Raw genomic sequence first — 63,282 nt, 5'->3', positions numbered from 1 at the left:
AGCAATAAACTCAGCTTTTCTGCCATTTGAGTCTTTTTAAGAATAGAATATCTAATTTTATAGGTAATTTCCCATTTTTGCCCTATCCCCATGAATTTTTTTTAACCTTTATGATGTATTAACATTAGAGATTTTTTTAATTACATGAAGTATTTTAAGAAGTGTCAGTGCAGGGTTTACAAAATATTTTTCTGACACTACTTAAAATTATGGTGTTTTAAAGTATAACAAATATAACTATGAAAAATAACGTGTATTTTCCTAGTGTTTTTTCTTCTTGCCTGTTTGCTGATCAGATTTGCTAATTGGTTTTGCAAATAATATTTTTAATTGCACCCACAGCTGCCAACTTCCTAGGAGTATCAAGGCTTTCTGCCTCCTATGTCTTATAAAGATTTTCTAAAAAGAATTCAGATGACTCTAATGGTGATTCATGAGCCAAACTTAGGTTAGGTTAATATTCCTGCATCAGACTGGGGGAAAAGGGAGACTTTGAATCCTCTTAGTGATATTTAAAAACACAAAGGCAGTAAGATTACATAATTAGTTCTGAGTTTATTTTGATAATTTTTCTACCTGTAAACTTTAAAAATTACACTTCTAAAGACATTTTCTCTTTGGAATTAATATTTGGGGAGATACTTTGAGGCTAGATAATCTTGTTTCTCATCAAACTTTTCCTCACTAGTTTTCATAATCACTGTTGATTTTCTACCTCCACAATTCTTTTCTATTTTTATTAGTTGGCATTCTACTTCAGGGAAGCACTTATCCTTGTCATCTATTTATTTATTTATATGACTATTGACTCATGGATTCTTATTTTATTCAGTGCAATAAGTTATAATCCATTACTATCATCATTTATTTTGATGCTCAACTTACCCTAGATTTGGCCAGTGGGAGCCTGTTAAATATGGTTCTTTTGTGTCATTTTGACATATGCTGTCATGTTTTTTGGTCAATTCTTTACTTTCTTGGGGAAAGAGGAAGCTCCAGGCTCATCCTATCCTTTCCCTGGCCCAGTCCTGAAATCAGCCATCTCCCCCAGCGACTATATTTCCATTTAATGGAGAATGGTGCCAAGATGTGCGCGCTCAATGTTCTCATTGCTACTGGTATGTCATCGTGTCCAGGCCCTTACAGGGAAAAGTATAGAAAGAAACGTGGTTTACATCTTGGAATACGACATCTTCAGTTCCAGACCAACACCACAAGCTACATTACAGTCTGGCACTGTCCAATGGACACAAATATGAATTACATATGTAATTATAAGCTTTCCAGTTGCCATGTTTGAAAAAAGAAAGAGTTGAAATCCTTTTAAAGAATATATTTAACCCAATATATCCAATTGTATCATTTTGACATATAATCAATATGAAAAAGTTAACAATATTTAATACTTTTTGTACTAAGCCTTCCTAATCCAATGTGTATTTGACACTTAAAAGCATATCTTCAAGCCAGGCACAGTGGCTCATGCCTGTAATCCCGGCACTTTGGGAGGCCAAGGCAGGTGGGTCACTTGAGGCCAGGAGTTTGAGACCAGACTGGCCAACATGGTGAGACCCCGTCTCTACTGAAAATACAAAAATTAGTTGGGCATGGTGGCACACATCTGTAATCCCAGCTACTTGGAAGGCTGAAGCATGAGAATCGCTTGAACCCAGGAGGAGGAGGTTGCAGTGAGCTGAGATTGCTCCACTGTACTCCAGCCTGGGCGACAGAGCAACACTCTGCCTAAACAAACAAACAAATAAAAGCATAGCATATCTTCAATTTGGTCTAGCCACATTTCGAGTGTTCAACAGCCACATGTGGCCAAGGGCTACCATATTGGACAGCATAGTTCTGTCTTTTTCCTTCTCATATTTGTTACTCTATTCTCCAACAGGAAGAAATCTGGAGTACAGGAATACGTAGGAGATAGCTTCATAAATGGCTAACTTATGCCTCTGAAAGAAAGCAAACTTACAAAAGTTTAATGCTTCAATTTTTTAGATCAAAAACATATAGTGAAAGCCACAAATCTGGAGCATACATCTCAGTGCATTTTAACCAATGCACACACCTGCATAACCCACATGTCTATCATTTTCATCACAAACAAAATGATTGTTTTCATCACAGAAATTTCTCCTGTGCTCCTTCCTAGTCAGTTCCCTGCCCAAATCAGAGGCAATAATTTATCTGACCTTTTTCATCATGGAGTAGATTTTCCTCTTCTAGAATTATACATTTTCATAAATGTGGTCACAGTATTCTTTTTGGGTGTAAATCTGGCTTTTTCCTCTCAGTATAATATCTTGAAATTCATCCATATTTTTACATGTATTAAAGTTTATTCCTTTAAGTCACTAATGAGTATTACATTGTATGAATATACACAATTTGCTTATGCATTTTCCTGTTAATAGACATTTAAGTTGTTTTCATTTTGGGCTACTATGAATAAAGTGGCTAAGAACATCTTTGTTGTGGACTTTGTGTGGACATGTTTTCATTGGTCTTGGGTGTGAATCTAGGAGTAAAATTACTAGGTCGCAGGGTAGATGTAAGGATTTTCTTGTATGTTGGTTACATGTTATTAACTATTTTATGCTGAAACCAACAATAGTACTTTTATCTACAGTTTGACTTTAAAAGCTAATTGTTGGCATTTATATTATTATGACAATTCTTTGAGCTGGGTCAAGTAGCATGGTAGGATAACATTTTCTTCTTTCATTTTACCTTTCAATCATTTTACCCTTTCCTCCCCTCTCTGCCCTCCTTCCCCCTTAGATTGACTGTCTCCTACTCACTCTTCAGGCTTCACCTAAGACTTGCTTCCTCCTAGAAACCCACCCTGACCCTCTCAGTCTGGGCCATGTGGCCCTCTCATTCCTTTCTTTTGTGATCTGTGTCACCCAGCACTGTGAACATTGGTGTGCACGTCGGTCTTCTCCTTCCCATTGAGAGCACCTTGAGAACCAGAGTTGCTTTTTGTTTTTCTTTGCATACCTGTTGCTTAAATATGTGTTTTGTTTGTTTATTTGTTGTTTTTTTGTTTTTGAGACGGAGTTTCCCTCTTGTTGCCCAGGCTGGAGTGCAATGGCATAATCTCAGCCCCCCGCAACCTCTGCCTCCCAGATTCAAGTGATTCTCTTGCCTCAGCCTCCTGAGTAGCTGGGACTACAGGCATGCGCCACCACGCCTGGCTAATTTTGTATTTTTAGTAGGATGGGGTTTCTCCATGTTGGTCAGGCTGGTCTCGAACTCCCAACCTCAGGTGATCCACCTGCCTTGGCCTCCCAAAGTGCTGGGATTACAGGCATGAGCCACCATGCCTGGCATGCCTAAGCATGTTTGACACAGTAGGCCCTTGGCAAATACTCGTCAAATATTCACATGAAAAGTGAAGTAACTTACTCAAGGGTCATAATAAGTTAAAGACAGAACAATAATTTGAATGAAGTTTTGTTTTTAAATTCGCTGTTTGCCTCAATATTTTGTTGTAAGCTTTTTGCTTAAGGTGAAACAAAAGTCAAAGAGATTTTTCACATTTGGTTTGGATGAAGGGAGAAATTAGTAAATCCCTAGACGAAACAGTTGGGGCCAATGGTGGTGTCATTGGAGTCATTGGATCCCTGTGCAGGTGGACAGTAGAACCCGTGGGCCTCTCCTGAGAACCTCAGGAGATCCCACAGAGCCAGGGGCAGGTAAACCTTGCGAGCAGGACCCATGGGCATGGGGATTGCTGGGGACATTGGACCCCTCCTGGGGCTGCAGCACTGACGTCAGTCCCAGCAACAGATATCATACAATCTACATTTTAGGTCATTTGGCCAGACCTTTTAGTATCCATGGTGGTGGGTCAACCTATTTCCATGCCTGGGTTATACTTAAGAAGAAAGAGCTGGCCAACCATGGTGGTGTATTCTTGTAATCCCAGCACTTTGGGAGGCCAAGGTGAGAAGATTGCTTGAGCCTAGGCGCTCTAGACTAGCTGGGGCAACACAGTGAGACTTCATCACTACAAAAATAAAACTAAAAACTAGCCAGGCATTGTGGTGGTGTATTCCTGTGGTCCCAGCTACTTAGGAGGCTGAGGTGGGAGGATTGCCTGAGCCTGAGAAACCAAGGCTGCAGTGAACTGTGATTGCACCACTGCACTCCAGCCTGGGCAACAGAGCAAGAGCTTGTCTCAAAAAAAAAAAAAAAGAAAAAAGAAAAGAAAAAAAGAACTGCAAGATATACAATAATATTTATAGACACACATATGTGGACTATAATATTATTGTCAGTCAACTGTTTAACAAAGCAAACTTTATTGTTGTTTTTCTTTCTCAGCCATTGTTCCAAGTGATATTTCAGGCATCATTTAAAAATCTGGGACACTATAGTGATCAATATTCTCCAGTTCCTGTTAAGAATGAAATGGAATTGTAGCCCTTAGGTTGCAGAATGGGCCATCAAAACAACAAAAAAGCTGAAATGCTAAGCGTGACATCAAAGCTCCTGATCAATTCACACTCTCATCATGCCATACCTCTAACTTTCATCTCGCGTAGCTTAGACGGCAGGAGGCTTGACTAAGGCACGTTAGTGACAACATCACTAATAAATAAACTCACCATTCCTGGGATTAACCCAGGATGTATTTCTTTTTCCTCAGAGCAGCAGCAACACACAGACTGTGGACAGATGGCTAGCAATGCAAGCTTTTTATTTTATTTTTTTCATTTGATCTTTCTGCCATGTTGATAAAAAAACATCACAAGTTTTGATTATAGGACTGGATTTTATCCTTCGTAAGAGTTAAAATCTCAACCTCTGGCCTTATGCTTGTTTTCTTTTTCTCCTCTGCTTCGACTTTTTTCTTTCTAGTTCAGCCAAGTTTCCTAAGTCATGTTGATCATAAAATGGAGTCTGATTTTATCTCAAGAATAAATTTTATGATTATGAAACATTTTAAATAAGATGTCCAGAAATTTTTAACAAAATGTAATCAATATTCTTTCAGTTAGTAAGGCCAGATAGCTTCATAGCATTAATCCAAAAAAGGAAATTATATGTTTAAATTATTTTTTAAAATTATTTTTAATCTCCTATGAGGACAAATAATTTAAAACTGTAATAAAATTGATCGGTCACCTTCTACAGCATTACAAGTTAATTTACTGATTTTAAAAATGTATTACCGACCAGCTAGGGCAACGTGACAAAACCCTGTCTCTACTAAAAACACAAAATTAGGCCAGGCATGGTGGCTCACGCCTGTAATCCCAGCACTTTGGGAGGCCGAGGCGGGTGGATCACTTGAGGTCAGGAGTTTGAGACCAGCCTGGCCAACATGGTGAAACCCCGTCTCTATTAAAAATACAAAAATTAGCCGGGCATGGTGGCAGGTGCCTACAATCCCAGCTACTCGGGAGGCTGAGGCAGGAGGCTCACTTAAACCCCCAGGAGGCGGAGGTCACAGTGAGCCAAGATTGTGCCACTGTACTCTAGCCTGGGCAGCAGAGCAAGACTCTAACTCAAAAACAACAACAACATCAACAAAAACTCCACAAAAATTAGCCAGACATGGTGGCACACGCATGTAGTCCCAGCTTCTCAAGAGGCTGAGGTGGGAGGCTTGCTTGAACCTGGGAGGCAGAGGTTGCAGTGAGTCGAGATGGTGCCACTGCACTCCAGCCTGGGCAATAGAGGGAGACCCTGCCTCAAAAAAAAAAAAAAAAAACAAAAAAAAGTATTACCACAAAAGTATTGACAGGAATACCAGCATCTTTGTTCTATCAGATTTTGCAGAGATGAACTGTGCCAGTTTAAACCTTGTGAATACAGTTAATGCTATATTTATATTAGTAAATGCACAGTATTTACAAAGTAAATATTAATTTTACAAATGATTGAGGATCCTGTGCTTTCTGAACTAGAGAGAGACAAAGTTCAGCTCAGAAGTTGCCCTCTTCATTTGTACATATAGATAGAACTCTGATTTATTAGTCAGGTCTGGTGTAGTTTCCCTTTCATCAGGCCCTTTGGGAAGAGAAATTATGACCCAGTGATAAAGTCAGGAACACAGACAGGGCGAACGTAATGTAGGCCCCAGCTTAGCCTGTAATCAGAGCTTTAAGTACCTGTTTAAATCTATCCCTTGATTATTAGTGATTTGCTCCAGATGCCTTCAGGAGGATATATTTTATAGGACATGGCTTTCCTGAAGACCAAGCATGACTTCCCTCAAATTATGAGAAGTGTTTGTGAGTTGGTTTGTGTGTGCATCATTATATGATTTGTTTGTCTAAAGACTATATATAGAAGATATAGATATGAGATCCCATGTGCTTAAGCTATTTTATACTTGTCGAATATATTTAAAAATACCACCATGTGGTATTTTTGTTTAGAGACAGGGTCTCACTCTGGTTGCCCAGGTTGGAGTGCAGTGGCACAATCTTGGCTCATTGCAGCGTCGACCTTCTGAGCTCAGGTGATCCTACCAGCTCAGCCTCCCGAGTAGCTTGGACTACAGGCACGAACACTATGCCTGGCTAATTTTCTTTTTTTTTTTTTTTGTATTTTCAGTAGAGACGGGGTTTTGCCATGTTGCTCAGGCTGGTCTTGAACTCCTGGACTCAAGGAATCTGCCCGCTTTGGCCTCCCAAAGTGCTGGGATTACAGGCATGAGCCACTGCACTCAGCCTTATGTGCTCTTTATTTTAGATTAATTTTCTAAATTTTCCAATATATTCTCTTTTAATAAAAAGTAAATTTAGATTTTAATTAAAATATCATTTTATCTACAGATATTTCAGTATACATCTCTAAAAAAGGACTCTATAAAAACCTATTTTCTTATAATTTTCATATCTAAGACATTAATAACATGAGTTTAAATTTTGAAAAGTTGAGAAATAAATTAGGTTGTATTGATTGTAATTGTAAATAATAAATTGATTTTATCTGGATGCTACGGTCTTGCCAATGACAGGTATGATTGCAATCATTGATGAAGAATGGGGATTACTGAACTTAATATTCCCTGTCATAACTCTGGTATCAAATAGAGAATCCAAGTCACATAAAGCACTTGATCCAGGCCAGGCACTGTGGCTCACGCCTGTAATCCCAGCACTTTGGGAGGCTAAGGTGAGTGGATCACATGAGGTCAGGAGTTCGAGACCAGCCTGGCCAACACGGTGAAACCCCGTCTCTACTAAAAATACAAAAATTAGCCAGGCATGGTGGCGGTCACCTGTAATCCAAGCTACTCGGGAGGCTGAGGCAGGAGAATCGCTTGAACCTGGAGGTGGTTGTTGCAGTGATCGTGCCATGGCACTCCAGCACTCCAGCCTGGGGGACAGAGCAAGACTCCGTCTCAAAAGGAAAAAAAAAAAAAAATCACTTGATCCCTACACTGAGAGGCTAATGGAAAAAATTGAAAGATAATTTTGAAAGATGTGTTGGATTATGTCAAAGAGAGTCTTACTAACAACTGAAAGTCCTTTACATTGGGATCCTACCAACCCCGTTAATTGTTGAGTTTAACTAAAACATCTTCAGTTTCCTGGTCCTCAGTTACAGAGCATTTCTGGAGAAATTCACAGTACTGTGTGCCTTACTTAATCTATTTATCTAATCTCTGCCAAACACTTAATGCACTTTGAGAGTCTTTTAATTTATCTGTATTTGATTTTCTATCAAACTTACCATAGTTTTTGTATCAGAGTAGAAGATAGAGAGTGAGCACTTGCAGATGAGTCCTATGAGTACTGCCAAAGGGCAAGAAGGTGGGGAATGAAGCTGGAGGGCATATTTCAGGGATCAAATACTAATAAGGACCCATCATTTCAGCTAGAGAGCAATATCAAAGACACAACTTCAAACTCAGTACCAGGTGAAGAATTAAGTAAATCAATAACAAAATTATCTGGAAAATCCTCAGATATTTGGAAATAAAACAACACATTCTAAATAATCTATGGGTCAAAGAAGAAATCACAAGAAAAATTAGAAAATATTTTGAACTAACTATACTGTAGGGCTACAGCAACCAAAACAGAATGGTACTGGTACAAAAACAGACACTTAGACCAATGGAACAGAATAGAGAGCCCAAAAATAAGGTCGCACCCCTACAACCATCTGAACTTTGACAAAGCTGACAAAAACAAGCAATGAGGAAAGGACTCCCTATTCAATAAGTGGTGCTGGGATAACTGGCTAGCCATATGCAGGAGATTGAAACTGGACCCCTTGCTTACACCATATACAAAAATCAACTCAAGATGAATTAAAGACTTAAATGTAAAACCCCAAACTATAAAAACCCTGGAAGACAACTTAGGTAATACCATTCTGGACACAGGAACTGGCACAGATTTCATAATGAAGACACCAAAAGCATCTACAACAAAAACACAAATTGACAAATGGGGTGTAATTAAACAAAAAAGCTGCATAGCAAAAGAACTATGAGAGTAAACAGACAACCTACAGAATGGGAGAAAATTTTTGCAAATTCTACATCTGACAAATGTCTAATATCCAGCATCTATAAGGAACTTAAACAAATTTATAAGAAAAGGCTGGGTGCAGTGGCTCACTCCTATAATCCTAGTACTTTGAGAGGCCAAGGTGGGTAGATTGCCTGAATTCAGGAGTTTGGGACCAGCCTGGGCAACATGGTGAAACCTCATCTCTACTAAAATAGAAAAAATTAGCTGAGCATGGCAGTGTGCACCTGTAGTCCCAGCTGCTCAGAAGCTGAGGCAGGAGAATCGCTTGAACCTGGGAGGTGGAGGTTGCAGTGAGCCGAGATCGTGCCACTGCACCCCAGCCTGGACAACAGAGCAAGACTCTGTCTCTAAACAAAAAAAAAAAATTTACAAGAAAAAAACAAACAAATCTATTAAGAAGTGGGCAAAGGACATGAACAGACACTTTTCAAAATAAGACATACATGCAACCAACAAGCATATGAAACAAAGCTCAATATCACTGATCATTAGAGAAATGCAAATCAAAACCACACAAGATACCATCTAATACTAGTCAAAATGGCTATTACTAAAAAGTCAAAAAATAACAGATGGGGTTGGTGAGGTTATGGAGAAAAGGAAACACTTATACATCGTTGGTGGGAGAGTAAATTAGTTCAACTATTGTGGAAGGCAGTGTGGTGATTCCTCAAAGAGCTAAAAACTGAACTACCGTTCTACCCAGCAATCCCATTACTGGATATATGCCCAAAGGAATATAAGTCTTATTGTCATAAAGATATATGCACATGCATATTAATTGCAGCACTATTCACAATAGCAAAGACATAGAATCAACCTAAATGCCCATCAGTGGAAGGCTGGGTAAAGAAAATATGGTACATATATACCGTGGAATACTCTGCAACCATGAAAAAAAAAAAAAAGAGATCATATCCTTTGCAGGAACATGGATGGAGCTAAAGGCCATTATCCATAGCAAACTAATGCAGGAACAAAAAGCCAAATACTGCATGTTCTCATTTATAAGTGGGAGCTAAATGATGAGAACACATGGACCCAAAGAGAGGAACAGCAGACACTGGGGGCTAACAGAGGGTGAAGGATGGGAGGAGGGTGAAAAGCAGAAAAATAACTATTGGGTACTAGGCTTAGTACCTAGGTGACAAAATAATCTGTACATCAAACCCCTGTGACATTAGTTTACCTATATAAGAAACTTGCATATGTACTCTTCAACCTAAAATAAAAGTTAAAAAAGAAAATATTTTAACAGAATAAAAATGAACATATAATATATAAAAGTGTGTGGAAGGAAGCCAATGCAGTGAGAAATTTATAACACTAAAGGCCTACACCAGAAAATAAATATCTCAAATCAACTACCTTTAAAAACTAGAAAAAAAAGGACAAATTTAATGGAAAATAAGCAGTAGGAAGGAAATAATGAAGATAAAAGCAAAAATCAATAAAGAGTCAACAGAAGAACAATGGAGAAAATCAACGAAACTGAAAACTTGTTCTTCAAAAGGATCAATAAAATTCATAAAACTTTAGCCAAGTGAGACCCTGTCTCAAAAAAAAAAAAAAACTTTAGCCAGACCAAACAGGAAAAAAAAGAAGATAGAAAATACTCATGACCAATATTATAAAGGAAAAAGGGAACCTCACTACAGATGCAACAAATTAAATTATGTTACTTAGGCATTCAATGAATCTATTCTTAATCTTGGTTTTCATCAGCATCAACATTTAAAGGATAATAAAGGTATATTATGAACAACTTATATGACGCTAACAGGTTTCTAAAGACATGCAAACTACTAAAGTTCACTCAAGAAGAGTAGAGTACATGAATTGCCCTATACCTATATAAGTAATTAAATTTGTATTCACCTAACTGAGTCTACCTTAGACTTGTCTGATTCCAAAGCCACTACAGTGAGGAGGTCACGACTGTCCACCAAAACTCTCTTATTACCCTGCCTATGTCCCTTAAAATGTCTTCCTAAGCTCATCCATCCAGTTATCTATTCCTCTTGACAGAATAGGATGAATTATAGGAAACTTCATAAAGAAAATTTGACCTGGATACTGCAGGGTAAGGATGAGTGTACCATGGAGGAAAGGGAGGAAAAGGTTTTCTAGTCACAGTCCTGTGCCACAGCATCCTGGACAGATTTCCAAAATGGCTTCCATTCATTGGCGAGGTTACAGAGAAGACAATGGAAACTACAGCCTACAGTATTTCATTTCTATACCTGGAAAGCTGATGGAAACCAAGATTAAATAGGGACTTACTGGACCAAGTAACATAATTCATTGAGGGAAAGACTTCTTTCCTCTAATAGACAATAAGCATTTGGTCAGGGTAAACTCTTTGAGGAAGATTTTTTAAAAGTTACCGGTATCAGGGGATTAGAGAGCAAGTACTACCATGGATAAAAGACTAGGTTGGGCTGGGTGTGGGAGTTCATGCCCCCCAGCACTGTGGGAGGCTGAGGTGGGCAGATCACCTGAGGTCAGGAGTTCAAAACCATCCTGCCCAACATGGTGAAAACCCATCTCTACTAAAAATACAAAAACTAGCTAGGCATGGTGGCACATGCCCATAATCCCAGCTACTCGGGAGGCTGAGGCAGGAAAGTTGCTTGAACTTGGGAGGAAGAGGTTTCAGTGAGCTGAGATTGTGCCACTGCACTCCAGCCCAGTCCATGGAGTGAGACTCCATCTCAAAAAAAAAAAAAAGAAAGAAAGAAAGAAAGGCTAGCTTGGAGTTCTAAACAAAAGAAAAATAAGTATTTTCTAAATAATATAGAAGTGGCAATAATGGGATTACCTGGGATGAGTATTAGAATTGGGTCTACTTAAAGTCTTTATAAATGAGTGAAAACCTCAAATTCACAAATGATGTGATTTTTTTTCAGGTGAAAAGACAACAGTTGCATAGGGAGTAACTGAGGCAGAGTCTCAGAGACTGGACTAGAGGACAGGAAAGTGGCCGATGGACTTCTTTTGACAAACATTGATTATCATGCATTTAGGTAAAAATAATTCAAGCGATATCTATAAAATAATGAATTCAACATTCAGTCACACTTCTGAAAAGGAATCTAGGAGTTATTGTAGAGTATTCCTATGTTTTTAAAAGGAAAATGAACTGAATAAGAAAGGAGAAAAAAAGGAGAAAAAGACTATTGTGTGTGTGTGTGTGTCTACAAAAAACTTTAATGTCCTTAGAAATTTTCCTCAATTTCCAACCAATGTTAGCAGCCATCATAAGCTGCCTAGGAAGCCATAGTATTACATTTTACTCACAATTCCATTAAATTACAGAAGTAAGGAGCTATTTTAAGAAATGGAGCAAAGAGTATCTTTGAGTAGATGGCAATGATGAGGCACAGGTTGTAATTTGTAATTACATCTGTGAGTATAGTCACATATTTACTTCTTGATTTCAGTCAGCATGAAGTAATTATGTGTTCCAGAATGGAGTGCATTCAAAGTTGTGTTTAAAAACTTCATGCAGATTTCCCACTTGGCTGAAGAAAAATCTGCTCCTAATGTTATGGTCCCCTCCAGCATGCCATAAATGGACACCATAGAGATCAGAAAAGCTAATAAGTAGAACAATTTAAGAATCGCTTCTCACAAATCAAAATGGAGCAAATGTGAGATCCACATAGCAGTAATCAAATATACACCTCCCCAAATCATAGAACACATTTAACCTCTGAACATATCCTATTAACAAAGTCAGGTTTTATCCTCCCTGTGGGCCCTTGAATGCAAAGCTTAAAACATGACAATGGCTTTACAGGGTGAATATGATAACCACAGGATTTTCTTTGGTATATGCCTCATATACCTTGACACACTTTTAGGAATGCATAACAATCCTTCCTAGATTGTCTTTGAGCTCTTTTTTTCAGCTGCCTGTGCATTTATGAGGTTGTGAAAAGCCATGATTGAAGACTGCTGTCATGGCTGCCTCTTCAGAGAGGTCCACACTTAGGTCAAACAGTAAAAATAATAAGTGTCCATGAGATATAGGGTGGGGCACAAGGAGGTTGAATTGTGAAAGCAATTACAGCTGATAAAATTCTGTTTTCCTACTCAGAATTCTAAGGGGATCACTGTTCAGTTGCCCTACCACTTACTCCAAATTCCTTCACCTTCATGCACTGAAGAAGAGGTCTGTGTGCCTCTTGGTTCAGGAAAGATCTTGAGGAAAGAGTCTGAGTGCTTTCTTACAGGAAACAAAAACTGAATTTATTAAGTATAAGGGCACAAAAGTTCCATAGGGACACACTAAATGCTTTCCAGCCTAATGACTTAAATTAGGTAGTCTCTGAGGAATCTCAGACTTGGTTCTTCACACACAGCCATAAAAAAACCTTTGAGGCAGAGTGCAGTGGTTCATGCCTATAACTCCAGCACACTGGGAGGCTGAGGCAAGAGGATTGCTTGAGCCCAGGTGTTTGAGAGCATCCTGGGCAACATAGGGAGACCTTGTCTCTACAAAACATTAAAATATTAGTCAAGTGCGGTAGCATGTGCTTGTGGTCCCAGCTACTACATGCAGGCAGGAGGATCACTTGAGCCGAGGAGGTTGAGGCCGCAGTGAACCATAATTGCACCATTGCACTCCAGCCTGAGTGACAGAGAGAGACCCTCTCTCTAAAAAAAAAAAAAAAAAATAGGCCTGGCACGGTGGCTCACGCCTGTAATCCCAGCACTTTGGGAGGCTGAGGCAGGCAGATCACGAGGTCAGGAGATCGAGACCATCCTGGCTAACACGGTGAAACCCCGTCTCTACTAAAAATACAAAAAAATTAGCCGGGCGTGGTGGCGGGCACCTGTAGTCCCAGCTACTCGGGAGGTGAGACAGGAGAATGGCATGAACCTGGGAGGCAGAGCTTGCAGTGAGCCGAGATTGCGCCACTGCACTCCAGCCTAGGTGACAGAGCGAGACTCCATCTAAAAAAAAAAACAACAAAACACTTTTTTTGATACTGAGTGACCTTGTTCTGGGCAGAGAGATAACCTATCTATGTGAAGTAAGGAGTTCACATTTAGGACTTCACTCCTTACCTGCCTTGCCTACTTAACCACTGGGATGAGAGCTCAGCAGGGAGCATCATGCTGGTTACTGTTGGGGATAAGCATCTTTGAATGGGAAAAATGTACCCAGAGCTTGGAGTGAGAACTGCGTGTTATTTCCTGGCCCAAGGTGTGTGACGTGGAGAAGTTCTCTTAGCCAATCTATGTCTCCTCATTTGGAAATAGTAGTAGTAATAACAACAACAAGCCTACTTATCTGGTGGTTTTCTATCATAAGGACAAAAAGGGTTGTGTTTGAAAATATTTTGTAATCTGTAAAGCACCCTACTAATGTTCATTATTATTATTGTTCCTTGTATTGGATAACAATGCTCATGTCATTGTTATTTCCCAAGCTAGTTTTTCAACTGTCCTATGGAGGGATTCTGAATTGTTCAAAGTGGACAATGACTGGCATTTATCCCCACTCTGCTTTCTATGTACATGTAGTTCAGAAATACACAATGCAAAACCCTTTGTTGGTGTTTCAAGACCTAGAGCTGGGTTCCTCTTTTGCATCTTGCATACCAATGTAAGCTCAGATTCCCCTTGGACTCACCACAGTCCTACTTTAAATTGCACCGGTTAAGATATATACAAGCAATTAAGTATTTGAGTATTTATTTGTCTGGTTTCTGCTTGATCTTTAGAACTTCACAAAACATTACAAATTTTTATATGACCTTGGGCAAGTCACTTAATCTTTTCAAGTTTTGGTTTCTTCATTTATAAAGTGAGGGAGGTTAAACTACATGCCTCCTAAGGTCTTTTCCAACTTTAAATTTTTATGATTTTACTGTAGTGTCTCCCTAGATGGTTAAAAAAAATCACCAATTAGGGATGCTATGTGTAAAGGGCTACAATATTTTTTAAGTAGATGAACATTTCTTGGAAATTATTAGCTCATGCTCATCCACCTGCTTGTTGACTTCAGGGTGCTTTACTTAATATTTTTAAAAAAAGATTAGGCTGGGCATGGTGGCTCATGCCTGTAATCCCAACACTTTGGGAGGGCAAGGCAGGTAGATCACTTGAGTTCGGGAGTTCGAGACCAGCCTGGCCAACATGGTGAAACCTTGTCTCTACTAAAAATACAAAAATTAGCTGGGCTTGGTGGCAGGCGCCTGTAATTCCAGCTACTTGGGAGCCTGGGGCGGGAGAATCGCCTGAACCTGGGAGGCAGAGGTTGCAGTGAGCTGAGATCATGCCACTGCACTCCAGCCTAGGTGACACAGTGAGACTCTGTCTCAAAAAAATAAATAAATAAAAATAAAAATTAAAAACATTAAATTTTAACACTGGGCAGGCATTATCGTCTTTGTTCCAATCCTTTCATAAGTATAACATGCCAGAGTTACTACTCTGTAAATCAAAAAGGTTATTAACCCGGTCAATTCCAGGTACCAAATAAGCAGTCTAACCTTTTGTCTCTGTAGTACAGCTTTAGGCAATGGCCAGAGTTGTTCAGGCAAAGGCTAAGGTCCTGTCTTCTAATGTGTTACTTTATTTTCTAGAGAGAAGCCTTCTCAATATGAAAGATTAGAGCCAGAGGGGAGAATGCAGACACCTGGATAGTCCAATAGAGCAGTGCTCTTCCTTTCCAGCTACTCTGTCCAGGGTCATTACAATCTCTGCTTCTCTGATATCCTTGCACAAATATAAATGTAGATAGACAGCTTGACACATACACATACTCCACACACACGTACATTTATATACATAGATGTGTATAAATGTATGAATGTGTTTATCTAATTATTAACTAATATTATCTTTACCCTCAAGGAATTTACTATCTTGAACAACTGGGATTAAAATGTACAACTAATTTAAGTGCTCTAAGAACCTGGGTATTCCCAAATAACAGATACTTACATGGATTATCCAAATGTTTCATGATAGCTATCATTACTGAGTGTATACCATGCACCAAAACCAATCTCAATGCTTTACACATATTGACTCAGTTAATTTAATCCTCCCAATAAAGTTATGAGGTAGGTCCTATTATTACGCTCAGTTTATAGAGAAGGACACTAAATCACACAGTGATTAAGGGATTTGCTCAAGACCATATAACCAGCAAGTGTCAGAGTTAGGTTTCACACAGGCAGCCAGCTCCAGAGCCCAGTGACTTAACCCATCCATTGGGCTACCTCTATGCAGGTTTCCCAGCACACCTGTCCCCTCCAGGTCTTCCTGAGCAGCTCAGCACATGATGAGTGGGCTGTCATGAGCTTCACCAGCACCTACCAGACTCTGCTTGTTACTGTCTAAGGCCACTGTTGTAGGCTGTTACCTTGACATAGCCTCTGAGATGGAGATTTGCATGCAGGAGATTAACCAAGGAGAACTCCCAAGAACATCTATTAAGGAGTGGAGGAATCAGGAAGGACCAGCATCCATTCAGAGGAGAGGCCTGAACCATGATGCTGTTGCAATGGAGGCCTTAGCAGATCCCCTGGGGAGCTCTAGATCTGGAATGGCCCATCCTGAATTGAGGCAAGGGTGCAGGGTGTTTGTACCCTCATCTCTAGGAGTCACTGGATGCTGGCTGCCCTAGGAGAGCAAGGCAGCTGCCTTTGACTGAGAGCAATTTCTGAGGAAGGAGTTAGTGGTGAGTCATCAGGAGGCAACTCTTCCAGCAGTGAAGGGAATAAGAACTTCAGCCCTAGTCTGGGCAACATAGCAAGGCCCCCATCTCTACAAAAAGAAAAATAGAAAAAATTAGCCGGGCATTATGGTGTGTGTCTGTGGTCCCAGCTACTCAGGAGGCTGAGGTGAGAGGATCCCTTGAGCCCGAGAGTTCGAGGCTGCAGTGATCTATGATTGCACCACTGTACTCCAGCCTGGGTGACAGAGTGAGATTCTGTCTATAAATAAAAAAATTAAATTAAAAAAGAACCCTAGCCATAAAGAGGGCATCTGGGCAATGCACCATATATCTACTGTAGACCCGCAAAGTCAGGATGAAATGAGAGGCATGGAAGAGAGTATTTTAAGAAAGGAGTCCCTACTTTGTTTCTCTGCAATGTTTCTCTGCCTTGGAAGGAATGAAAGGAACTGCTCACCTGTTGCCTCCCCTTCCACATCCCACTTCTTTTCATTCTATGGCTGGATTACTAAGGCTCTTGCAAAAATTTGCACGGGTAGCTCAGCTGGGTGGATTCAGATTGGTCAGTCCCTCAGTGATGATATGACTGATGAGCAATTGCTCTCTCTCTCTCCCTCCCTCAAAGAACATTTTTTTTTTTTTGCTCACTCTCTCAGATATTAATATGTCCCTTGGAATGGAAGCTGACTCTTGATATAAAAGCCATAGCTCAGAGAAGCTCTATATTATACCTGAAATGGTGAAATGAGAAAGCAATAAAAACATGCTTCTATAGGCCTCCTCTTACTCAACAGCATAGACTTATCGCATCATTCTCTCTCTGTCTGCCTGTCTCTCCCTCTTCCTCTCTCTCCTCCACCCCCTTGCCATGTTTGCATGTGTGTGTGTTTTGGGAGAAACATGAAGATGTGTTATATTTATAGCAACACTGATCATGTATTAAAAGTCTCCTACACACCAGACACTTTATGCATATTATTGCTAAACATCCTGATACCCTCCATGGTAGGTATTATTCACCCTGTTTTATAGATGAGGAAATTGTTGTTCAAAGAGTTTCAGTGAATTGCTCATGACCCACAGCCAGTAAATGATAGAACAAGAACATTTAAGCACTCTTTTCACATCCCAAATCCATATAGACTTTGTGAAAATATTTAAAAAGGGGTTTGAAGCTCCTTGAGTTTCATTTGGGGAGTTTTGGGGCAGATGTTAGCCCTGAAAGTCAGGAAAATGAATTTACGTGTGGATAAATAGGACTTTCCTCTGCCCTGCTCGCATTCTCCTGCAGTCCACCTTGTGTATCCTGTGTGGGATGGCAGGCACTCATTGTTTACACACCCACAGTAACACACATGGTCTTTATTTAATGAGAAAACTTTAATAACTGGTTTTTGCCTTGCTAGGAACAGCCTCTAATCTTCCTGGTAGAAAGTGGTAAATTTTCCTCTCACAGCTGGTCTGGGCTTCAATCAAAATACAATAGTTAACTTTTCATCTGTTTGAAGATCTGGAATAAGAACATGCGATGTACAATTGCATAATGTCATGGTCCAAACTGAAATACATTTGCCTTTAAATGTTCTTTATAGGATTTTTCCACCACACCTAAAGTGAAAGCTGGTGAACTTAAAGCTGGTAATCCAAAGATTTAAGACACTTTCATGCTGCTATTTTAATAGAGCCTTCTAAAGGGAATGCCATTACCTAAAGGATTGGTCCTCATTGTGAAAAGGTTTGGCTTTGATGCTTTTGCCTTAGAGAAGGACCCTAATCTTTGCCACCAGCTCCCAGGTTGGGAGCAAAAACAAAGCAGGGGCAAGGGCAGTAAGTCCTTATCTTGGAGGAAGAATGGATAAAAATGTGTACTCTCTTGCCAGGTGTGGTGGCTCACACCTGTAATCCCAGCACTTTGGGAGGCTGAGGCAGGCGGATCATGAGGTCAGGAGATGGAGACCATCCTGGCTAACACAGTGAAACCCTGTCTCTACTAAAAATACAAAAAAATTAGCTGGGTGTGGTGGCAGGCACCTGTAGTCCCAGCTACTCAGGAGGCTGAGGCAGGAGAATCGCTTGAACCTGGGAGGCGGAGCTTGCAGTGAGCCGAGATCGCACCACTGCACTCCAGCCTGGGTGACAAGGCAAAACTCCATCTCAAAAAAAAAAAAAAAAAGAAAAGAAAAGACTTGTGGAGAGAGGAACTGAGTTATGGGAAAAGACTGAAGAAGGGCCAGTTAACTGAAGGCTGAGAAATGTTAAGATCTGAATTGGAGGGAAAAGGGAGAAATAGAAATGTTTTTACTGTAGTCAGATTTTTTTTTGGTTTGTTTGTTTTGTTTTTTGTTTGTTTTTTTTTTACCTCAGTGGTACACAGATGGTTAAATATTGTCCTTGAGTAACTTAAATGACTAAACAGCCAGTGTAGCTTTCTGAACAGTGACCACAGGAAGATTTGGTTATGACATTGGTAAAATATTATAAGAAAACTCTTAGTGACAACATAATACATTCATGGATATAGCATAGCAGGACAAAAACATAGTAAGACACACTTACTGAGCAAAGGAAGCCACAGGCACTTCCCACTGTATCAAGAGGAACCCAAAAACGTACACATCACACAGAGCAATTTCATTCAGCATAAGAGCCATAGGCATTGGCAGACAACTTGGGATATGAAGACAAAGGGCTGTGAAACATTTATCTCACATAAAGTTGTTATTCTGGTAACATTCTTATGAAGAAAGGTTGATGTTGTATAATAAAACTCCAGGGTCACTGACTGTTGTACAGAGTTCAGCTGACAGTCTCCAAGCATGCTATAAACACGTGGTGTTTTTTGTTTTGTTTTGTTTTGTTTTTTTGCTTTTGTTTTTTGTTTTTGAGATGGAGTCTCTCTCTGTCACCCAGGTTGGAGGGCAGTGGCACAATCTTGACTCACTGCAACTTCCGCCTCCCACGTACAAGCAATTCTCCTGTCTCGGCCTCCTGAGTAGCTGGGACTACAAGTGTACCCCACCACACCTGGCTAATTTTTGTATTTTTAGTAGAGATACGGTTTCACCACGTTGGCCAGGCTGGTCTCGAACTCTGACCTCAAGTGTTCCACCTGCTTTGGCCTCCCAAAATGCTGGGATTACAGGCATGAGCCACTGCACCCTGCCTAATATGTAGTGGTTTTGAAAGGGAGAACCTCCAGAACAAAGAGGCTGACTGTCTTACTTAAGGACACACAACAGAATTAGTCCAGCCAGGCTACAGTCCTTAGTATCTCCTAAATGTAAGGTTTATTTTATTTATTTATTTTTAAGAGATAGGGTCTCTCATACCCAAAGAAACTGCAGGTAAAAAGACCAAAAAAAAAAAAAAAAAAGAGAGAGAGAGAGAAAGACAAGTTCTCACTCCGTTGCCCAGGCTGGAGTGTAGTGGCACCAGTAGCTGGGACTACAGGTGTGTGCCACCATACCTTGAAAAAAATTTTAAATTTTTCTGTAGAGATGGGGTCTCACTATGTTGCCCAGGCTGGTCTTGAACTCCTGTCCTCAAGCGATCTGCCTGCCTTGGCTTCCCAAAGTGCAGGGATTAGAGGCATGGGCCACTGCATCTGGCAAGCTTTTTATTATTCTTTCTGGTTCATTGTGCATGATTTTCCTCTGGGCACGAGAAGAAATGGTTTAACTCTTCCCGCCATTCTTCTCCTTCCTTTCAGGTTCAACTCAATTGTCACCTTTTTTCTCAATCACTACATCCCACCTCCCACCTTTGTCATCTTTGATAGCCCATAGTGCTTATTGCCTATACATTTTAGTAAATGAAAAAAATCATAGATTACCATGAACTTCATTATGATCTTTAAAAAGCATACCTTTTCTTAAACCAGGTGTGGTGGCTCACGCCTGTAATCCCAGCAGTTTGGGAAGCTGAGGCAGATGGATCACTTGAGGCCAGGAGTTCGAGACCAGCCTGGCCAACATGGCAAAATCGTATCTCCACTGAAAATACAAAAATTAGCTAGGCATGGTGGCAGGTGCCTGTATTCCCAGCTACTCAGGAGGCTGAGGCAGGAGAGTCGCTTGAACCTGTGAGGCAGAGGTTGTAGTGAGCCGAGATTGAGCCACTGCACTCAGCCTGGGCAACAGAGCGATACTTTGTCTCAAAAAACAAACAACAACAACAAAAAAGTCATTTTCTTAATAGAAGAAATAAGGATTTATTTGTACTCTAAAACTATTCTTATACTTTTTTTGTTTTTACCCAAACTTGTAACATAATGCCAAACTCATGACAACAGTCAGCAAATACTTGGTAATCAATGAGTGAACTAAGTTGTGTGACAATTAGGAATCACCAAATTATTAGTAACAATTACCTGATAAGAATGACTTTAAAAACATAGAGGTTATTTTATTTCACATTAAAAAAATAGTCTGAAAGCAGGAAGCTGGGGACTATGTAGTAATTATGCAACATCGTCCATGTCCCCAGGCTGCATCTAGGTTTTTGCTCCACTATTCTCAGAAGGCAGGGACCTACGTAAGGTTTCCTTTTGGTTGTAAAATTGCTGCTGAAGCTCCAGTCATTATACCTCAGCTAAAGACGTGAAGGGGGAAGAAAGGGTAAAGGGCAAGAAGAGCACAGATGAGTCAGCTCCCTTTAAGGAGCTTTCAGGAAAAGCTACCCACTTGACCACTGCATACTTCTCATTGGTCACCTTTTTTGTAGGGAGTCTGATCAATGTAATCTTTAGAGAGCATATTGTCAAACTAAAGAAGATCGGATTTGATTAGTGAGGAAGAAGAAATAAGAATATAGGATTGGCATTGCCACTCTCTGCCATAAGTAGTAGTTAATGTTGCCTTCTAATGGGGTTCTCTTGCTATACCCACAAGATATTCTCCCAATATAACGAGTCTCCCAATATAATGCTTCCAAATCTATGATTTGGAATTGAGACAAGGAAATATGAAAAGGGGTTATATCAGCCATCCTAGATAGGATTGATGAGTCAAGGATCTGGAGATGTCCAGGTAGGAGAAATCAGGCACTCTAGGACTAAGTGAGACTGTGAGCTGGAGTTGCAGTCCTCTGGAGATTAAGAAACTAGAGCTGTTGATGTTGTTAGAAGACAAGTATTGTGGTAGAGGCATTAAACAATGAGAGAAATTGGCAGCTATGATCTGAAGGTGAAATATGGAATTTAAAATTCCAGAGGCTTATCTGTTCCAGAGAGTGGCAAGATTTAGGGCTCTTGAAGTTCAGCAGAGCTGAAGGTCATTAGACTGGAAAGATCTATAAGCTTCCATAGCACAGAATTATATCTTGAATGTACTTTACGTATTTCCTAGCAGTGCCAAGCACAGATGGATTTTTTTTGTTGTTGTTGTACTAACACTATAACTACATTTTGGAAAATAAAGGGGGAGAATTACTCACATTCCCACCACCTACACAACTCATGTTCTCAATTGGTTGTGTTGCCTTCCACATGATGTACATAGCTGTAACCACAGTTTATATGTGAATATCTATCCTTTCAATTGAACATTGTAAGTATTTTTTCAAAAGCAATCACCCATACCTTTTATGATTAATCGATGGGTCTTTAAGTGTTTCAAATAACATTTTTGAAATTCTCTACATCACAGATCAAGATCATGTTCTTATCAACTCTTATTAATACAGAGCTCACCATCAAAAACAGGGGTTCAAGATTCCTAAGTGTGCCAGGCATGGTGGCTCATGCCTGTAATCCCAGAACTTCAGGAGGTTGAAGCAGGTGGATCACTTAAGGTCAGGAGTTCAAAACCAGCCTGGCCAACATGGCAAACCCTGTCTCTACTAATAATACAAAAATTAGCCAGGCATGGTGGTGCACACCTGTAATCCCAGCTATTCAGGAGGCTGAGGCAGGAGAATTGCATAAACAGGAGGCAGAAGTTGCAGTGAGTCGAGATGGTGCCACTGTACTCCATCCTGGGTGACAGAGTGAGTGAGTGAGACTGTGTCTTATAAAAAAAAAAGAAAGAAAGAAAGAAAAAGAAAAGAAAAGAAAGAGAAGAAAAAGATTCCTAAGTGTGTGTTTTGGTTTTTGCAAATTTGTTGCATCTTTAATTCTAATTTGAACAATGAGAATTTTTCTTTGTATGTTTTTGAATTCATTCTTGCTAGAGAAGACTGCAGAGGTTTAGCAATAGGATACAATGAATGATTGTTCCACTAAATCAGCCAGTCTTTTAGGAAACTTAAATCTTTCCAACCCAGAAAAAGACAAGAGATGTTCTTTGACCCCAGCTAGAGAAATGAGAACTGAACGAAATTTTAGAACTGTACTATCTTGTGGCTGGGGTAAGGATATACTGAGTATCTTCTTAGCACTCCTCTAAGGGGAAGCCCCTGGTCCTGGAGGAAGACAGATTCAGTGTCATCTTTGCACTTACCAGCTACAGACCTTGATTTGTACTCCAAACAACTTTATAATATTCCTAACTTCAAAGGATAGAGGAATGCAGTTAGTAAAAAAGATAAGAGCAACATATGCAACAACAAGATAAAAGAAGTCAGAAGACCATGCATCTCTAACAGTGAGACAAAAATGAGTGATGTCCCTATTTATTCCTGATAATTTGGTTGAAGTTTCACAGTGTTCTTCTTTAGTTTCACAAAAATGAGGATCGTCATCAGTAATCTATAGTATTCCAAAATTTTTATTTAAAATACTTATCAAAAGGGCTGGGTGCAGTGGCTCACACCTGTAATCCCACCACTTTGGGAGGCCCAGGTGGGTGGATCAGTTGAGGTCAGGAGATCGAGACCAGCCTGGCCAAACTGGTAAGACCCCGTCTCTACTAAAAATACAAAAGTTAGCTGGATGTGGTGGTGGGTACCTGTAATTCCAGTTACTTGGGAGGCTAAGGCAGGAAAATCCCTTGAACCCGGAGGCAGAGGTTGCAGTGAGCTGAGATCAGGCCACTGCACTCCAGCCTGGGTGATGGAGTGAGACTCTGTCTCAAAAACAAACAACTCCCCCCCAATAAAAACCCCACTTATCCAGAACCCAACAATTAATCTATATTGTAATTATCTATGGGTTCTTCTTGACCACTACACAGAAAAAATCAATCCATTGAAATCAAGGCATTTCAGTAGAGAGAGTTTAATTGAAATGAGGCCATCCCATACAGGAAAACTGGAGTTACCACACAAATCAGTCTCCCTGAAGGCTCAGAAGTTAGGGGTGTTTATGGGTGATTTTGTGAGCAGGGGGCTAGGGAATGGGTGCTACTGATTGGTAGGGGCTGATATCACAGGGGTGTGGAAAAATGGTCCTCATGCACTGAGTCTGCCTCTGGATGGGGCCACAGGATCGATTGAGTCATGAGTCATAAATCTGGGTGAAGGCAGTCTGAAAAACGTCTTGCAAAAAACCAATTTTAGGTTCTACAATAGTGATGTTATTTATAGGAACAATTGGGGAAGTCACAAATCTTGTGACCTCTGGCAACAGGACTCCTGAGCAGTAAGGGATTACACAAACTACATCTACATTTTAGCAGAGTTCAAGCCCCTTGGATAATTTTATCCTTGTGGCCTTTCATTAGTTTTACAAAAATGGTTTAGTTTTGGGAAGGGCTATCATAACCCTTGGTTTAAGGTTAAACTATAAAATAAATTCCTCTTAAAGTTAGCTTGGACCACACCCAGGAATGACCAAGAATAGTGTGAAGGTCAGAAGCAAGATGGAGTCCACTATGTCAAGTTTCTTTTACTGTACGATTTTGCAAAGGCAGGTTCGTTATAACGTGGAAAATGCTTACATTATAATGTTAATTTAAAATAAAATAATATGCCGGGCATGGTGGCTCATGCATGTAATTCCAGCACTTTGGGAGGCTGAGGTGGGTGGATCAACTGAGGTTGGGAGTTCGAGACCAGCCTGACCAACATGGAGAAACCTGTCTCTGCTAAAAATACAAAATTAGCCGGGCATGGTGGCACATGCCTGTAATCCCAGCTATTCAGGAGGCTGAGACAGGAGAATTGCTTGAACCTGGGAGGTGGACGTTGCAGTGGGCCGAGATACTGCCATTGCACTCCAGCCTGGGCAACAAGAGTGAGACTCTGTCCCAAAAAAAATAAAATAAGATAAAAGAATAGATGATCATATATAAGTTATGGATGCAGCTATATGCATCATGTGGAAGGAGATACATCAATTGAGAGCATGAGTTGTGTAGGTGGTGGGAATGTGAATAGTCCTCCCCCTCTATTTTCCAAAATGTAGTCATATTGTTTGTACGACAAAAAGAAAATCCATCTGTGCTTGGCACTGCTAGGAAATATGTAATGCACATTCAAGATATGATTCTGTGCTATGGGAGCTTACAGAGCTTTCCTACTCTAATGGCCTTCAGCTCTGCTACACTTAGAAAGCCAGGCCCTAAACCTTGTCACTGTCTGGAACAGCTAAGCCTCTGGAATCTTAAATTCCAGATTTCATCCTCTGACCACACCTGCCTATCTTTCCAGTTCTTTCATGTCTTTACCACAATACTTGCTTTTGAACACCATCAAGAGCTCCAGCTCCTTCACTTATCCCTAGAACACCTGATTTCTTCAGCATCCTTCCTTACACAATCTAAATTCAACTGCTATCTCACTAGCACCCTCAAATGTCTTGACACGGTTTCCTCCTGACTTACATGTACAGCAAACTCCCTACCATGGTTCAATTCACGCATCCTTATGGGTCACCTAAATTGCTATATAAACTCATACAAATATATGGATAGACTCTCTACAAAATTGTAAGCTTTCCGTTGCAGGCCAGGCTCAGTGCTACTCAAGAATCTTCCTACTCTTCCCTAGCTCTCTCCCTGTCATCTCCCACATTGGCTGGTTGACACACTTTCTACTTCTGTATCCCTTAAACATGTATTCTCCAGGGTTCTGTTGTCAGTCCCTTCTCTCTCTGTTCATTCTGCTTTAACTGCTATCAGTTGAGTATCTACCTCCAAATCCCACCCAGCCCCTGGCCCCACCCATGCATACTGCACTGGCTACTAGGGTATTTTTATTCTGGGATGTCACACAGATATCTCAGGACTAAACTCATTATATTTTAACCCAAAGACTTTCTTGTTAAAGGTCCTACATTTCAATTCTAATAGCAACTATCCAGCCACCAATTCAGAAATCTGGATGATAATTTTACTGCTTCTTCCCATTCAGCTCCTCTTTCTCATCAGTATAATCATATTCTGTTAATTATTTTAGTTTTCTTTAAAATCTGTACCTCTTTTTCATGCCCATCTTTGCTGCTTTGGTCATTTCCATCATAAATGACCTGGTACAGTGGCCTCATAACTGGTCTTCTTGACTCTTGAGTTGCTTCCTCCAAACCATACTCTTCTCTCCTGCCAGCTTATAAAACACAATTGTTCATATTGCTTGACCTGCTTAAAGCTCTTTGGTAAGCTCCCTCATCACTCAGCAGAAACATTTCAAATTCCCTAATGTGGCAAACAAAGCCCAATGCGATTTGAACTCAATCTTACCTTTCTTGTGTCATCTCTCGTCTCTACCAGTTTCTTGCACTCAGCCATACTGAACATTCATTTCAACAAATGTGCCCATCTTTCACACACTGTCATGCTGTTCCACAGCTGTTTCATTTTCTGCCGCAATCTGTTGATCTGCTAATTCACCAACTTCCCTGACCTCTAAGCAGAGTCAGGGACTTTCTCTTTCCTCTTCCCATGCTTCTTTAATCACACTGCTATTACTGCTCTCCTCATTACCTTTTACTGTGATTATTTGTTTTCTTCTCCTGCACTAGATTGTCAGTTCCTTGAAGGCAGAAACCATATCTCAGTCATTTTTGTGTCCCTGGTTTCTGACTACATTAATTGTCTGGAAAACTTTTTTTTTTTTTTAAAGAACAGCAGCATACCTCTGACACTGGGTCCCCATTTTGCACTTGTTTCCCTTCAATATTTTTTTTTAATTTTTTATTTTTTTTGAGGCAGGGTTTCACTCCCATCAACTAGGCTAGAGTGCAATGGCATGATCTTGGCTCACTGCAACCACCGCCTCCCGGGCTCAAGCTATTCTCTTGCCTCAGCCTCCTGGGTAGCTGGGACCACAGGCGTATGCCACCATGCCCTGCTAATTTTTGTATTTTTTTTGCAGAGACAGAGTTTCGCTATGTTGCCCAGGTTGGTCTTGAACTCCTGAGCTCAAGTGATCCACCAGCCTTGGCCTCCCAAAGTGCTGGGATTACAAGTGTAAGCCACTGGGCCTGGCCTCTTCAATCTTCTTGAACAAATTCTCAACACCACATGGCTCCACTCCTTTACTTCCCGTTCACCTTTCCAATTCAGGGTAATTAGATTCCCACGCTATCCACTTCCAAGAGGTGGCTCTGGGAAAAGTCGGCAGTGACTGACCTATTGCCAAACTCAACAAACACTTTTCAGCACTGGGCTTCTCTGATTTGTCTTATGCCTTTGACACTGGAGACTACTCTCTTAATTCCAAAGCTCTCTCTATGACACTGCACACTCCTCCAGCATCTCTAACCGTTTGTCTACCTTTGTAAACTCCTCTTCCCTGTTGGGCTGCCCTAAGGTTTGGTCCTCAGTCCACTGCTCTTGCTTTCTATACTCAATGTAGAATGCGGCCATTTATCACAATGTCACAGTGTGATTTATCTCAGTGGTTTTAATTAACACTTACATTCTTGTAAGTCTCTAGACTATATCCCGTCCTCACCTCTCATCTGAACTTCAGAGTTGAATATCCAGTTGTTCAGGAGACATATATCTATTTGTATGTTCCATAGTTTCCTGAAACACAAGTGCAAACTGATGTAATCATCTGCCCTTTGGACTTTCCTCAACACAATCTGACTCCATTCTGCCCCACTGTAAGCTCCTTCTTTTTTCTTTTTATTTATTTATTTAGAAATGGGGTCTTGCCATGTTGCCCAGGCTGGTCTCAAACCCCTAGACTCAAGTGAGCCACCCACCTTGGCCTCTCAAAGTGCTAGGATTACAGGTGTGAGCCATGGCACCTGGCCACCTTCTGAATTTCTTATGTAAACCCTGTATTAGGCCATTCTAGTATTCCTATAAAGCTATCATAATAAGCAGATGTTATCATTCTTTGGCCCTCTCAAAAGTCAACAAGCAAAATGTCTTGAGCATCCCCCCAAAAAACTGTTGTCATGACCATTGCTCTTGACCAGTCCACTTTTGCTTTGACTGGACAACTTCCAACTCTTGGTAGCCATTGCTTTGATTGTGTTTTGTCTTCAGGATTGCACTGGTAAACCATGTTTCATCCCCTGTTACAATTCTTTAAAGAAATGCTTCAGGATCTTGATCCTACGTGTTTAAAATTTCCATTGAAATCTCAGCTATTGTCTGCAGCTGATCTGGGCACAACAGTTTTTGCACTCATCAAGTGGAAAGTTTGCTGAATCTTGATTTTTCAGTCAGAATTATGTAAGCTGAACTGATCAAGATGTCTAGGTGTTGGCTACTGTTTCTGCTCTGATCATCAGTCCTCTTCATCTTCAACATTGTCTCATCTCTTAAAATGAATTATCGGATCAGGTGTGGTGGCTCACACCTGTAATCCTAGCAGTTTAGAAGACTGAGGCCAGAGGATTGCTCGAGCCTAGGAATTCGAGACCAGCCTGAACAGCATGGCAAAACCTTATCTCTAAAAAGAAATATAAAAACTTGCTGGGCGTGGTGACATGCACCTGCAGTCCCAGCTACTCAGGGGGCTGAGGTGGGAGGATTGCTTGAGCCCAGGAGTTCGAGGCTGCAGTGAGCCCTAATTGTACCACTCTACTCTAGCCTGGGTGACAGAGCAAGACTCTGTCTCAAAACAAAAACAAAAAAGGGGTTATCTATTCGAAAACTGCTGATTTTTGGGGGGCATTCTTCCCATATTTTTGTAAAGCATGAATAATTTCACCATTCTTCTACCCAAGCTTCACTGTAAATTTGATGTTTGTTCTTGCTTCAATTTTAGTAGAATTCACGCTGCTCTGATAGGAGCTCTTTTCAAACTGACATCTTATCTGTCTTATTGCCTCAAACTAGATCCTGTTTAGACATGTTATAACAAGTCAGTGGAAGTTTACTTTGTTTCAAAAAATTTATAAAATCCATGCATAGTTTCTTCATAATACACATATTCCAGGAACATTTTGAAGACCCCTCATATTTTCCATCACTTGTATCCTACTGGGAAATGCAAATATGGATAGTGAAAGAAGTTCTCAAGGTTCCCGCCTATGGTACACTCTTAGGGAAATTGGTAAACCATGTATTGTGATTTTATGTTCCCTGGTAGGCAGTGATTAAGTACTGGGCTGCATTTATATTAATTGAATAAGGGCAATAACACTAGGAAAAATATACTACTTGTCCATATGACATTGGGATTTCACTTTAAAATGATTTGTTCTAGTTCCTTGCTCATGGTTGGCCTATGGAGGGAAAAAATAAAGAAAATGATCTGTTCTAGAGAAAATCCTACCAAATTACTAAATAAAGAGATTTTAGCTATTAAACTTGCCACAAGGGCATAGCTAATCATAAATTAATTCTTAGCATGGTTGGCCAAGGCAGGTTTTTTTTTTTTAAATTATAGGATATAGCATAGTTTCTGTTTATAACGTACAAAGGAAACAGATATATTTAAAAGTAATTCAGGCTGGGCACAGTGTTTCAGGCCTGTAATCCCAGCACTTTGGGAGGCCAAGATGGGAGGGTCCATAAGCCCAAGGAGTTCGAGACCAACCTGGGCAACATGACAAAATCTCATCTCCACGAAAATTACAAAAAATTAGCTGGGTATGGTGGCACACACCTGCAGTCTTAGCTACTCTGGAGGCTGAGGTAGGAGGATCATTTGAGCCTGGGAAGTTAAGACTGAAGTGAGTGGTGATTATGTCACTGCACTCCAGCCTGGGTGATGTTATAAATAAAGTTTCAGTGCCTCAAAAGAAATAGCACTCGAGTATAAAATTTTCCTTTTTTCTTCTCAGCAAGGCTATTTACTTCTATAGAAGGGTAGGCCCTCACAGATGGAGCAATGGTGAGCACACAGGTGGACAAAGGAGCAGAAGGGGTTCTTATTCCTGATGCACGTGGCCCCTGCTGCTGTGTCCTTACCCCATTGGCTAGGGTTAGACCACACAGGCTAAACTAATTCCGATTGGCTAATTTAAAGAGAGTGACGGGGTGAGTGGTTTGGCGGGAAAAATGGTTAAGGCAGAGCAGGAAATCAGACTGAGTCAGGTTGGAGAATGAGTCGGGGCAGAACAGGTAATTGGAATGAGTCAGGGTGGAGCAGGTAATCAGAATGAGTCAGGTAATCGAAAAAGGTTGCTTTATGAGGAAGTTAAGTTTAAAAGTAGAAGGCAAAGAATTGAACATAACTGACATATTGATTCTTTGAAGAGAAATTTAGAACTCATATCTAACAGTGACAGAGTGAGACCCTGCCTCAAATGAATAAATGAATGAATGAATAAAAGCAATACATGCACATAAAAAATAAGTAATACAGAATTATACAAATTAAAAAGTGAAAGTCCTCCATTATCCCATTCTCCACAATGTGACTCCTCAGAAATAGTCACCATTAAGAGTTTGGTGTATATCTGGGAGAATGTGTGAATGTGTATTGTGTCCTTCCGTGATGTGCTTTCATTATAATGTTGATGAGAGAAAAATTGCTTCCTTCCCAGTTGGAGACACTGTGTGGAGTTTGCATGTTCCTGAGTTTGCATGTGTACATGGCTTTTCTCCAGTTACTCAGGTTTCCTCCCACATGCCAAAGACGTGCATATGAGGTGAATTCCATGTCTAGATTGCCCCAGTGTCAGTGAGTGTGGGTCTGTGTGAGTGTGCCTTATGACAGAATGGTGTCCTATCCAGGATTGTTTCCTGACTTGTGCCCTGAGCTGCCAGGATAGGCTCTGGCCATCTGAGATGCTGAACTGAAATAAGCAGGTTGGAAAAGGAATGAATGAATGAATACAAATTATTGTAAAATGAAAATTTGTGAAGTATCCAATAATCATACAAATGCATGATAATACATGACATGGGGTGAAAGCACTTAGTTACCCGCCATATTGATTATTTGTTTTTGAACTGCATGGTGGAAGGACTCCTTAGAATTTTTGCTCCGCAAACTTTCATTCGTTGATTTATTCCACCACCGTTATTGCAATTGCTCACAGATACACAATAAATTGGATAAATAATTATTTTGTTGTTGTTGTTTTTATTTTTTATGTCACAACAAGAACATATAAATAATTTTCTTTTTATTAATCTTTCTTAAATGTATGAAAGGAAAATAAAAACTGGTGACCAAAATTCACTTGCCAAGAGGAAAAGAATCAAGCTGAAAGTTGAGTTATGCAAGAAGCTGCCTTTTCTTTTGTTCCTAAGCAGAAAGCTACAGATAAAAGGTTAAATACCTGCACAGGTAGCTAGCTACTCTATGTTCACTTTCTCTTATGCAAAGTGTCAATTTACTGAGCGAGTACATAGTTGACTATTTCCCTACCTGCTCCTTTTCTCTTGCAACATGTGGATTCAGTGATGTGACCATACCCTCCCTCTTTTCCCTCCAGCCTGCTTCTCCTCTTTAAATACTGAAGCCCTCAAAATCATCTTTGAAGAAAGGCACAGACCTGTCTCCCAGGCACTTCCTTAACCTTGGAAAAATAAACTTTATTTATTTATTATTATTATACTTTAAGTTTTAGGGTACATGTGCACAATGTGCAGGTTAGTTACATATGTATACATGTGCCTTGCTGGTGCGCTGCACCCACTAAATTAATTGAGCCCTATCTCAGATACTTTTGGGTTTACAAATATATCACTTTTATTTCAATGTTTAATATTAGAAGTTTGGGGTCTTTATTTAGAAGTTTGGTGATGTTTTTGCGGCCAAAGAAGGAAATCAAAATTATTTCATCTCAAAATATTGCCTCCTAGTCTAAAGCATATTTTGAATTAAAGCCCCTTAAAAGATCAATAGACGCTGGGAGAGCATTTCCTTCTATCTACATAAAGACCCGATGGATCCATCAATGAGAACAATTGTTTTACTTTCCTCTCCCTGTTATCTCATTATCTACTGCAAAAAAGAAGACCGAAGAGTGTAACCACACCTGAATGAACCCTTTCACGAGATCATGTCTGTCTCTGGGGCTCACTGAATTTCGAAAAAGAACCGTTTACAAGTTAATCTCTATTCTCTGTTCATTCTACCTAGTAATCATTTATTGCCCATCAACAGAATTAACTATATTCCCCATCCCCTCCCTCTCCTCTGAAAAAAGGCTATCCAAGCTTTTGTATCCCATTGTTTGGGGTGATAGGGGTAATCACTGTGTGTTTCTCTCCTGTGCATGTAGATATTTGCCATTTCTCCCATTAATCTGCCTTTTGTCAGTTGGTTTATTTTAGCGAAACTTCAGAGGGTAAAGGGGAAGTTTCCCCTTAGCCCCTACATCAGAAATATGCCATAGGAACTTAACTCTTGTTTATGTCGATTAGCCTATGGTAAAAATGGCTTCGTTGCTGTTTTGCTTCAAGTCGCAGTTTCCAAGAACCTATTGATAATGTTAAGTGAGGACTTACTGTTTGTATTTATAACAAAACTGTGAATATGATACATAAATATGGATGATGAATTTCACTGTGAAATTTCTCAAGCTAATGTAGACAGATATGAAAACCTCTACTCTCTCACTTATCCTTCTGTTCAGTTGAATCTCCTGTGTATATAACAGCAAGGAGCTGGAGTTATTGCTAGGATATTGGCAGCTTTCTTTTTTCTTCTTTCCCAAAGACTTCCTAAGAGAACATGAGATCCTATGTTCCTCTGGAAGTTTACCTTCTTCTGAAAGTACTGATATCTCATCATATTGTAGCTTAGTTGGAAAGAATTCTTATATTTCTCTTTTTATATCTTGGGGTCTCTATATTCATGTCACATTTAGATTTGCTGCTTTCATTAGCTCATATTTCAATTTAATAAGAACAGGGCATCAGAAAGTTTCTGCTTCTTAGAACATTGCTAGTATTTCTCTTTCAATTTGTTTGTATCTGTCATAACTTGTGCTGTCTCCCATCCAAATACTGAGCTGTATTTCCTGTGTAGGTGACAGTAAAAGCCTGCAGTTATTACTGCAGAAATGATTAAGAATACATTTAAGAAAGAACGTCAGATTTTTAGGCTTGAAAAACCATTGAACATGATATCTGTTTCCTTCGAGAATTCTAGAACATAGAAAGTTTGAACATATAAGATTAGAAATCATCCAATCCCATTTTACTGAAGCTGAATTTTTAACGGCACAGCAGAATAATCTAATATGCACACATAAACTAGGTCAGAACTATGAGTGGCTTAGACTAAAATGCATTTAGAGACAAGAATCTGGACAGATATATTTGGATAAGTAGATTCAATGATTTGATGACAAGACCTGGACTAAGTCCCTTGTATTAAAAGGGCAAATGTTATTGCTGCTTTTTAATGTTTCCAGCAATTGGACAGAAACTAGCCAATATAAAATTATGCAGTTATGTACATAAATTTATCAAAATAGAGTTAACCATAGCTGATGTCAACAAAAAGAGTCGTACTCTGTAAAATATTTGAAGAGATTTATTCTGAGCCAAATATGAGTGATCATGGCCCACGACACAGCCCTCAAGAGGTCCTGAGAGCATGTGCCCAAGGTGGTTGGGGCACAGCTTGGTAGCTTGGTTTTATACATTTTAGAGAGGCATGAGACATCAATCAAACACATTTAAGAAATACATCGGTTTGGTCCAGAAAGGCAGGACAACTCAATGTTGGTCGGGGGGCTTCCAAGCTATAGGTGAATTTAAACATTTTCTCGTTGACAATTGGTTGAGTTTGTCTAAAGACTTGAGACTGACAGAAAGGGAATGTTCAGGCTAAGATTGTGGAGACCAAAGTTCTTTAGAAGTCTTATAGTGGCTGCCCTTAGAGACAATAGATGACAAATGTTTCCTATTTAAATCTTAGTTAATCTCTTTAGGATTGGAAGCATCTGAAAGAAAAAGATCTAGCTATGTTAATTGAGATTCTTTACAGATGCAAATTTTCCCTCACAAAGAACATTTTTGCAGGGCCATTTCAAAATATGGCAAAGAAAAATGTTTTGGGGTAAAATACTTTTATTTTCTTCCTTGTCTCATAATGTTATGCCAGAGTCATGTTGGAAAATAAGTATTGATATACCCGGTTAAATAAAACCCATCTGATAAGAATTTATGGTTTGCAGGGCACGACCTCCCAGACCCCTTAGATAGGAGTTTGGGCAAGATAAAAACTCAGAGTTTAGTCCTCATTGGGATTTTTAATTTAGGAGTTACAAATTTAGATTTTTTCAGTTTTAAATTAAAACATGGTCTTTAATCATAGAAAAAAACTGTTTTTCTTCTAAAAAATAAAGGGCCAATGAGGACAACATAGTGAGACTTTGCCTCTACAAAAACATTAAATAAAAAGCAAAACTAGCTGGATATGGTGGCACTTACCTGTAGTCCCAGCTACTAGGGAGGCTGAGCTGGGAGGATTGCTTGAGCCCAGGAGTTTGAGGCTGCAGCAAGCTATGATTGCACCACTGCCCTCCAGTCTGGATGACAGAGTGAGACCTTGTCTTAAAAAAAAAAAAAAAAAAGAAAAAGAAAGAAACAAAGGGCTAATTTATATTCATGTTTTCTTTGTCATAAAATGTAGAAAGAAATAAACACAAAATTATAATATCTGCAGCACTGTAGCACTCTCAGAAAACAGGATAGCTTTCTAGTTTCTTACTTGTCTTTTGCAAGTCTTTAAAATCTTGTTGTGGAATTAGCCTTGTCATTAAAACCTCTTCTTTAGAAGGGGGACTCATTTCAAAGGAGAACATTTGGAAGCATGACAACATGTATGTGCTTTTTATCTGCCCTGGAGAAAATGCTGTAATGTCAATCAGCAACTAAAGGATGCAACTACAATATGAATCTAAAAGTAAAATGAATCTGTAAAGTAAAACTGTGAAAAACATGAACATACTGAAAACTTAATGTGCAATATGGTATAATTTTTAAAGTGAGAAAAATAAACTGTGATGAATCAGAAAATTAGTGATGAAATAATGTCTCTGAGATAGTGGAAATGATAAGCAATCATAAAAACATCCTTTTATATTAGGCATCCTGCAGGCCCATAGCTTTTTTTTGAGACAGAGTCTGACTCTGTCTCCCAGGCTGGAGTGCAGTGGCGCAATCCTGGCTCACTGCAACCTCCGCCTCCCGGGTTCAAGTCATTCTCCTGCCTCAGCTTACCACGTAGCTGGAACTACAGACACCCACCACCATGCCCGGCCAATTTTTTATAGTTTCAGTAGAGACAGAGGTCTCAAACTTCTGACCTGAGGTGATCCACCCACCTCCGTCTCCCAAAGTGCTGGGATTACAGGCATGAGCCACCGCGCTCGGCCCCAGAGCTTTTATCTTAAAGTGGCCATTCTTCTTGGAACAAAGGAGGTGGTAGCTGCGGAGGTGGATAGTGATCTGCAAAATAAACTACAGATTTTTCAGTTGCCACCACCCTTTTGTAACCAGATGCCGCCTGATTTTTAAAGTCTGTTGTTATGGGATCTTCGAGGTATCGCTTTTCTGGCCAGAAACTTGTGGCTGGTGGCGCCTTTGCCCTAGCTTTGCTTGGGTCCGCTGGGTTCGTTCTGCCCACTCAGCCTGGCAGGCTGCACTCAGCCCACGCTACCGGCCTGGATCCCATGCCTCCAAGGGAGACTGCAAGTCAGGTGTGGAGCGGCAAGGGGTGTGTGAGTGAGCGTGGGTTCTGGCAGCTTCATATGCCGCCATGGGCACTGGCTCTCTGCAAGCTGTGGCTGGACCAGGTGCACCACAAGCAGCTTCCCTAGCTGGCAACAGAGGATGCAGTGGCACCTGGAAGATGCCAGGAACTGCAAGGGCCCCAAAGAGGGAGTCACAGCCCTGGCTCAGAGAGCTCTCCAGTCTGGGCTCACCGAAGGGCCGCAGCAATTCTTTCCTTCTCTTTGCCCGCGATGTGGCAAGCAAGGGGCATGTTAGAGCTGTGTTTGTGCTACAGCTCTTTTAGCCTCACCATCCAGCGGGTTCTGAGTTTTTGTCCTGCATCCAGGAATAATGAGGTACACAGACTAGTGAAGGGTGAGAAAGATGAAGAGCAGCTTTATCAAGTGATAGAACAGTTCAGAGACCAGCGCGGGGCAGCTCCTTTCCGCAGCCAGAGTGTCCTGTGAGTATTCATCTCCTAGTAGAGTGGGTAGGTCTTCTCTGCCGGCAGGTCATCCCAACAAGTGTTCAGCTCCCAGCAAAAAGGATATCTCCTTTCTGCAGCTGGTAATCCCGTCACCTGTCTAGCTCTGGCGGAGCCTGGGGCTTCTACGGGCCTCAGGGGGAAGGAACTGTGTCCCTATTGGTCCATGAGCGGCCATGGGCAGGCCTGGAAAAGGCACCACAAGTTCCCACTCTGGTCTGCGGGACTGGCAGCCCAGTCGCCTCTCTGGCCTGAAGGTGGGGACCCATGCCCTTCCATCCAGGAGCCTGTCTGCGTCCTGCCGTCACCCATAGTGCCCAGGCTGCCTGTGCCAAGGGGCACCTGCAGGCCAGCAATGAGCCGCCCTCAGCACCTCCTTGGCTTCCCCTAACCCCGTGCTCGTCGGCACCCAAAGTCCGGATGGGGCTCGCGTCTCAGTGCTGCCCTGAGTGTGTGCACACCCGGCCAGGTTTTTGCAGTGCCCAGGCTCGTCCCCAAACCTGCTCTGAGGCTTTGGGAGCAGGAAGAGGCCAGGCAGTGGGAGCAGACACCCGCAACCCTGCAGAGGCATTGGGGGCCTTCCCAGGCCCCGAGGGTGCAGACTGTAGAGATGTCTGAGTCCTGCACGAGCCTGCTTCTTGTGGAGTGTGCAGGCAGCCCCGGCAGGCAACGCGCCTCCTCGCAGCCTAGGGTGCGGGAACCAGGTCCTCACTGGGCCTCTCTTTGCCCACCCCTCTGTGCCTGACAGCGTTGCTCCCCCTCCAGCAGGCGGCTAGGCCGGGCCCCATCACAGTGGCTTCAGGGAGGCAAGCTCTGGGGGTGCTCCTGCTTGTCCCTGGCTCCCACTGGCTCCATGGAGTGCTTCACTGCCCCAGGCCTAGCTCCACCTCCTCCCCATGCCTTCCCCGCAGCAGCGGGCCAGAGCAGCGTTCCAGGGCCCGGACTCCAGAATTGGGGAGGCTCTGGGCTTGGGGACGGGTCCTGCCCCTCCGTGCACAAGGGCAGGGGTGGTGCAGTGGTGCAGTCGGCTGCCTCGGGGATGGGGCACAGGGGGCCGACCTCTGCCACTGCTGCTCCTGCAGCCGCTCCTGCTGCCACTTCCCACGGCTCTCTGCTGCAGCCGGCGTAATGGCAGTGGCCGCTCCAGATGGCCCGCCGCTGCTGTCACTATTATAATAAGTATACTTGAGACAGTAAAGCACAAACTTTCATATAATAAATGTTTGAATGCTGTAGTTATTGTTACCAGAAAGGGATCTCCATCCAGACGCCAAGAGTGGGTTCTTGGTTCTTACGAAAAACAGCATTTGAGGCAAATTCATTAAGTGAAAGTAAGTTTATTAAGAAAGTAAAGGAATAAAAGAATGCCTACTCCATAAGCAGAGCAGTGGCCTGGGCTGGTCAACTAAGGATATTTATAGTTATTTCTTGATTATATGCTAAACAAAAGGCGGATTATTCATGAGTTTTCTGGGAAAGGAGTGGGCAATTCCTGGAACTGAGGGTTCCTCCTCTTTCCTGACTATATAGGGTTACTTCCTGATGTTGCCATATCATTTGTAAACCCGCACGGCGGTGGTGGGAGTGTCTTTTAGCATATTAATGCATGTTAATGCATTGTAATTAGCGTATAATGAGTAGTGAGGAGACCAGAGGTTACTTTTATCACCATCTTGGTTTTGGTGGGTTTTGGCCGGCTTCTGTTCTGCATGCTGTTTTATCAGCAAGGTCTTTACGACCTGTACCTTGTGGCAACGTCCTATCTCATCCTGTGATTCAGAATGCCTAACCTCCTGGGAATACAGCTCAGTAAGTCTCAACCTTATTTTACCCAGCCCCTTTTCAAGATGGACTTGCTCTGGTTCAAATGCCTCTGACAGCTATTATACCTTGCCTGTTATTTACTCATATTTAACAGAGTTGGCCATGCCCAGTTAAATACCAGCATACAAGGAAACCTCACCTCGTTGGGAGAATATTTCACACCCCTCCAAACTATCAGCACAGTGGAAACTTGGCATGTCCCACATTAAATCTGGCTGCAGCTGTCTCAGGGATCCAAGACTGAATGACTGGTGATTTTACATTGATGTTCTGCTGAACCTTCCTGGTACCTGAGTGGTTAAAATCTGAGAATTTCTAGAAGAAAAGAAAGTACGTCTAAAGCAATGCTAGAAAGGAGCTAATAAATTCTTCAGGATTAACATCAAAGTCTGATGCAAACTAATTTAATCCCCTTGATATTCAGGGATAAATTAAAGCTAATGAATTACAAGTCTTTTGTTGCAATTCTCCTTTGCAAATATTGTGATAATTTTTCATTGTTAACATTATTGGAAAGCTGCTTTCTAACTGTCTTGAACATATTTCCCTACTGAGCATCTGTACCTTTAGAATTCTAATAATGAATGCATTGATTAATTTTCAAGATTCTAAACTTTTGTTTTAATGGCATTTTATTCTGAGGAAATAGACAAATACAGGCTGTGTGTATGTGTGTGTCATTACCAATACCTTTGAAATCGGCCATAAACTATTTTTGCCATAGGCTTGAAAGTCTTCTCCTGCTGTCTTTAAAAGATGTTGTAGGGTCAGGGGAAAACTTCTCTTTTGACCTCTGAAGTTTCACTGAAAAATCAACTCACAAAAGGTAAATTAATTGGAGAAAAGGCATAGAAATGTAATTAATGTGTGTACAAGGGAGAACCACAGGGTGATTACTTATCCCCCAAGATGGTTCAGAAGTTTATATACTATCCTAACAAAGCATATTATGGGAGGGAGGAGAACGGAAATTCTGTTGGGAGGATCACCAGGAAGAATGAATGGATTAGGCAACAGGGATTAATTTATACATTATCTTGTGACAGGGTCTGGCCAGGGATGGTTACATTCTTGGTCTTACAGGAAAGAGAAGAAAAAGCAATTGCTCCTGTTGATGAGTCTGGATCTTAGGTAAATAAAGGAACTTCAACTTCATCCTGTGCTTTGGGAGAGACAGTGTCAAGGGAGAGGGGAAGTCAAAGTGACCTTAAGCCTTCTTCAGTTCAGCATGTCAAAGCTCCACATTTTGGGGCACTGGTTTCTGAGCCCCAACAATATGCTAACCATAAAACTTTTATAAGAAAGCAAAAGAGATTAGAAAGCTTTAGACTTCCTATCCAATACTAAAGTATTCACAAGACAATGAGAAACATATTCTCATAGCAAACATTTTCTGTTTTTCTTATTAATAACTAAATGTTTCAATAAGATATTTCAAGTTCTAGAACCACTACCACTCGTGAAGTCTAAATGTGTATTTCTGGAGTCATTAATTTATTAGCACATGATGGATTATGTTTATGTAGTTTGACACCTTACACTTTCCACTGGTAGTAAGTAAAACATTCAGAAAAGGGTGAACTTGTTTTTGTGAACTGGTTGTCTTACTACAATATGGATCTGTATTTAATCTAAGGCTCTGCATTTGAACTAGGGAGGTGGAAGATTTTTGGATTTCTAATGGAGCTTGAAGTAAAGGTAGAGGCCGGGTGTGGTGGCTAACGCCTGTAATACCAGCACTTTGGGAGGCTGAGGCGGGTGGATCACTTGAGGTCAGGAGTTCGGGACCAGCCTGGCCAACATGGTGAAACCCCGTCTCTACTAAAAATACAAAAATTAGCTGGGGGTAGTGGCTCATGCCTGTAATCCCAGCTACTCAGGAGGCTGAGGCAGGAGAATCGCTTGAACCTGGGAGGCAGAAGTTGCAGTGAGCCGAGATTGCCACTGCACTCCAGCATGGGCAACACAGCGAGACTCTATTTAAAAAAAAAGAAAAAGAAAGAAAGAAAAGAACTGAAGGTTGAGCATGTCCCATTTCTACCTATATACTTTTTTTTTTTTTTTCTGAGACAGAGTCTCGCTCTGTCACCCAGGCTGAAGTGCAGTGGCACCATCTTGGCTCATTGCAACCTCTGCCTCCTGGGTTCAAGTGATTCTTCTGCCTCAGCCTCCCGAGTAGCTGGGATTACAGGCATCGCCCAGGTAATTTTTGTATTTTTAGTAGAGACAGGGTTTCACCATGTTGGTCAGGCTGGTCTTGAACTCCTGACCTCAGGTGATCCACCCACCTTGGCATCCCACACTGTTGGGATAACAGATGTGAGTCACCACGCCCAGCCTATTTAGTATATTTCTTAAGTGCATAGTGTTAAAGAATTGGACTGTTTTCAGTTACTGATATCAGGAATCATTTGGCAAACCCAGCATGGTTTGGAGAATATAACTACATTTGGGAAAATATCAAACCTTTAGAGTTTGATATTTCTTACCTCCTCTGGAAGGTCTTTAGTCTTAATGAATCATATTTTAAATGGAAAAATTGTGTTTAAAAAGGAAGCAGGAAAGAAATCTCCCCAGAGTAAGAATACAAGTAAAAATAAAGGCCGGGAGTCATGTCTCATGCCTGTAATCCCAGCACTCTGAGAGGCCAAGGCGGGCAGATTAGTTGAGGTCAGGAGTTTGAGACCAGCCTGGCCAACATGGCAAAACCCCGTCTCTACTAAAAATACAAAAATTAGCTGGGTGTGGTGATGGACGCCTGTAATTCCAGCTACTCAGGAGGCTGAGGCAGGAGAATCGCTTGAAACTGGGAGGCAGAGGTTGCAGTGATCTGAGATCGTGCCATTGCACTCACCAGCCTGGGCAACAGAGTGAGACTCCATCTCAAAAAAAAAAAAAAAAAAAAGAATATAAGTAAAAATAATTTTTTTTTTATTTCTCCCAAGTGAGAATTAAAGGGCTTAGGGTTACTTTATCAGTTTAGTTTATTTCAGTTCAGGTCAGTTAAATGACAATTTCCTGAGCATCCATTGAATGAGGTGCTGGGGGCACCAACGTGAAGCAGCTACTGTCTCTTTATGCAAGAAACTCAAAGTCTGATGGATGAGGCAGGCACACAAATGCACACTTCCAAAAACATGGCAAAGACCATGGTTAAGTTGTTCTCCTGGTGCTCTAGGAACCTAGAGGAAGAAGAGCACTGAGTTTGGCCAGTTTAGATGAAGATAATGCCTGAACTGGGTTTGAAGTATAAAAAGGAGGTTGTAGGCCAAGGAAGGCTGGGATGGGGCAGAGAAAAAGGAGAAATTTGTTTGGGGAGATTAGAAAACAATTCAGTATGAGCAAATGTGGGAAGACACAGAATAGGATGTGCTCACTGGAGAGCTATGAACAGCTATGAATTATCAGTGAATATTGTGAGGGGGGAATAGAGAAGATGTGACTACAGGAAGAGGTGCGCTCAGGTCACTGACAGCCTTATATCCCAGGCTGAAGAGCATGGACTTCAGTTTACAGATGAGGAAGAGAAATAAGAATGGAGTGATTGCCAAGAACAGTGAAGAGTCTGAGATTTTAACCTGCTTGCAAGCTATCAAGTTAGGCTGCTATCGTTTCACAGATGCTTGTAGAAGACACAAGACTCCTGGGTCAGAGACAAGACACTTTGTTACCCATCGCACAGCAGGCAGCATAAGCTTCATGTCTATGTTGGTTTATCTTGTTCTCTGAGTTCTAAGGGGGCCACAGGAAGGTGGGTCCAGGTAGGTGCTGTGCATGCAGTGGGTTTGTATTACAGCCGAGAAACCCTGAGCTTAGGATTTCCCAATATTTTGTAAGTGAGATGCATGCAAACCTGCCCAACCTTTGCCTTAGAGGGATATATTATCTTTATTATAGTGGATAGCAAACAGATCTGCTTTTTTTCCTGAAGGCAGGCATATTTTTGTTTTTTTCCTGAAGGGAGACATATGTTTGTATAAAACATTCTTTCTGGATAGGTCGGGCACGGTGGCTCACGCCTGTAATCCCAACACTTTGGGAGGCTGAGGAGGATGGATCACGAGGTCAGGAGTTCCAGACCATCCTGGCCAACATGGTGAAACCCCGTCTCTACTAAAAATACAAAAAGATTAGCTGGGCATGGTGGCGGGCGCCTGTAGTCCCAGCTACTCAGGAGACGGAGGCAGGAGAATGGCATGAAACCGGGAGGCGGAGGTTGCAGTGAGCCGAGACCGCACCACTGCACTCCAGCCTGGGCGACAGAGAGAGCCTCTGTCTCAAAAAAAAAAAAAAAAGAAAATACAGTCTGGAACAAAAGCTGTTAGTATCTCTGCTCACAAGTTGTGCAGAGATGTTACAGGCAAATGAAGAATTGCCCCCAACAGTATAACAATCAAGATGTGTTTTAGGTGTATCACTCTGGTGACAAGTGAGGGATGGAGTTGCATTTGCTGCAATAATCCAGGTGAAAGAAGATCAGAGCCGAAATTCAAGAGATGACAGGGAAGAATTTGAGAAATATCTAGAAGGGAAAAATAGAGGCAGCTTTGCAATCTTAGAGAGAAGGAACGGTCTAAAACAGGGATTGGCAACATATTTTTTGTCAAGGGCTAAACAGTAAATATTTTAGGCTGGGCCATTTGGCCTCAGTTGAACTCAATTTTACCATTGCAGTAGGAGAGAGAAGCCATTGACAAAACCAATGGCTGATGCTGTGTTCCAATAAAACTTCATTTATAAAAACAGATCCATGGGTTATAGTTTTCTGACCCTAAGCTTAGGAAACAACCCAAGGTTTTTGTGTTGTGTGACTAGATAGATGGAAATGCTAATAATTGAAAGAAGACATTTAGCCTTTTTTTGTTTTGTTTTGTTTTTGGTGTGAGAGAGTGGGGAGATGAGGTTTTGGAAGTTTTAAATTGGCCGGGTGTGGTGGCTCACACCTGTAATCCCAGCATTTTGGGAGTCTGTGGCAGGAAGATCACTTGAGCCTGGGAGTTGGAGACCAGCCTAGGCAACATAGGGAGACCCTGTCTCTACAAAATAATTAATAATAATAATAACAATAATAATAATAAAATAAAGTTTTGAATTTAGGAAAGTAAGGAATGTCCAGAAATAGAGATTTTCTAGGCAGCTGAATATATAAATTTGAAGCTTAAGACAGTGTCATTGTTAGGGGTAATGATTTAAAAGTTCTAAGCATATGGATGGGGGTTAAAACCATGGAAGTGAATAGCATCACTCAATGAGAACATGAAGACTAGGAAGAAATGTGGGCCAAAGACAAAACCCTAGGAAAGTGTCAGTATTTATAGGCCAGCCTTAACTCAAGAGGCACCCAAAAACTTCTTCAGATGGAACATCTGATGTGTGTGTGTGTGTGTGTGTCCATAAAGAAGGGAAGGGATTGGAGGATGTACTTTAATGTCAAAGCAACCCTCCCCCAAACTTTCAACTCTGAAAACCCCCCAAACTCTGTAAGTCATATTTATTCTTCATCAGAATTATAAAAGACTTCTAAGAAATTTCAGAGGGGCACTCATGTTTTTTCTCTTTAATTTGTGATTGAGAGTAAAGTTAATTGAGAAGAACCTTGGTTAGTTATACTGAAATCCAAACTGCTGCATTAGAATCTAATTTTTTTATTTCATCAAGGAAAGGATTACAACTGGGTTTGTTCCACTCTTTTCTTCTGCATACAAGTATGGCTGCAATCATTAGTCATTCATTTATTTGGTTGGTCACTCAACAAACATTTAGTGAGTATCTATAATATGCACAGCTAAGCACTGTGGAAGATAGAAAAATGAACAAGGCATAACCTGCCTGTGTTTAAAGAAAATAACAATGACACAAAGCAGAATGTGATCAATGTCTCAAGAGATGATCACTAAAACTGTAGCGATGTTATTGGTGTGGGTTTTTTTGCTACCCTTTGTAATTATGCTTAGAAATTTCCAGAAAAAACATTAATCCATGCTTTTAAGTCATGGTATCTATGGGTCCAGGAAGGGGAAACATTAAATAAAACCACATCATTGCACTCACTCTGTCAGAAGAGTCTAGAGTGGAGGGTACAAAATTCAGTCAACATTACTGCCATCTATGTGAGTTGTAGGGACACCTCTCTTTGGTAGCTTGTGTATGAGTAGAAAATGCCTGCTTTAAAAAAATATGTAAAATCATGTGATGATGATAATGATTGTGTCTACACACACAAATGAGTTTGACTTTAGTTCAAATAACTGTTTTTTAACCTACATAACAACAAATAATTTAAAATCTCAAAATAATTTTTAAATGAAAAATTTTCAACTGGTTTAGAGTAATGTAAAAAGCAAAGAAACAAACATTACTAAAAACAATCATTTGTTCTTGCTTACTTTAGTTCCAAAATAGAGGAATCTAATATTTAGGGGGTAGAATGAGTTTGTTAACCAAAAATAAAATTTGAAAGCTTCCACAACCATCTGAATGAACTTCCTCCCCAACCAGGGCACTCAAAAAATTTAACCTGAAAGACTGGCTCAGACCATGATGGGAAGTGGGGGTTGGACATGTCTCATGATACCCCCTCCAGCATTAACATCAATGCAGACCTTAAGTCTGATAAGAAACATTTACAGTCTCTTGAAAGCCTGTTACTTGGAGGTTTTACCTCCATGATAAAACCTAGGTCTCCACAACCCCTTATCTTAACCCAGACATTCCTTTCTACTGATAAGAAGCGTTTCAACCAATTGACATCAGAAAAATTTTAAATCTATCTATCACCTGGAAGCCACCCTCCCCCACCCTTCCAGATAGAACCAATGTAATCTTACATGTATTGATTGATGTATTATATCTCCCTAAAAAGCAAGCTGTACCCCGACCACCTTGGGCACTTGTTGTCAGGACCTCCTGAGGCTGTGTCATGGGTGTGTCCTTAACCAAACTTTCTAAATTGACTGAGACCTGTCTCAGATATTTTGAGTTCACAAGTTATATTGGCATAGGGGTTTCTTAGTTTATTTTCAGTGCAAAACAAGCCACGCCAGTAGTCAATTTCTTCATGTTACAAGTATATATCTATATTTGAATGAAAAACAAGTCCACATATTTCCTTTCTTGAGTTATTACTTTTCAAATCAGATATGTCTTGTTTATACAAACTAATGAAATTGAGTATATTCTTTGATGATTTACTGCTAACCCTACAGAGAAAGAAAAGCTAAAATTTGTATTCCTCAATTTTGATTTTAATTCAAATAATTGAAGCACGCCTATATTCTTAAAAGCTATTACATGTTCTCTTGGAAGGTCTATTGATTCATCCTTTTGAACACTCATTATGGAAATAGGTAGTGTTAAATTATAGTTGAGTTTAAGTACTATATTTCACACAGCACTTGCATCTGTAAATAATGATCATTGTAAAAAATGTCCATTTATGGTCATCAAAGTAAATTTTCTTGACTGACTAGTCAGATAAGAAATCCAGCAATGTCTTCGGTGAGCAAGTCCTCTGGCTCAAGCAAATGTTGGCTTGATGGGCCACTTACTCCTCCCATTATTTTCAAAGCCTACTTGGAATTCCTTTTGAAAGTCTATTGCAGGCTGATTTCATAAGAGAAGCAACCTAGTTCAGCAGGATTGAAATCTCCTATTCCCTGTCTATCCAAATCAGTTTCTTTAAGAAGAGGGTACATTTGTGTAGCCTCAGGTGGACCAGAATAAAGGAGGATTGTTAATAAATAAAGTTGTATTTGGAAGACCCTTTACCCTATCAGTTTTGGTACAAGGCTTAGAGAACAACATTGCCTATTGTTTGGTGACTGAGCCTCCGAAGTCACCTCTTGAGTGCTTTCTGTCTTGCTGCTCCTGCTCTTCTTCAGATTCTCTGCAGAAAGTTTCTGAGTCAGTGCAAGTGCCTCTTCAATATGAATCTTAAGTTTATTGCTGAAGTTAATTTCACCTCCATTAGACTGTGCATTTTTCTGGGGAGGGACTGCTTCTGCTGTTTCCTTTACAACTCTCCTAATAGCAAGACATGTGCTTGTGACCTGAACGTGGTGAGCATTACTGTTTGCCATCAAAATGTTAAGGTCACTGCTGTATGGTTATTCATAAGAAGTGAAGAGCTGAAAATAAGGTTGTTTGGAAGCATGAGTTGAAGCCAAATTATGGAAGGCCTTACCTGCCAGGCTGGTTTGGACTCGACGAGTGTTTGTGAGCAGGGTGAGGGGTGTTAGGAGCTGTGCTGGAGGAGGCCAGTCAGGATGGGCAGTGAGCAATTGCTGAAATTTAAACAAAAATCAAAGGCCATACATATAAATGGACTATAAATATCACTGAATGGATATCAGTGAAGGGAAGCACGAATTGATGAAGTCTGAAGGAGGAAGTGAGATTTGAAGAATGAGAAGAAAATAATCCAGCCGAAAGGGAAAGGGAGAACGTTCTAGTTAGCTAGAAACAATAACAGAATTTCAGCATCTGAAATATTTTTGACAAAGGATTCATTTCTTCCCCACCAGACTTATTAATTCTTTCCTTCCTCGTCTCCTTCCCTCGTTCCTTCCTTCTCTCTCTTCCTACTCCTTTTCTTCCTTCTTCTTCAACAAACACTGCCAACAAATCCTAAATTTTATTTTCGCTGGTTACAATCACTTCACATTTTTTTCCTGGTGTCTTCATTTGAAATTGCCTTACTTTTGACTATTCCTCCTGAAAAATACATGATCAGACCTTGAAATGGGTGAGGCAGAGAAGTTTAAGAATTTCTTCCTTGAGATTTTTTTCTCAGATAAATATGCACAGTATGACTGGATTTTTGAAGACAACTTTGTGTTTTGTGATATCCCTGGACTCCCACCCCAGAGGCTGACAATGCTTTTAGGCCCCTCTTTGTAAGATTTATGCCGATGAGTGCCCAAGTTTCTAGAAATGTGACATGGCCAGGTATTGCCAGAGAGAAGCACGTTACCTGCTTCCATGGTTATGGTATTTTCCCTCTTGTCCGACCCTCCTCCCTCCTGTGTGTGTGTGTGAGGCTGGGGATGAAGGGGTAGCAGTTTGGTGAAGGTGGGATCCATAGGGACCAGAGTTGGGAGTCTACTGAGGCATCATTTATCAAAAGTATTAGCATATAAGGCCAGAGGACAGATTCTGTTGTGTGCCGGAGTCTAAATTTAGTCACCAAGGAAAATGCTCCACAAAGAGAAAGAGTTTGCTAAGAACCAAAAAAAGTGGGGATGTTGGCATCAGGAGAGCAGAGCTCTAAGCATGGTGGATACTGATGAGGAATTCTGAAACTGTGATGCAGATCCTGGGGTCACTTCAGGAGGGACCAGTGTGGCTCAGCGAGGTGGCTGAGTTTACTTAAGGTATTGGAATGAGGTAGAATTACTATTTCTATTCCCAAATCACCAAAGTCATGAAGCTTAAAAAAAGCATCTCTTCCAAATACCTCATTTTTCATTTGCAAAAAAAGGGAGAGAAAATACTCCTTGTTTTGTAACTCATTATAACTCATCAACTTCTCTAACTCTTTAATCAGCTTTATTCCAGGAGGAAGAGAATTGATTGAACTGTATGATTTCAAAAACGTGTTATGGGAAAATGAAGATATATAGCTTTATGGTTTATTTTATTTTTTCCACAAATCCAGGTCTCTAAGCTTTATGGTTTAAAGTTCTGTCTCTGGAGTCAGACAAACCTGGATCTGAATCTTTGTCTGATATTTATTAGCTTTGTAAATTTAAATTAAGTGGGCATAACATTTGTAAGCCTCTATTTCATAATCTATAAAAAGAGGATAACAGGCTGGTCATGGTGGCTCATGTCTGTAATCCTAGCAGTCTGGAAGACTGACGTGGTGGATCGCTTAAGTCCAGGAGTTTGAGACCAGCGTGGGCAACATCACAAAACCCTGTCTCTACAAAAAATAGAAAAATTAGACTAGTATGTTGGCACACGCCTGTAGTCCCAGTTACTCAAAAGGCTGAGGTGGGAGGATCACTTGAGCCCAGGAGGCGGAGGTTGCAATGAGCTGAGATTGCACCACTGCACTCCAGCCTGGGTGACAGAGCCAGACCCTATAACAACAGCAACAACAAAAGGAGGATAACAATAGCACTTATCTCTTAGGATTATTGGGATAATTCAATGAGGACTGAACATAAAGTGCTTGGAACCATGCCTGACATACAGTAGATACTCAATAATATTAGCTATTGTTACCATTATGATTATTTTAAATCTAATTTTTTGTCTCTCAGATTATTTGATATCTAATTGCCTCAACTATGTCTTTAAAATAGAGAAATTGGTTGAAGAATCATCTGTGCTCCCAAACTTCTTTTTGTCTTCCAATCTAACATTTGGTACAAATTGTATAAATGAGAACACTTGGAATTCAATATAATAGAACAAAGTATATTTTCTAAGTGGTCTATTGTTGGATCTGGTTCCAGATTCCACTTTATAGAGATAGAAATACTATCCTTAAATGCATATATAGAGTCCAAAATCTTCAAAATCAATATGCTGAAGTCAACCATCCAATAAGTTAGTAACAGTTTTACCTTAGCAGATGCTGTGTGAAAAATGAGAAAGAAATGCAAAATTGAGTACTAGTCTTGGGACTCCTCTTATCAAGTAAAAGAGGTAGAAGATAAAGACAGAGAAGACTAGAAGAAAACTCGCAAATGAATATAGACAGATGAAACAGACTAATTTGCTATTAACCAAAGTAATAAAAGGAAAAGTGCTTTGTTATTTTTGTTTTAAAATTTTTATTTTTGGTTAAAATGTTCCTACTCACTATGGTAATTTTAGATGGAATACAAAAGTGTAAAGAGAAAGAACCATTATAAGTAGTTTGGCATATTTGCTCTCAGAATTACTTCTATGCATATACTTTACACATAGCTGAACATATACAGATAAATAATTTTGCTTTCATCTTTTTTGCTTAGTATTGTCACATAATAATTTACCTCTGTTGTTAAAATTTTTTGTCCTTATTTTGTATTGACACTTTTTTTTTAACAGTTGTGGTAAGATATTACTCACATACAACCAGTTCACCCAGTTACAGTAGACAATTAAGTTATTTTTACTATATTTACAGGGTTGTGTAATCATTACCAAAACCAATTTTAGAACATTTTCATCACTCCAAGAAGAAACCCCTTACCCACTAAAAATCACTCCCCATTCCTCTTATCTCCCCTCAACATTCCCCCCACCCCACCTCAGGCAATCATTAATCTACTTTTGTTTTCTTTTTTTGAGACAGGGTCTCACTCTGTTACCCATGTTGAAGTGTGTGATCTTGGCTCATTGCAACCTCTGCCACCCAGGCTCAAGCAATTCTCCCACCTCAGCCTCCTGAGTAGCTGGGACCACAGATCAGTGCCAGCACACCTGAGTAGCTGGGACCACAGGTCAGGGCCACCACACCTGAGTAGCTGGGACCACAGGTCAGTGCCATCACACCTGGCTAATTATTCGCGTTTTTTGTAGAGATGGGGTTTCGTCATGTTGCCCAGGTTGGTCTCAAACTCCCAAGCTCAGGAGACCCATCCGCCTCGGCCTCCCAAAGTGCTGGAATTACAGGCGTGGGTCACCATGCCTGTCCTAATCTACTTTTTATCTCTATAGATTTGTCTTTTCTGGAGATTTCGTGTTAGGGGAATTATTCGATATGCGATCTTTTCTTTTTTTTTTTTAATTTTATTATTATTATACTTTAAGTTTTAGGGTACATGTGCACAACCTGCAGGTTAGTTACATATGTATACATGTGCCATGTTGGTGTGCTGCACGCATTAACTCGTCATTTAACATTAGGTATATCTCCTGATGCTATCCCTCCCCCCTCCCCCCACCCCGCAACAGGCCCGGGTGTGTGATGTTCCCCTTCCTGTGTCCATGTGTTCTCGTTGTTCAATTCCCACCTATGAGTGAGAACATGCGGTGTTTGGTTTTTTGTCCTTGCGATAGCTTGCTGAGAATGATGGTTTCCAGCTTCATCCATGTCCCTACAAAGGACATGAACTCATCATTTTTTATGGCTGGATATGCGATCTTTTCTGACTGGCTTCTTTCACTCAGCATCATATTTTTCAAGACTTGTCCATGTGTAGCATGTATCAGCTCTTCAAGTTCCTTTGTGTTTTCGTATAATATTTCACTGTTTGGATATACTGCATTTTATTTACCATTCATCAATCGATGGACATTTGGGTTGTTTCTGCCTTTTTTTTTTTTTTTTTTTTTGAGACAGAGTCTCACTCTGTCGCCCAGGCTGCAGCGCAATGGCGCGATCTCGGCTCACTGCAGCCTCTCCCCTCCCACCCACCAAGGTTCAAGTGATTCTGCTGCCTCAGCCTCCAGAGTAGCTGGGATTACAGGCGCCTGCCACCACACCTGGCTTATTTATTTGTTTGTTTGTTTGTTTGTTTGTTTGAGACGGAGTTTAGCTCTAGTTGCCCAGGCTGGAGTGCAATGGCACAATCTTGGCTCACTGCAACCTCCTGCCTCCCCGGTTCAAGCGATTCTCCCGCCTCAGCCTCCCGAGTAGCTGGAATTACAGGCATGCACCACCATACCCGGCTAATTTTGTTTTGAAATTGGGTTATTTGGCCGGGCACAGTCAAATACCACGCCTGTAATACCAGCACTTTGGGAGGCCGAGGCAGGCGGATCACCTGAGGTCAGGAGTTTGAAACCAGCCTGGCTAACGTGGCGAAACCTCGTCAGTACTAAAAATATAAAAATTAGCTGGGCGTGGTGGTGGGCGCCTGTAATCCCAGCTACTCGGGAGGCTGAGGGAGGAGAATCACTTGAACCCGGGAGGCGGAGGTTGCAGTGAGCCGAGATTGCACTATTGCACTCCAGACTGGGTGATGAGAGTGAAACTCCGTCTCAAAAAAAAAAAAAAGAAAAAAAAAGAAAAGAAAAGAAAGAAAGAAATTGGGTTATTTGTCTTTTTGTTATTAAGTTGTAAAACATATGTATATACATATACACATATATACCATACACATGCATGTGTGTGTGTGTATTCTGGAGCCAAGTCCTCTATTAGATATATGATTTGCTAATATTTTCACCAATTCTGTGGATTGTCTTTTCACTTTCTTGTATGGTATATGTGGGTTGTTGCACAGAAGTTTTTAATTTTGATGAATTTCTATTTATTTATTTTATCACGTGTTTTTGGTGTCATATCTAAAAAGTCTTTGCCCAACCCAAAGTCATGAATATTTACTCCTAGGTTTTCTTCAGAGAGTTTTATAGTTGTAGCTCTTATATTTAGGTTCGTGACCCATTTTGGGTTAATTTTCGAGTCTGGTGTAAAGAAGGGATCCAACTTCCTTCTTTTGCAAGTAGGTAGGTATCTGACTGTTTAGCACTGTTTTTTGAAAGGACTGCTCTTTCCTCATTGAATTGTCTTGGTTCCCTTGCCAAAAAGTGGTTGACTGTAAATGTATTCTGGACTCTGAATTTTTTCTATTGATCTAGATGTCTATCGTTACATCAGTACTACATTGTCTTGATTAATGTAGCTTTATAGTGAGTTTCAACATCAGGAAGTTTGAGTCCTCCAATTTTCTTCTTTTTGCAAGATTGTTTTGGCAATTCTGGGTCCTTGCATTTTACATATATATATATATATATATATATATATATATATATATATATATATATATTTGAGACAGGGTCTTGCTTGTGGCCCAGGCTGTAGTGCAGTGGCGTGATCTCAGCCCACTGCAACCTCCACCTACCAGGTTTAAGCTATCCTCCCACTTCAGCCTCCTGAGCAGCTGGGACTACAGGCATGCACCACCACAACTGGCTAATGTTTGTATTTTTTAGTAGAGATGGGGTTTTCCCATGTTGACCAGGCTGGTCTCGAACTCCTGGCCTCAAGTGATCCACCCCCTTTGGTCTCCCATAGTGCTGGGATTACAGGCGTGAGCCCTCACCCCAGGCCTCCATATGAATTTAAGGATCAGTTTGTTAATTTCTGCAAAAAAAAAAAAAAAAAAAAAAAAAATCCAGCCTTGATTTTAATGAGAATTACATTGAATATTTAGATCTGTAGATAGTTTTATTTCTTTCTCTTAAATTTGTATTCCTTTAATGCCTTTTCTTGACTAAGTTCTCTCTCTAGAATCAGTACAATACTGAATAGAAAGAGTTAGAGTGGACATGCTTGTCTTGTTCCTTATCTTAGGTGAAAAGAATTGTCTTTCATCATTCAGTAAGATCCAAAATTTTCTTAGATCAATTTGAGGAAGCTCCTTTCTATTCCTAGTTTGTTGAATGTTTTTAACATGAAACAATGTGAAGTTTTGTCAAATGCTTCTTATGTATCTACTGAGATGATAACATGTTTTTTTTTTCCCTTTGTTCTGTTAATATGGCATATTACCACAATTGTTTTTCTTATGTTAGGCCACCAATCTTGCATTCCTAGCTTGTGGCGATGCATAATCCTTTTTATATATTGCTAGATTTGGTTTGCTAGTATTTTGTTGATGGTTTTGTTTCTATAATCATCAGAGATATTGATTTCTAATTTTCTTGTAATATCTTGGCTGAGTTTTGGCATCAGAGTAATACTGGCTTCATAGGATGTGTTTTGCCTATTCTTTTACATACATACATTTTACATATGTTTTTTACAAATAAAAAATTACCATTTTTGTTTCAACAAACACAAGTTAGAGAAATGAAGAAAAATCTATTGTATTTACCCATCTTTTTACTCTTTCTATTGCTTTTCCTTTCTTCCTAATGTTACAAAATTCCTTCTTTTATTGTTTATTGTTTGTTTCAGAAATATCTTCAGGCATTCTTTCAGCATAAGTCTGTTGCTAACAAATTCTCCTTGTTTTCCTAGATCTGATAAAGTCTTGATTTCCTCTTCAGTTCTGAAGGGTCTTTTTGCTGGATATAGAATTCTTGGCTGACTGTTTTTTACTTTTAGCACTTGAAAAATGTTGTGCCAATTCCTTCCAGCCTTTATAGTTTTGGATGAGAAATTCCCTGTCATTTGAGAGTTTTTTTCCCCAAAGTTAAGGTGTCATTTGTCTCTTGCTGCTCTTAAGGTTTTTTTCTTCATCTTTAGTTTTCAGAATTTTGATTATGATATATCTGGATGTAGATTTGTCTCAGTTTCTATTTGGAATCTGCTCTGTTTCTTCAATATGCATGTATTTTGCCAAATTTGGGGAATTTTCAGCCATTTTCTAAAAATTTTCATCTTTAGAAATTTTAAGGCTTGCTGCAGTGGTGCATGCCTGTAAATCCCGGCACTTTGGGAGGCCAAGGTGGGTGGATCACTTGAGTCCAGGAGTTTGAGACCAGCCTGTGCAACAAGACAAGACCCCACCTCTACAAAAAAAAAAAAAAACTAGCCTGATGTAGTGGTGCACACCTGTGGTCCCAGCTACTTGGGGGGCTGAGGAGGGACAATCGCTTGAGACTGGGAGGCAGAGATTGTAGCGAGCTGAGATCATGCCACTGCACTCCAACCTGGGTGACAGAGTGAGACTCTGTCTTGGGAGAAAAAAAGTTAAACCTGGATCTCTTTCTCCTCTTTTTCTGGGACTCCAGTGACATATATTTAATTCTTTTGTTATAGCTGCATAGTTTCTTAAGGCTCTGTTCTTTTTTTTTTTTTTTCATAAGGCTTTGTTCTTTTTTTTTTTTTTTCAGTCTATTTTCTCTCTGTTCAGATTGGGTTATTAGAAATAACCCAATTCTATTGTTCTATTTTCAAGTTTATTGATTCTTTTCTTTTTGTTCTTCTGTTGAGCTTATTTATAAAGTTTTTCTTTTTTTTCTCTTTTGGCTATAGCATTTTTCAGTTCTAAAATTTCCATTTGGTTCTTTTTTAGAACATTCTTTTTTTTTGCTGAGACTTTCTGCTTCTTCATTTGTTTCAAGCATGATCATACTTGTTGAAGCATTTTTATGATGGCTGCTATAAAATCCTTATCAGATAACTACAACATCCATATTATCTCAGTATTTCATCTGCTCATGGTTTTTTCTCACTCAAGTTGACATTTTCCTGCTTCTTGGTATGGCAAGTGACTTAATTGTATCCTAGATGTTTAGAGTATTATGGATGAGACTCTGGATCTTATTTAAATCTTCTGGCTTAGGAGATTTTTATCTGACACTGTTCTGGCAGGGGAAGTGGTTGGGAAGCTTCTTCCTTAATGACATGTGGTCATGCAAGTCTGGATTCCCCCCTCGGCCTCTGTTGCCACCCTGAAGGTAGGGCTTTCATAACTGACGAGTGGGAAGAGGAGTCAGGCTTCCTACTAGGCTACTGTGACATCACCCTGGCCAGAGCTAGAGGGTATGCCCCTCAGGCATTACTGCTCCCCACTTGGTCTCCACCAACACTGTGTGGGGAGGACTGCCTTGTTACCATTAAGTGGAAGTAGAAGTTCACTTAGCCTCCACTGACACCACCCCAATGGGGAGGTGAAAGGGAACCTCATTACCTTCAAGTGAGGATGAAAGTCTAGACTCCCCTGTGATCTCTCTTGACACTGCGAGGAAGGTGGATTGTCACTGTCAGTCAGTGATGAAAGTCTTGCCTCCGCTGGTCTAGAGCAGCGTGCCTTGTTACAGCTGGGCAAGATCTGTAATCCCCACTAATCCCCACTCAGACTTTGCTGACAGTGTTGGCGGTGGGGCTGCAAATTTTTCTGTGGAGTTTGGCTGGGGTTAGGGGAGGCTATTATATCAACATTTTCTGTCTTTCTAGGCTACCCTTTTCTTAGTTCTTTGGTTAGAGAGAACTGGCTCTTTTTGGGGCTTTTTTTTTTTTTTTTTTTTGGTCTGTCTCACTGGCACTTAGAAATTACTGCCTCTCCAGCAAAAGAAAACCAGGAAACTCATAGCCATGTCTTTCCTCAGGCCCCAAGCAAGCCTGCCTTCTTCTTTCCACCTTTGGAAGTCTTCTTATGTTTATTTTTTATATAATGCCTAGAGTTTTCATTGTACCTTTTTTTTTTTTTTTTTGAGACAGAGTCTTGCTCTGTTGTCTAAGCTGGAGGGCAGTGATCTCAGCTCATTGCAACCTCCACCTCCTGGGCTTAAGTGATCCTCCCACCTCAGCCTCCAAGTAGCTGGGACTACAGGCACGCACCACCACACTCAGCTGATTTTTAAATTTTTTGTAAAGATGAGGCCTCACTATATTACTCAGGCTGGTCTCGAACTCCCGTGCTCAAATAATCCTCCTACCCTGGCTTCTCAAAGTGCTGTGATTATAGGTGTGAGTTACCTTGTGTGGCCTTCATTGTACTTCTATTGTGTCACTTATTTATCTATTTTTGAAACAGGGTCTCACTCTATCACCCAGGCTGGAGTGCAGTGGTGTGATCTCGGCTCACTGAAGCCTTGACTTCCCAGGTTGAAGCCATTCTTCTGCCTCAGCCTCCTGAGTAGCCGGGACTACAGGGGTGTGCCAGCACACCTGGCTAATTTTTGTATTTTTTATAGCGACAGGGTTTTGCCATGTTGCCCAGGCTGGTCTTGAACTCCTGGGCTCAAGCCGTCCTCAGGCCTTGGCCTCCCAAAGTGTTGGGTTTACAGGCGTAGGCCACTGCGCCTGTACTACTGTGCCTATTTGTAAGCCATAATTCATAACAAGTGAATTTACAAGTTGATTCTGTTCTTTGGTATTAGTATATGTAATTATTCAATGAACATCTTTATAATGAACATCTTTATAACTAAAACCTTAGGATGCATTATTAGGAAAAAAAATACTGACCTGAAGTATGTGAACATATTTAAGACTTTTGACATATTTTGCCGAATTGCTCTTCAGAAGGGACACACCCACATGTGCTTTTGCTGATAATGTGCGTAAAAGTACTCATTACAAAAGATGCCCTAGCCTATTGGACTTTGAGTTTTCTCCTAATTTTATAGGTGCAGATTGGTATGAGAGTTAAATTTCTACCATGGTTTTGAAAGAGATGTAACTACCTTCATTAATATAAAATAATCCACCAAAGAAAAGACGTAACAAAAATAACATCATTGTTTTGAGTGCTGAAAAAGTGCCAGGCACTCTGCTGAACATTTAACATTTTATTCTCATAATAATTTATGAGCTGAGTATCATTATCTCCATTTTTATGAGACTTGGAGGGTGGAGGCAATTTGCCTAGGTCACATAATTAATAAGTGGCAGAATTGAAATTTAATTTAATCCATTTTCTCCAGTTCTAAAGCTTGCAACAATTCACTGTGGGCAGTGACGGTGAGCTGATTTGCCTAAATGATTAACAGGCTTATACGCTGTCATAAATAAAGGGCAGAATTAGAACATTCTCTTTCTCAGCATCAGCAGGTGGCATATAGGAAGAACCATTCAATCTACTGGTTCCAAATCCAATATTCAGCTATTAATAAATGGTGATGGAGAAAACCAATCAAGCATGCCAAATTTTTATCTTAATTACAGACTATTAAAAACTCTCAAATCAATATCTAGGTTAAAAGTCTGTGAATGATTTTTTTTTTTTTCAGGAACTGCATTTTAGAAATAATGATAAAATCTGGCAGAAAACAAGCTGAGTTCTATCAGACTGGAGTTCGGGTGGGGTTGGATGTGATGAATGCTTTATTACTCTAAGGGATAAAAAAAGATCTTTTGCTTTTTAAGCACTTTTACTCCTCTCCTTTAAAGATGAACCATGATTACCATTCACAGCTCCTGCTATGATGACAATGCTTTGAAATACTCAGAGGAATTAGCCAGCAAGATATTGCCTTTCCAATCTCATCTAATATAATAATTACAACTGGAATCTGAGCAGTGGGAATTATCATAATTGCAAGGAGTCAAATGGCTGAAAAAACAAGTTTTATTCCTTACTCCTAGACTGTCATTAGTGAATTCCTGTGGAGAGTCTGGGCAGTCTGAAGAATGTCATAAATTAGAGCAAGTGATCTTTATGCAAAGTGGAAAGGGGTGTGGACTGGGTGTGGTTAAAAAGAATATTCATCTATAGCTTTAAAGTTTTGTGCTAGAATTTGTCTGTACCTGTACAAAGATATATTAGACAGCCCTGCAAGTTCAACTGAGCTAATTTCCCACAGCTTATTAAGCAGACCCTAACTAGGGAGAGATGAATTATTTCCAGTCATTTTTCCATGGTTACCATTTGAACAGCCCAGCTTTAGCCTTTGTGTTATTGGTTAAAAGGGTGGTGTGTGGAAATGATGAAGCTTTGTTAGACATAAATCAGGTCGTAATGAAAACGCTAAAATGTAAATATGGAAATGAAAATATTGAAATAATGCCTGTTATTAGTTACAATAGGATTTTGAGAAAACACACAGCCTATTACATCGAAAAGATAAAGACCATCTTCTTAATCAGAGTTCCTGCTGCCAATGCCTATTTTTATTTCTAATTTTTATTAAGTAATAGACAGTGTGGTTTATTCAGAGAAAAGACGGTATCTCATTAAATAGGTATTTCATACAACCAAAAAAGAAAAACTATTTGATAACCAACCATGCCAACTGGCATGAGCATGTATCCATATGAGAGAGTGTTTGGGGGAAATCTCGTTGCCTACAGAATATTGAAAATTTTTTTTTCGTTTCTTTCTTTCTTTTTTTTTTTTTTTTTTTTTTTGAGACAGAGTCTCTCTCTGTGGGCCAGGCTGGAGTGCAGTGGCACAATCTCGGCTCACTGCAAACTCCACCTCCTGAGCTCAAGCAGTTCTCCTGCCTCAGCCTCCCAAGTAGATGGGATTACAGGTGTGTGCCACCACGCATGGCTAATTTTTGTATTTTTAGTAGAGACGGGGTTTCACCATGTTGGCCAGGCTGGTCTTGAAATCCTGACCTCAGATAATCTGCTCTCCTCGGCCTCCCAAAGTGCTGGGATTACAGGCATGAGTCACTGCGCCTGGACTGCAAATTTTTTTTATTGCTCATGCTCTGTCCCTCTGGAAATCGTTAAACATTTTTTCCAGTGGAGAAAGCTTGTTATCTCCATTTCTTCATGAATTATTGAAAAAATGAGATGACTAACACTGCGGGTGTCAGTTCCATGCTAGGATGACATACATGCAATCCATTGTGACCTCTAGGTAAAGGTTAACTCAACCCTGACAAAATTAGGAAATATAGTCAAAGTGGGAAAAATACAAAACAATTTGATTAAGCTTTGCTTTCTCTAAATAAATGAGATTTTATGCATAGGAGCTAGAGTGATTCACAGGCATCCATATTTGTTTGTTGTACTCAAAATTGTAATTAAAATATTTATTTTGGAAAAAACTGAAGAAATATTATATAGAAATAAAATGACTCACAACATATTCAATGGCAGACCATATCTGTCCATTGATCATAATACTTGTGTATGGTTTGGAGATAAATACACACACACACATATAATGGAAGATAAGAAAATTGGACATTATGCTTTGAGTTATATGTATTTTAACCATTTTTTTTGAGAATATAAAAATTGGTGGGTGTAGCAGGTTTGGAATTGGTACATTTGTTTTTCATATTATTGGGAAAATAGAGTAAGATATTGTGAGAAAATACTTATAACCTACACATACTACATTCAACACAAAAGAATATGTACAAATTAATAAGAAAAAACCTCATTGTAAAACAGGCAAAATATACTGTTGCATGAAAGAATGCCCAATCTCAATTGTAATCAGTGAAATACAAATTTAAACAATAATAAAATAATATGTTTCCCATTGAATTGGCAACAAAAAGGTATAATGCCCTTGTTAGTTGTGAGGTTATGGGAACATAAGTGCTACTGATGGAAGTATAAAACAATATTGCTTTTTAGAGAACAATTTGAGAGTATATTAAAATTTTAAATGTATATATCCTTTAACCTCACAATTGGACTTACAGAATTTATCCTGTAATATATTCATACACATGCACAAATATATATGTATATCAATGTTCCTTGCAGTCTTGTTCATGATACCAAAAAAGGCTATATCTGAATGTTCATTTTTAAGGCAATGATTATAAAAATTATGGTTTTATAGACTGTTATGAATTCATTAATCAGATAACTTTCTATTGGGGACCATATAATTTATTGTCCAAAAGAAGTTACTTTTAATAGTGAAAGATGGCACTATGAATAATTGGATAAACCTGAAAATACGATCACTGAACTCGGTATGCACTGATGTGGAAAACTGTTCAATGCACATTGTTAGGTAAAGAGAGTACTTTACCAGATATGTATGTAAAATTTTAATCTTCCAATACTAAAACTCTACAGGTGCATCTTTGTGTAAATGGATAGAAAGAGGTACACAAAATACATGGCAAACTGCTAACTTTTGTTATTGTGGGGAAGAGAGTGGAATTGGTGAGAAGGTTGAAGGTAAATTTGTTCTTTTAAACTCAATCTATGTCTGTAGTAATTGATTTTTTTAAACAATAAGCAATCATTTATGTATTACAAAATGAAGTAGAAATATAAACCTTCCAAAACTAAAGAGCGTGAAAAAAGTCTTTAGAAACATTACCCAGTAATTTGGTTTTGTTAATTGTGGTGATTGCTTTGGCTGACACGGTCATCTTCAAGTGAAGCCTCGAAGATGTTTAACTATAAAACTGAAGGCAATGGAATCACTCTCAGCAAAAACCTTTCTCTATAGTAATGAACAAAGAGCATTTTGTTGCTACCGGATATAATTGAAAGTTGCAGTTTTGAATAAGCACACATTCTCTGTTATGCTAAAGAATTTAATACGGCTTGATAGTCATTAAGGATCAGGTGAAGATTGGCTATAAATTAATTTTCTTAGAAAACATGCCCTGATTATAGTGCTTTATACAAAAGTCTGTGTTGATGGAAACAGTTCAGACTATATCTGACTTTGCCAGAGGCTTCCTGGTGGAAAAAACAATAACTGGCTGCAGGGTTCTTTCCATGGTAATGATTTTGTTTGTCAATCGGTGAGGTCTTGGAACACCATGTTTGCATGACTGATGGTCACACTGAAATAGCAATTTATTCACTGGGCAAATAGTCACTGAGTTTCTACCATGTGCCTGACACTGTTCTAGGTACTAGAGACACAGCAAAACATCAAAATCTTCTGCCATTGTAGGACTTGCTTTCTAGTTGTGGATAGAAAATAGACAAGAGAAGTAAAATAGTAAGTCTGTTAGATTGTGGTGAGTGTTAAGAAAAATATAAGCTGTGAAGAGAGTACTGAGAGTGGGAAGAATATTTTATTTTTTAGTAAAGTGATAAGGGAAGGAAAAGACCTGAATTGAGGGAGGTGAGGGGACAAGCCAGGAAGATAACTTGGGAAAACAAGAAGAGCAAGTGCTCAAAGTCCGAGCGAGCTTCCCCCGAGTCTTTGAGGTTCAGAAGGAGATGAGCGTGGCTGCCCTGAAATGAGTGACGGGGAAAGAGTAGAAGGAATTGAATTGAGGTCAGAGAGTTGGGAGTCTGCTCTCGGTCTTGTGGGTCATTGTAAAGACTGACTTTTACTCAGAGCAAGATGGGGAGAACGGAAGAATTTTGAGGAAGAGTGAGATGATTTGACTTACATTTTAGGAGGATCATTCTTCAAGCTCTTTACTCTACCAGCTGCTCTCATCCATTTAAGAAGTTGACTCACCAGGGATCAGACTGACCATTACATTATTTTAAAGCATGTACTTCCAGGTAGCAGTTGATAAAAGATACGTTTTAAAATGCACATAACATAGAGATCTTAATTTAGGATAACCACAAATGAAAATAACATTAGACAACATTTTCCTAGTCCATGGAACCAGAAAGCTAACAGGTTTATATTCACATGTCTTATATTAGAAGGAAAAATTCAGAAAAATTGGCATGTTGGATAGAAATGGAGAGAGATTAATTCTCTTAAATCCACCTCCTTGGTTCATGACATCATTTCTTCCCTGGAGGACTGAGGTAATCTCCTCCTAACTGGTTCAGACGCTTTGAACCAAACTTCCCTTCTGCCAATACCATAGTTAAGGTATTGGTTTTTTTCTAAAGCACTACAACAAGCTTCCTCTAACCTGTCTTTCTGCCTGCTTTCTTGCTTTGCCTTTGATATATTTTCAGTTGTGTTATCAGAGAACGTTTTCTTTTATAGAAATGCAGAGTGTTCAAGTTAACGTCAAACTCCTTAGGATGACGCAGAGGTGTAACGCTCTCACCTGGTCCTGCCCAACTTATCTAGTCTGCTCATCTCATTTCGCAATGTCTGTACCTATCTGTGAAGAACCACGTACAACTTCCTCAATGTGCTGTGGTTTCCCTTGATCTCATGCTGTTGCACATGCTACTTTCTTGGTTAATTTCTACCTGTCATCCGAGACTCAGTCCAGGTGCTACCACTTTTCAGAAGCCAGAGTTACCTGCCTTTCCTATATATAACCACAGCACATTTTGCAATTATTATAACTGCTGGTTTACTCCATTGGCTTATAAGTTATTTGAAGAGAGAATCTTAATATTATTCACCTTTGTATTTCCAAGACCTAACATATGGTAGATGATAAATAAATTATCCGTAGAGGAGATAAACAAAGTAACATAAAGAAAGTAAGTAGAGGAGACTGGTCTGTAATATAAACATCAACGCTGTCCTGGATTGTAAACCATAGACAGAAATGGAATAAAGATGCTAACAACTGACTGAAGTCCTATGAGGCAAAAGAAACTGGGTCAGCTCTCTCTCTTGCCTGTAATTGATCAGCTGCTTTTAAAAATATATATCTTGCAAGTATATTAAGCAGAACTTGCAAGTTATGGCTCTTTTACCATCATTGCCCCTGGTGTTTCAAATGAAGATTTTTACAACATATGCATTTGTTAGATCTGCATATTTATGGGTTTTTTCCTTAAAATTCCAAAACTTTTGAAGGTATCAGAGTAACCTCTTGATAGTTAGACAAGAATAAGAATTGCGCATCTAACTCATAACTGTTGTGACATTGATTTAAAGTCTTCCAGTCAGTTGTCCTGGGATTCCAGTGCAGGCTTGCAAAGGAGTCATAAAAGTGCTTCTTTTTGTGACAGTCAAAGTCTATGACAGTTAAATGGAGTTGGGCATAGGGATAACAAAATGCGTTCACTTAATTTAACAAATATTTGACCAGCTATAATGGTCAGGTGCTGACCTAGATCTTGGTGATATAATTTTAAATTAAAAAGTTCTCTGCCCCAGATCGTTTGTATTAGAATGTCTCCTCTTTCCATTCTGTAAATGAGTGTGATGGTAGAAATGATATAATCAAACTATTCAACAGGTTTAATTTGCTCTTGAAAATGACAGAGAAGTGGAAGAAATCTGAAAACTTAGCTTTCTGTCACACCCCTGACAATTTCCTGGACAGCCCAAACTGAACCAAAAAAAAACTTCACTCAGACTAGTTCCTCCCCTGAGGGTGCTTCCTCATGAAACAGAGACCTACTTATTTTCAACACAACATTTTACAATTCTGCTTTGCCTGAATTCCTTCTCCCATATATAGGTTTTGGTGTCATGTTGGAATTTCTAGACAGTCTACAAAATTTATTTAAAAATTTTTCTTGAATTCGGCCACTTTATAGTTGTGTTACAAAATTTAAAAAGAGAGTGATACTACTTCAGCTCATAGAGTGACAGATTGAGGACATATTAAACCTCTTCGTTTACGTTGGACTTAATGAGAAACTCAAGGCATTGAATAACAAATCACTTTTGCAATCAACTTGTAGGGTAAATTGAATAGTTTCTTAGTGGTAATAAGGAATCATATGTTTCACTGTGGCCATTATTCCTTTGGCATTTATAAATCTCTAGTGTAAGTATCCATCCACAGTAGCCAGTTGCTAGTTCACCACCATAGCAGTAACTGAAATTTGCAGACCATGTGTTAAATTAGTGAATGGGTCCAATGATTTGGACAATTCAGTTGGAGGTGTCTGAAGTGTCATATTGATTTTAGCCTTCTAATTTCCAGGGAGGATTTGGTGGGTGAGATATTGCCAAAAAAGGTTGAAAAGAATGATTCAGAACTAGGGTCATGAACAGCAAGTGAGCTGGAACTGGTATTCTTGACCCAAAGGACAACCTTAGATCACATTGTAATATATTTTTTTCTATTACTATTTTCTGTTAGGTTTTAAAGTTATTCCATTTCTATTACTAATGTTTTCTATTTCTATTACAATATATTTTCCCATTACTAGCCCGTTAAGACAGATCAATGGATTAAAAAAAAATTGCTGGCAGTTCTACCTCTTATTTGGAAGAATGTTTAAGATGTTTCACTTACCTCTCAAGAATCTCTCAATCCACAGAAAATGTCACTCCCATGACCTTAACAACTGTCCAAACTTACGTTTTTTTTGGCTGTCTCCCTTGGGCTCAGACCAATACTTCTCAGAGGGCACCTCTGCTCGAATAACCTACAGCTACTTCAACATTTATATGTGCAAAATTGATTTCATTATCAGCAATCCAACACGCAAACCTGTTCCATCTCCTGAATTCTTTATCTCAGGCTTTACCATCCATCATTCTACTCATAAACCCAAACTCAGAGTTATTCTTAAATCTTACCATTCTCTCATTTCTATATCCTAGTGATCAACAAATCTTATAATTTTTTGTTTTGTTTTTTTTGTTTGTTTGTTTTTTAGACAGGGTCTTGCTCTGTCGCCCAGGCTGGAGTGCAGTGGTGCAATCTCAGCTCACTGCAACCTCCACCTCCCGGGTTCAAGCAATTTTCCTGCCTCAGCCTTCTGAGTAGCTGGGATTACAGGCACATGCAACCATGCCTGGCTAATTTTTA

At 40.0% G+C, this 63,282-nt stretch overlaps 1 non-coding gene across 1 annotated transcript, besides 3 other annotated features; it reads left to right on the top strand.

The window, feature by feature from the left end:
• Positions 21,459 to 21,628: an enhancer, noted in NCBI's record as "experimental_26717 CRE fragment used in MPRA reporter constructs". NCBI's record gives its function as "activates a minimal promoter by MPRAs in K562 erythroleukemia cells, with activity observed for the non-introgressed 12:26052213 variant allele {active_cell/tissue: K562}" and the evidence as "EXISTENCE:reporter gene assay evidence [ECO:0000049][PMID:34662402]".
• Positions 32,925 to 33,583: an enhancer, noted in NCBI's record as "OCT4-NANOG hESC enhancer chr12:26040173-26040831 (GRCh37/hg19 assembly coordinates)". NCBI's record gives its function as "activates a minimal SCP1, AML or CMV promoter by ChIP-STARR-seq in naive H9 embryonic stem cells {active_cell/tissue: H9 hESC(naive)}" and the evidence as "EXISTENCE:reporter gene assay evidence [ECO:0000049][PMID:30033119]".
• Positions 34,559 to 35,102: an enhancer, noted in NCBI's record as "NANOG-H3K27ac-H3K4me1 hESC enhancer chr12:26038654-26039197 (GRCh37/hg19 assembly coordinates)". NCBI's record gives its function as "activates a minimal SCP1, AML or CMV promoter by ChIP-STARR-seq in naive H9 embryonic stem cells {active_cell/tissue: H9 hESC(naive)}" and the evidence as "EXISTENCE:reporter gene assay evidence [ECO:0000049][PMID:30033119]".
• Positions 46,744 to 46,803, top strand: MIR4302 (microRNA 4302). The gene has a single exon (NR_036188.1). It is a non-coding gene; the product is annotated as a microRNA 4302 (primary transcript).
• The last annotated feature ends 16,479 nt before the right edge of the window (positions 46,804 to 63,282 follow it).

Source organism: Homo sapiens, chromosome 12 (genome assembly GCF_000001405.40).
Source record: "Homo sapiens chromosome 12, GRCh38.p14 Primary Assembly".
NCBI classification, from domain to species: domain Eukaryota; kingdom Metazoa; phylum Chordata; class Mammalia; order Primates; family Hominidae; genus Homo; species Homo sapiens.
The sequence above is the reverse complement of the archived record's forward strand: the minus strand, read 5'-3'. Positions and strand labels throughout refer to the sequence as shown.